At 37.9% G+C, this 72,089-nt stretch overlaps 1 protein-coding gene and 1 pseudogene across 1 annotated transcript; one reads left to right on the top strand and one right to left on the bottom strand.

Moving 5' to 3' along the window:
* Nucleotides 1-152, top strand: part of LOC122907429 — a 3,651-nt pseudogene extending 3,499 nt beyond the window's left edge.
* An 11,354-nt stretch (nt 153-11,506) lies between these two features.
* Nucleotides 11,507-71,254, bottom strand: RXFP2 (relaxin family peptide receptor 2). Its single transcript, XM_044250657.1, has 18 exons — nt 71,110-71,254; nt 54,531-54,677; nt 52,003-52,080; nt 48,940-49,045; nt 48,027-48,098; nt 37,496-37,567; nt 36,825-36,896; nt 35,501-35,572; nt 34,375-34,446; nt 30,859-30,930; nt 29,337-29,408; nt 25,980-26,051; nt 25,801-25,872; nt 23,676-23,747; nt 20,832-21,061; nt 19,579-19,989; nt 16,310-16,528; nt 11,507-11,995 (listed from the first exon to the last, which is right to left on the bottom strand). The coding sequence occupies exons 1-18, from the start codon at nt 71,150-71,152 to the stop codon at nt 11,736-11,738; spliced, it is 2,214 nt and encodes a 737-aa protein (XP_044106592.1). The 5' UTR covers nt 71,153-71,254; the 3' UTR covers nt 11,507-11,735.
* Nucleotides 71,255-72,089: the final 835 nt, after the last annotated feature.

Here is a 72,089-nt window from a genome sequence, read left to right as displayed (position 1 = left end):
AGGGACATCTAGGCCTTTCCCACAATTTGGCTATTGTGGACATTGCTGCTATGGACATCGGGGTGCAGGTAGCCCTTCTTTTCACTACATCTATATCCATCTATATCATTGCTGTAAATACCCAGGAGTGCAATTGCTGGGTTGTAGCATAGCTCTTCAACTTACTGAGGAACCTCTATACTATTTTCCAGAGTGACTGCACCAGCTTGCATTCCCACCAAGAGTGTAAGATGGTTCTCTTTTCTCCACAACCTTGCCAATACTTGTTTCCTGTCTGGTTAATTTTAACCACTCAAACTGGTATAAGGTGGCATCTCATTATAGTTTTGATTTGTATTTCCCTAATGTCGAGGGATCTTGAGCACTTTTTTATGTGTTTCTTGGCCCTTTGGATGTCTTCTTTGGAGAAATGTCTGTTCATGTCTTTGGCCTATTTCTTGATTGAATTTTTTGTTCTGTGGGTGTTGAGTTTGATAAGTTCTTTCTAGATTTTGGATACTAGCCCTTTATCTGATATGTCATTTGAAAATATCTTCTCTCATTCTGTTTATTGTCTTTTGGTTTTGTTGACTGTTTCTTTGCTGTGCAAAAGTTTCTATCTTGATGAAATCCCAACAGTTCATTTTTGCTTTTGTATCCCTTGCCTATGGAGACGTGTCTAGCAAGAAGTTGCTGTGGCTGAGGTCAAACAGGTTGTTGCCTCTGTTCTCCTCAAGGATTTGGATGAATCCCTGTCTCACATTGAGGTCTTTCATCCATTTGGAGTCTAATTTTTGTGTATCTTATAAGGAAATGGTCCAGTTTCATTCTTCTGTATGTGCCCATCCCGTGTTCCCAGCAGCATTTATTGAAGACACTTTGTTTTTCCATTGGATAGTCTTTCCTGCTTTGAGGAAGATTAGTTGACCCTGGAGTTGAGGGTCCATTTCTGGTTTATCTATTCTGTTCCATTGATCTGTGGGTCTGTTTTTATGCCAGTACCATACTGTCTTGATGATTACAGCTTTGTAATAGAACTTGAAGTCTGCAATTGGGTTGCCACCAGCTTTGGTTTTCTTTTTCAACATCTGTTTGGCTATTCAGGGTCTTTTCTGCTTCCATACAAATTTTGGGATTATTTATTCTAGTTCTGTGAAAAATGTGGATGGTATTTTGGTAGGGATTGCATGGACTCTTTGGCTTGTTCTAGGGAGCATATATATTTTCACAATATTTGTTCTTCCAATCCATGAGCCTGGAATGTTTTTCCACTTCATTGTGTCTTCCTCCATTTCTTTCATGACTATTGTATATTTTTCTGAGTACAGGTCCTTTGTCTCATTGGTTAGATGGATTCCTAAGTATCTTATGGTTTTGGGTGCAATTCTACATGGGATGGACTCCTTAATCTCCTTAACTTCTCTTTTGTCACATTGTTGCTATGACAACAGCAACATTTGTTGCACAAATGCAAGTGATTTCTGTGCGTGGATTTTATATCTTGCCACTTAATGGAATTTCTGGTTGAATTCTAGCAATTTTAGGGTAGAATCTTTTGGTTTTTCTACAGAAAGTATAACATTGTCTACAAAGAGTAATAGTTTGACTTCTTTGCCAATTTGGATGCCTTTTCTTTCTTTTTGTTGTCTGATCGCTGAGGATAGAAATTCTAGTGCTATGTTGAATAGTAGTGGTGATAGTGAACAGCCTTGCCTTGTTCCTGACCTTAGGGGGAAAGCTCTCAGTTTTGCCCCATTGAGAATGATATTCGCTGTGGGTTTTTCACAGATGACTTTATGATATTGATGTATGTACCATTTATCCCTACAATGTGAGGAGTTTTGATCAAGAAAGGATGCTGTACTTTGTCAAATGCTTTTTCAGCATCCATTGAGAGTATCATATGGTTCTTGTTCTTTCTTTTATTTGTGTATTGTATCACATTGATTTGTGGACATTGAATCAAGCTTGCAGCCCAGAAATAAATCCCACTTGGTCAAGGAGAATAATCCTTTTAATGTGCTGTTGGATCCTATTGGTTAGTATTTTGGTGATAATTTTTGCATCCATCTTCATCAGGGATATTGGTCTGTAATTCTCTGTCTTGCTCTCTCTCTCTCTCTCTCTTTTTTATAATTCTCCTTTTTGATGGGGTCTTTGTCCAATTTTGGGATTAAGGTAATTCTGGCCTCATAAAATGAGTTTGGAAGTTTTCCTTCCATTTCTATTTTTTGGAACAGCTTCAGGAGAATACGTATTAATTCTTTAAATGTTTGGGTAGAATTTCCCTGGTAAGTTCTCTGGTCCTGGGCTCTTGTTTGTTGGGAGATTTTTGAAGACTGCTTCCATCTCCTTAATGGTTATGGGTCTGTTCAGTTTTTTTTTCTTCCACGTTCAGTTTGGTAGTTTACATGTCTCTAGGAATGCATCCATTTCTTCCAGATTGTCAAATTTTCTGGCATATAGTTGCTCATAATATATTCTTATAATTGTTTGTATTTCTTTGGTGTTGGTTGTGATCTCTTTCATTCATGATTTTACTGATTTGGATCTTTTTTCTTTTGGAGAAGTCTGGCCAGAGGTTTTTCAATCTTATTAATTCTTTCAAAGAACCAGCACCTAGTTTCATTGATTTGTTCTATTATTCTTTTGGTTTCTATTTCATTGATTTCTGCCCTGATCTTTATTATTTATTTTTATTCTCCTGCTGGGTTTAGGCCTTTTTTTTTTTTTTGCTGTTCTTTGTCCAGCTCCAGCTCCTTTAGGTGTAGGGTTAGGTGGTGTACTGGAGACCTTCTTTCTTGAGAAAGGCTTGTATTGCTTTTCTATCAGGACTCTCTTTGCTGTGTCCCAAAGATTTTGAACAGTCATGTCTTTGTTTTCATCTGTTTTCATGAATTTTAAAAATTCTTCTTAGTTTTCTGGTTGATCCATTCATTCTTTAGTAGGCTGCTCTTTAACTCCTTGTATTTGAGTTCTTTCCAACTTTCCTCTTGTGATTGAGTTCTAGTTTCAGAGCATTGTAGTCTGAAGCAGGGAATGATCCCAATCTTTTGGTATGAACTGAGTCCTTACTTATGACCCAGGATGTGATCTATTCTGGAGAATATTCCATGTGTACTAGAGAAGAATGTGTATTCTGTTGTTTTGGGATGGAATGAGCTAAATAAATCTGTGATGTCCATATGGAAAAGTGTGTTATTTAAAGCCTTTATTTCGGGGTGCCTGGGTGGCTCAGTTGGTTAAGTGACTGCTTTTGGCTCAGGTCATGATCCTGGAGTCCTGTAATCAAGTCCCACATCAGGCTCCCACATCAGTAGGGAGTCTGCTTCTCCCTCTGACCCTCCCCCTTCTCATGCTTTCTCTCTCTCTTATTCTCTCTCTGTCTCTCTCAAAAAAATAAATAAAAATATTTAAAAAATAAAGCCTTTATTTCCTTTTTGAAATCCATTCTGATACCCTGTGTCTTTTTTTTTCCAATTTATTTATTTTCAGAAAAACAGTATTCATTATTTTTTCACCACACCCAGTGCTCCATGCAAGCTGTGCCCTCTATAATACCCACCACCTGGTACCCCAACCTCCCACCCCCCCCGCCACTTCAAACCCCTCAGATTGTTTTTCAGAGTCCATAGTCTCTCATGTTTCATCTCCCCTTCCAATTTACCCAAAAGCACATACCCTCCCCAATGTCCATAACCCTACCCCCCTTCTCCCAACCCCCTCCCCCCAGCAACCCACAGTTTGTTTCGTGAGATTAAGAGTCACTTATGGTTTGTCTCCCTCCCTATCCCATCTTGTTTCATGGATTCTTCTCCTACCCACTTAAGCCCCCATGTTGCATCACTACTTCCTCATATCAGGGAGATCATATGATATTTGTCTTTCTCTGCTTGACTTATTTCGCTAAGCATGATACGCTCTAGTTCCATCCATGTTGTTGCAAATGGCAAGATTTCATTTCTTTTGATGGCTGCATAGTATTCCATTGTGTATATATACCACATCTTCTTGATCCATTCATCTGTTGATGGACATCTAGGTTCTTTCCATAGTTTGGCTATTGTGGACATTGCTGCTATAAACATTCGGGTGCACGTGCCCCTTTGGATCACTACGTTTGTATCTTTAGGGTAAATTCCCAGTAGTGCAATTGCTGGGTCATAGGACAGTTCTATTTTCAACATTTTGAGGAACCTCCATGCTGTTTTCCAGAGTGGTTGCACCAGCTTGCATTCCCACCAACAGTGTAGGAGGGTTCCCCTTTCTCCGCATCCTCGCCAGCATCTGTCATTTCCTGACTTGTTGATTTTAGCCATTCTGACTGGTGTGAGGTGATATCTCATTGTGGTTTTGATTTGTATTTCCCTGATGCCGAGTGATATGGAGCACTTTTTCATGTGTCTGTTGGCCATCTGGATATCTTCTTTGCAGAAACGTCTGTTCATGTCCTCTGCCCATTTCTTGATTATACCCTGTGTCTTTTGATGGGACATTTTGCCCATTTACATTCAGGGTAACTATTGAGAGATATAAATTTAGTGCCATTGTATTTAGTGCCTTCCAGAAATTGGTCACTTTTCTGTTCCTAGAATTGCTGTTCTTCTTCTTTTCATCTCCTGTTGAGTTTGTAGGTGTTCAGAATTGTTTGATAACTATCTAGTTGAACTCCTGGGATCCAATAATATTTAGGTCTCCTACTCCTCTGCCATCTTGTCCCGCCCCCTCACACTGAATATTTCTGTTACCTAGAATATTGCCTGGCGTAATGGCACCTGATAGATATTTGTGAATGAATGAATAACTCAAATGAGATATTCTGTGCTTTTGCTTATGCACCATTCTACTTCTGAGCTTTAGTTCATAAGTCTGTAACAACTATTTTTATATGGAGTTCCTTAGAGGTCTTTAAAAATTTATGGGTTTATTCTTTTAACTTAGTTATGTTCCAAGTAGGTGAGATTGCCAAGTAGATGAATTCCAACATAATGAGGTGTTGTGTATATGTACATGTCTGTAAAACCACACAGTTGTGAATGAATAATGCTTGACCTCCAGCAAGTTAAAGGCTACATGAAAGCAAATTAAAGGCTACATGTAAAGCGTTGTTCAGTATAGATGTTACTAGTATTATTTGTTGCTATATGATGGTGGTCAGATGGTTAGACCCCCTGTTATTGACTTTGGATGCTTATAGTTGACAGAAAACATAAAAATGGACCTGATCAATCACTCTACTCCCTAATGTGCTCAGGAGAAGAGTCTGCCTCTCTTTTTTAGCCTCATTCTGGCCTTATATCCCCTCTCCAAACACTGCCTACACAGGGAGAGACAGACAGACAGACAGCAATAGAAAGAGTCAGGACAGAAGCAAGGAGGCAAAGAAGAAGATTTAGAAAGAGGTAGGAGGAGCGTGACTGTGTGTGTGTAGTGAGAGAGCAAGAGAAAAAGAACAATAAATGTCAGCAAAAAGTTTGAAAGAGGAAAAAGGAAGAAGAGTAGGAAAAAGATATTGCAATAAAGAGGAATGTCCTGTGGATAAAATGTTAAGACTGGTACATATTTGGGACTTAACCTCTGAAGACAACTCTAGAGAAGTTGTCTCACTGAGCCTCTTTTAATGGAGTGTGAATTACCTGCCCTTGAAGATGACCTTGTCACATAGCACTATGGCAGCTCCAGGTAACTGTACAAGGCCTGTTTGCTGACTGAATAAATGAGTGGCAATAGAAATTCAGATGTGATTCACTTCCTTTAAAAATGTGTCATTTTAGAATCATAAATAATGTCCGACTGTTTTCTTATTGGCTGAAAAAGAACATGGCAGAACTCTAAAGATGGCTGAGCAAAGGGCAGGGCTAAGGCTGGAAAGAAACAGTTGTGATCTAAGTTAAACTGAGCACCTGGTGGGTTTAGAGTTAGCCCCTATTCAGGACAAAAACTTGAGGCTTTTCTTTTTTTTGAACAATAACATAAAAGAGGTGGAAATGAAAAATTCAAAGTAAGTGAGGAACCAAGATTTTTTTAAGGATTTTGTTTTTAAGTAATTTCTATACCCAACATGGGGCTCAAACTTACAACCCCAAGATCAAGAGTTGCATGCTCTGCCAACTAAGCCAGCCAGGTGCCCCAGAAACCAAGCATTTTTAAGGGAGAATATAAGCCACTGAAGAGTGGAAAACTAAGACAAAAGGTTTTGTTATTTACTGAACACAGAACGATACAGCCTTTGATCTCTAAGGCTACTGCCAGCTACATAAAAGCAGGAAAGGTAAATCAATTAATATCCACTGGCTCAGTCTCTATGATGGCTACCACATGATCTGAGGTTTCCACCCTACTCCATTCAGTGACTCTTCAGTAATGTGTGTAAAACTTTTCCTTAAGATCCCTTTCTGGATCTCATACTTTTGGTGGACATGTCTGCACATTCTGACCTGGTCAAATAAAAATAAAGAAAAAGTAAGAAGTTTATATAAGCTTAGGTCCTAGATTGAAAATAAAGGAATTGAGAGGAAATTTATATAGAGAGCCACCACAAACTTCATCTCCCCTCTCCAGCTTAGGTCACTTATGTAGTTTGAGCCTATGGGATTTTTCTATTAACAATCTTCCAAACAAATGACTTTGATGGGTTATGAATCCATTTGTAAAATATATCACATGTAAAATACATCACTTCTAGATAATTTTGAGAGAATCACTGATTCTCAGGAGGGAAGTTAGAAATTTTGAAAAGTTTGTATGACAGTAGACATTAAAAATAAATGTCAAGATTTAATAAGAGCTATCAAAATAAGCTCCTTATATTTATAATTATTTTAAGTGAGTTTTAAAAATTAATTTACTTAGCTATGATGGATATAGAGAGGTTGAAGCCTGGGAGGGACTTATGGAGGGTAAAGAACAGGGGCCCCAGAAACTTATTTATACATTTATGGGACAGGTGGAAAAAGAGGAAACTCATAAACGTGTTAGAAGGAAGAGCTAGCAAAGTAGCGTAGAACAGGAGAGTGGTGTCCTTCATTCCAAGAGAGGAGTTTAAAGGAGGAGGTGGCCATCAGTGAGAAATTCTTCAGAGAAATGAAATAGTTAAAGAAAGGAAACTGTCAGTGGAGTTGTTATCATGAAGATCTCAAGGAGGGGAGCCTCTGTGGAGTGGTGAAGGTAGAGGTATTCACTTGTTGAGAAGTCAAAACAGTGATGACAGAGAGTTTACCATCCTTTCTAAATGTTTAGCTATAAAGAGAAGGTGAGAATAGGCAGATGCTAAAGCAGGGTGTTGGATGGCAGGACTGTCTTCTTAGATATGAGAAATTGGAGCATTGTGAGCTGAGCAGAAAGGGCCAGCAGAGAAGCAAGGTTAATGGTACAGGGGAGGGAGTTTGTGGCTGATGGAGCACGGTTTAAGGCAGGTATCAATTTTGGGTCAAGGACCACCTGTTGTATCCTAGTTGTATCCTATGAGTGGAATTAGATATGTTGTTGTGTCTTTACCCTAACAGCATTTTCCCCAAGAATATACCTAGTCATAAGTGTTTAACATGCCTGTGCATTTGTGTTTCCCAGGATAATGTAGGTGGTAGTAGACCTATAAATCACTTAGGTAAAGAGACTCCTTTATGATTTGTAGTTAATTAAAATTGTTGCTTGTTAATTATATCACTGTTTGTATTCCTAGATTTTGCTAACAAGAGGTCACCTAATTTTTGAGTTGTACTTATTGCTGTACTCTTATAATCTTCCACATCTTAGGAAAGCCTCATCGTCTGAGACTTCGTTTCAGAATTCCAAAATAGAATAGGCCCTGTAAGCCTCCTGGAAGAAATGGATTTCTGAACATTGGTGACCTGTGCAATGTATTATCCCAGGGAAACTGAGAGTTAGAACTTTATTATCCTCTTATGATCCTTGAACTTTATGTAAACTTGTGGATTTTTAAGCCACATGGACCTTCAGTAAGTGGTTTAATCCACATTATAGATAGTCCCAGAAATGGGACAGGACATCAATTTATGTGATATGATCTTAAGAAAACTCAGTTATAGAGAATAGAAGAGATTTAAAGGTATTTGTCTAAGGTGTTATAAGTAGTTGATGACTGACTACAACTATGGCACTAGACCCTGACTTTGACTCTGTATTTCTTTGCCCTGAAGGTGTATTGTCTGTAGCAGGAAAATATACAGTGTCCACTACAAAATCATTACTGAATCAAATACCCTAGCACCATGAATTTAGAGAATCAGTAAACAGGTGAAAGTTTTATTGGTTCCCAGACAGTCCAGAAATACTTTCTTCTAGTATCTAAACTAGTTGTGAGTTTATAATTCAAAGTAGTTATGCTTGTTCAAGTTCTAGAGATAAGTGGTTTCATCGTGAACTGGAGCTGGGCTATTCAGATGCCATAAGGCACCCATTCTTGGATCTGCAATTTTGTCATTTAGCCTTATTATTTTCTATATCTTTATTTGTAACTGATTTCTTCCATATGTGTCATGTAGACCGAAGACTATTCTAAAGACATACATTGAGTAATAGGTTTTAATCAGCTTACAGGGCTTTAAAAAGTATTCCTCAAGGACTTTGAGTTCTCCTACTACAAAGCCATTTAAAAGAATACTCTAATTGCATTTTTTATTACTGGTTCAGAAATAAACATTTTCTTTATTAAATATGTATCTTCCATCTTTCAGAAACACGATATCAGACAATTGACATATAAACAGATATATATATAAGGATAAATCTTTGTAATCAGTCTTTCTTTTCCTTATTCAGGATATAAGAAAATACAAATATTTATCTACAATGCTTTGTTTCTTGAGTAAAATTGCCTAAGGCTGTTTGTTAAATAGGACCATATGCCTGTTGATGCTACCTTGGAAAAATTAAAGAGAAATATGTCTTACATGTATTCCTTGTTAATTTTGGAAGATCCATTTCCTTCAGACCTCTCCTGGAGCATTTATAAAATGATGGGGAACGTGATTGGTGACAATTTACCATTTTTCATTTTTATCGTATGTGTTCTTCGAATCTTTGCTTTGCTTACAAATTGGAGTGAAGGATCACATTGGGTGAGATAAATTCTTGACAATGTAGCATAAGTATATATGTAGCAAATTACCCAATAATGACTTGATCTGGTACCAGAGTCCCCTTAAGAGACAAACATCAGGGTGATGGGCCTGCATTTGTGGACTCATGATACCCTATAGAGACTAGGTGGTTGGGGCTGCAGAGCTGTAGTGTGTGGCGGGGTAGAGGGATGGTATACTGCCACCTGGGAGCTAAAGCTCAGATATGTGTAATCGCACTTAAATTCCCTCATCATCAAGGCCTTTTTCAGCAACTGCAGTGGGCATAAACTCTAATTTTGATTACAAATAAACCTTAAGAGCAAAACAAAGTGATGTAAGTAAGCTTACCTAGGTCTAACACAGATAAACCATGTACCCTCTTTTTGTATACTCATTTGAGACTCCATGTTGATTTTTTAGAGTATCTTTATTTCAAGACCAGACATTAGTAATACATAGAAACATGGTGAGAATGTGGATTGGATAATTTGCCCCCATTTTTTCCTACTGAGAGATGGCACAGTCTATGGCCTCTTATATTCTCAAGGCATGTTTACTTGCTGTTTGTATTGTCATGGGAAGTGGTTCAAAAACAGAGGTGGGTATTTTCATAACCATCCAGAAATACCAGGTTTAGAAAACAAGTGTAACCTAATGCAAAAGACCTTACCCAATCCAAATAAAAGACTTATTTGCTAAAATCAAACATATTTCTTACAGGTTTCTATTCATATAATAGTACGGAATAAGAGTGTAGATCATTAACCCATTAGTATTCAGTTTTATACTATCTATTGGCTCACAACTGACTAGTATAGAGCTTCAGTTTTTCTGTGAAATATGCTGCCAACTTCCCTAACATATCTGACCTTGTGCTTTTCATGTCTGTTACTTAACAGTGAGAGTGTAGACATTCACAAACAGTTCCCAGATGCTTGATGCATGGGCCATGCCTGATGCTTTTCAAGAATGAGAGACACACATTTGTGCTAAGATCGAAATACTCTGGGCTCAGGGTCTATTGCTTATTTATGTTCCTGATGTTGTGAAATGTATTAGGAAACAAATCATTTGATGACCAAAGACTGACAAAGGACATTTAATAAAATGTCAGCAAATAAAGAAAAGAAGCTGGGAAGTAACTCACTGTAGTGAAAAGACAAGATGGAGGAAAGTTTGAAACCATAAAGGAAAAGGACAGCCTACTTAATGGAGAAGAAAATTATTTTAGAATCCTAATGGAAAGATTTCACTGATGCAAAAAAATATTTCACTTGATCAAAACAAAATGGTTCTTTTAGTCACTATTAAGCAATAACAGGTAAATTACCAGAACTGCTGTGACATATGAACTCTAAGGTTCTTTCTTGGATGCTACTGGGTCCCCATAATAGGAGGTAATCAGGAGTTCTCAGTCAGCTGCTTACATCCCACTCATTAAAGGCACTCAGAATGAAGCCAGCAATGAAGACATTCAGTTATTCCCTCATGCTTTGGAAAAAGGGGGAAGAGAAAAATCCAAGATATGTCTTGTTAATTAAGGTGTTGTGTTTCCTAGCTATAGTCTCTGTCAGGAGAAACATGGTAACAGCTAATAAACACTATCTGTAGACTTTGCTTTAACATAAACATAAAATAATATGTGGACAAATGCAAAATATAACTTTATTTATCCGATTTTTTTTCACATATAAATTTTCATGGTAACAACATGTCCAGGTCTTCACCATTACTTTTCATCCTCAAAAATAAAATCTAAACTCACTGGCCTTTTTGTTAAAAAGAATGGGAATTTCTCTGAGTATGCAAATGGTCCCAATCAAACCACTGTTCTTAAATCCCCTTTAATATCACTCATCAATGGGTTCTGTGAAGGCAGAACTTTCTAGAAATAGGGATACTGCTGTAAGGAAATTAGACCTGAAAGTTACTAAAATATAGCATTGACAGTTCAGGTGCCCCATTTTTCTTTGTGTCTTGGGAAAACTGAAGAAAGATATCTTGTTTGAGATCTCAGCTCTACTGACATTAAATAATATCCAAGAAGGCAAACGGTACTAGGTTTAGTCAGTGTGTCTTTCTGCTTCTCCACTGGATGCGATAGCTTTGTGTGAAGATCTTCTTTCAAAGTTTCTACTCCTTTGGCCTCTGGAGGGCCAGGCTTGAGGCAGGTAAACATCTCAGAAATCCTTTGCCATCAGTACAGCAGGATGCTGATGATTTCATTTAACATTGAAAAAACAAGGGAAGAGATGCTAAGATTATGTTATTATGGCTACACTGGAATTAGATGTCCTGAATGTTTTTATTTTGTAGACAGTGCAACCCAACTTATAAGCAGACTATGCAGTGCCAACATGTGGGTGTTCACTGGTAGGTTGGTCATATTGACTAGCTGTAGATCAACTGCACATCAGCCTACTATATACGAATTCACTCATGCATGTCAGGAACATAAGGGTGAGAAGAACCCATACGTATAGTTCTCGGCACTGTTGATAAATAGTACAGCTGCCACTGGAATGTGGTGCATGCCAGAGGTCATTCTGCTGTGCTCTCTGTGTAGAAAGGTTTGGTGTTGGTGGAGATGAAAAGCATTGCAGACGTCATCTTCCAAACACTGTACTTTTCTTAAAGGTAGTCCACTAAAAGTCCAGGGATCTGAAACCATGACTAGGAAATTGGTTTCACTGTACCATCCCCAAGGGTTATTTTGTTAAAAACCCCAAGTTTAAGTGAAGAGGAATCATCTGTCCACACAATGGATATAGAGATACTCTTTTTTTTGGTTTTGAAAATCGATTTCCTTCGATGTTTGTGCAGCAGCTGTTTCAACTTGTCCTTGAAAAAGCTGGTTGTGAGAGTGTAGAGGATTGGATTCAAGGCACTGTTTACTGGAAGGAAAAAAATGACTATCCAAGAGATGATTGTGCCTGGAGAGGGAAATGAAGTGTGGAAAATTTCATGAAGTGGAAGTTTTAAACAACACAAATAACATATAACATTTTGTGGTCAGTGCTATTTGGGGAGGGCTACCCAGTTCACTCAAGTTTTCTTTCACCTTATTGAAAATCTATCTGTTGGAGGAGCATAGGAACTGTGAATCCAACGTCCTACCATTCTGAATTTCAGTAACTATTTGGTAGTTTGTTGTAAGGTCAAATGAGAGGAAGTATGTAAAATACACTTTGATATGTAATTTATTGATAAATTGATATGTAATTTATTTTTCTTGTTTTCTTGATAGAAAAGTAAGAAAATAAAGAAATACTTCTTAATCAATATGTCAGTGTTGAGAAAACATCTGGTCCAGGGTCATATCTGACCTGGGTCTTAACTCCACTCTTGAAAGCCTTATTGCCTACCCCCTATTCCAACCATCCTTTCCAGAGTGGAGGCCGAAGTTGTGAAGAGCAAACAAGAATACATCTTCCAACTTAATCAATCTTATCTTGTGAAGCATTACAGATACTAGTTAGAATATTAAGGGAAAGATGCCACAAAAAGTCCTTTGTGAGGAGAAATTTGTGAGGGTAGTGTCCTTTCCAAATACATCATGCACTTGGTTAGGATGAAGTGTGTTTTCCCCTTTATGCACAGCCTGCTCTTAGGGCCAGACACTTAGCTACGGGACTATGGGCAAATTACCTAAGCTCCCTGGACCTCAACTACCCTATCTGTGAAAGGGGCTGATGATAACTTACTTGATCGAAGTCAGGGGGCTGGGTCAGAGTCGGCGGCTCTGCTGACGTCCCTCTTCAGCACTAATACCTGTGATCCTCTGACCCCACCACACTATGCTGCCTCTTTCCATGTCTCCAAAGATGCAAGGAACTCCCAGCTCAGATGAAGAGCTGAATCCTAAGACCAGGGATATGTTCCCTGTCCCAACCCCTTTGTCACCTTCTCTTTCCTACCCACCCTCACAATTTTCTTATCCTTTAAACACCATTACTTGTTCTTCTTTGCCTTGTTTTGTTCCTTCCATCTTTTCTGTTCTTCTCTTTCTTTTCTATTCTTCCTGACTGCTTATCTGGCCTTTCCTCCTCTCCTGCTATCTCTCCCTTCTCCTTTTTTCTGTTTGCCTTCCTCTTTTCCTATCCCATCTTCTCTTTCTTGTTCTTATTTATTTTTTTGAACTGGAAAGAATATGGAAGAAAAATATCTATATTTAGCATATCTTAGATTTATTAAAGTTTCATATTACTATATCACTTGTATTTATTTTTTTTTAAATTAGACAATATGGACAGTGCATGATTGAAAAAAAAACAACAAATCAAAACAGAACAAATTAAGTTGCTTTTTGTCTGTTACATCCCCAAATGAAATTGTGACCAGGAATGAGACTTTCCATTCAGTCTCAGGGTAACTCACTTTATAAGGTCAGCAGGTGAGTTCTGAGAAAGGAGCGCTAATGCTGCCTTATCTTTCAGGCTGATCACACATACTATCAGTGACATGCAATGGTGGAGCACACCCCAGAGTTCTTGGAGGGTGGGCACAAGATGGGTTTAGTTCAGTGAGTACAGCATTTCCTACAACACATGGGAAGTCAGGCAAACAAGAAGGGGCTTAGTAAAAAATGATCAGGGCTACTCTCCTAGGTCCACTGATATATTCAAGACAAACCTCAAAGTACTCTGCTACAAACATAGAGAAAGACTGATGTATGGCCCATTAAGGATTTCATAAGACACTTTTTTTCCTATTCCAGTTTCCCATCATGATCTGAAATGTTATAAGCTTTCAAGGACAATGACTACTCCTGTAGCTCTCTGGTTGATCACCAGACATCTCCTGATTTTAAATCAGACAGTGTTATGGGCTGAATTTTGTCCCCCACCCCAAATTCATACATTGAAGTCCTGACCCCCAGGACCTCAGAATGTGACTATATGTGACAGGCCTTTAAAGATGTCATTATGTTAAAATAAGGACATTGGGATGGGCCTTAGTCCAATTTGACAGGTGTGCTTATAAGAAGAGGGAAACTTTCTTATATGAGAGATACAATGGGAACACGCACAGAGGAAAAACCACGTGAGGACACAGTGAGAAGGTGGCCATCTGCCAGCCAAGGAGAGAGGCCACAGCAGAAATCTGTTGACACTTTATTCTGGAATTCCAGCCCTCCAGAACTGTGAAAAATAAATTCTGTTGCTTAAGTCACCCAGGTCGTGTTACTGTGTTATGGCAGCCCGAGCAGAGTAATACAGAGAGATGGGCCTCAAGGAGCTGACAGACTCACAGAATAAGAAAACTGGAAGGAATTCGAGAGGCCTTATGAAAATCTTCTCAGTGAGGTGAGGTGACCTCCCTACATTTCCTCAGCTGCTCAGTGGCGGGGTTAGGACAGAAACCTAGGACTCCTGCCTTGCTTGGTCCTTCCTCCACCACACAAGGCTGCCTCCTCCCACATCCAAGAAAATCAAGTGCCTGAGGTGAGGAAGGACATCAAAAACATGGAAAGAGAAGCTGGGGAGGTTGATGAGATCATCCATTTCCCACCCTGTTCCATCATTCTTGGATCAGCTCAGCCTCTTTTGTTGAAAATGCATTTATTAAATAACATTATGTGAAAAACACTGTGGAAAGATGAATGAGACATGGTCCCTAATATTCTGAAGCTTATAAACCGAGGGGAGCAATGAACATATTAAAGAATAACACTGGTAAGAAGTGGTTCAGATGAGGCTAGTAAGTAAAGTATGAACAAAATGTTACAGACATTTAAGCAATTGGGTTGGATGGGAGTGGGTTGGAGAGAGGTATGGAACGGCACCATGGGTGAGTGAATATTTGGGTTGAATTTTGAAGGATGAGAAGGGCTATTTAGTAAGCTTAAGTCTTAAAGATTGAAGATACAACACAGTTGGAGAGAACAACTTCAGCAAAGGCAAGGCATTAAAAAGGTGCCGAAAAAAAGAATCCCAATAATTCTGATGGGTCCTGGATCACAGAATACCTGAGGGCAGAGTGGGAGGTAACATTTCTCAAGCTGATCCCAGCACTTGGACTTTATTCTATGAGCAATGGAGGCCAAAGGCCATTTTACTTTTGTTAAATTTGGAATGTAAGGATATAAACATTGAGATGCCCAGGAAGCTGTAGTAGACCGGACAATTCAGACTGGACAATTCAGCTCTCGTCTTAATGAACTCTGCTCCTCCCAGCCTCCAGGCTCTCCCCTATCCCTAAGTAATGGCACACACATTCTTGTGTCCTCTGCTCTCCCTGCCCAGTGGAGGTTCCCAAGTAGTCAGCCCCAATTGCTCTCTTGACCTGCACATTCACACCTTACATGGCTTCAGGGATGCCTCTGCCTTGCGGTCAGGCTAAATGGATGACAGGTGAAGGGGGGAGTTGTGGATGTTGTGTCATTTTTTTTTTTTTTTTGGATGTTGTGTCATTTTGCAGTGAGACAATGTCAAGGTCTCCCATGACTCTGCACAAGCTGGAGGGACATAAACTGTTCCAGCTGTTGGTTACTTGTACATTCACCATACTTTTGTAAGTGCTTCTGAAGTGCCAACCCATGTGTAACACTAGGGTGCCAGGATGAATAAGACCCAATTCCTGCTCCTTGGGACGGATTCCCCAAGTAGAAGTCTATTTCACAAAGTTAGGCCAAAGCCCCAGGGTGGGGGGCTCTCCATGGCTGTTATTTTTAGATCCTAGAAGAGATTCAGATGAAATCCTAACTCATGAAAGATTTTTTCCCTCTGGTTGAAGTAGGCATGTGTGTGGGAAACCTGGCCCTCTGGATGAAGCACTTGAACAGAACATCTGACATTCTGGAGCTTGTGTGACAACCACAGGGTAAGGACCATGAAGTAGACCTGCAGTTCTCAGCCAGGCGTGTGTGTCTCAGAAGCACGGGGGGAACTTTTCCAAAATCCCAGGGTACAGCTCTTTGCCCCTGTAGATTAAATCTAGAAGCCCAGGGAGGAACCTGGGCATGTGTATTTTGATTTTGTATGTTAACTCTTGATTAAGAATCACTATCTAGGGAAATGAGTTAGTTATTTTTCCTAGCTCCTGTTTTCTCGTCGTTCCTGTCTGGATTATACCACTACCCAGTTTCTATCTTAGATTAGAAAATGTTGGGAAGAATAATAGCTGTTTGCACCAAAGTTGTATGTAGTTGTTTACAGAGAATTTACTATACGTCAAGCACTGTATTCTGACCTCGTCAGGGAATGTAAGATGGCAAAATGTACTTGGGAATAATAGAAGGGACTGACCTGGTATTTCCACCCGGAAGAGGGAGAGAATTTTAATTACAAATACAGGAATCCAGCAGATGGCATCAGAGAACACTATAAAAAAGAAACGATTTGCAACAGCCACCTCTCTTCCAATGTGATTCCTCACTTCTGAAGTCTGCAAGGCAGTTTTTTTAATGGAACAGAACATAATAGTATAGGAAAACACAATGATGAGAAAAGCCAGCAAGTTCACACCTGTTGGAAAAAGCACAGCTCTTAACATCTCAGGTGTATAAATCAACAGTAAAATACTGTGTTACACAAATGTTCATTATGGTGCCTCTTCTTACACTGTACTTCCAAGAAACATTCTTTTGTATAAGCCCAGTTGTAATCAGCTGAAAACCTTGAATCTAAGCCTATAAGCTAATGGAATTGCGTTTGCCAAATCAAAAAGATATTGGAAATACACAAAACTTTTATGAAGAGTTACAGATCTCTGAAATTCAGATCTAGGTGTGTATCATGAGGCGAATTTTAGCTTTTTTAAAGTCAGAAAAAAGCTATTTTCATTTTTTGCTCTCTGCAGATTCAATCTTAAAGGATTACGTATAATCATATGTACACCTCAAAGAATAAATATGATTCCGTTTCTTTATCTTATAAGTATGAACAAGATAACCTTGGAATATCAAGAAGATAATAGCCACAGAAATACTACTTCTCATGGTTTTTTTGGTCCTAAGTAAAAATAATATATAGAACAAAAATCCATTTTTTCAGATACCTGATAGTAATTTAAGCTAAGATTCAGAGCCCTTTAGACTTATTTTAGAAAAAAATATATATATAAGAAAAAATAATAAATTCAACTATGAATTTTTTTAGGGTCAAATATGTTTGGACGATTCTCAATGAACATCACTATCTTATAGTGTTGACTTCTCAGTCACTTTGTTATATTTTTTCTATAATAAAATTCCTAAGAGTAATGATCTTATTCCTCACTATGAACATAAAATATGCACACAATTTCAAAGTTGTTTAAAAAAATGTATTATGGAGGGCACGGCTTGCATGGAGCACTGGGTGTGGTGAAAAAATAATGAATAACGTTTTTCTGAAAATAAATAAATTGGAAAAAAAATGTTCTTCTGAATCTGGACTATGTAAGACAGGTGAAGTCTAAAGGAAAGTTCTATAAATTCCCAGTGTTCTATTGTTTTTATCTAAAATATTTCACATTCCACAGAATCTCATAATAAAGCCATACAATAGAATTTTATAAAGTTGGTTTATGTTGGGCCTCTTGTCAGAAACTTCAGTTAAGAACAATAGAAAATGACTGTTAAGATGATATATCATGAAAACAGATGTGAACAGACCAAAAGTGTGTGTTCTGAAAGCGACGTAGGGATGTGAGAGGTTAGCAACAGAAGATACTGGGCGAGGGGCATAAGGAAACTATACTATCTTTGCAACTTCTCTCTAAATCTAATTCTGTTCTAAAATAATGAATTTGCTTAAAAACTGTGCATTCTTATACTCTTTAAAGAGAAGAAAGGGCTCTAGGACTCCTATTCTCATAGGTAAACCAAGTGTATATAGATGATGAGATACGTGTGTGTGTGTTACAGTTACTATCTCATTGTCTATCTGGAATACATCACAGGTGCTACACCCATTTTAGCCTATCTCACACCCTTTAACTGTAAGATCCAGCCAAACCTAACTCCTTGGCCCTTCATCTGAACCTGTTCCTTGGTTATGGACCTCTACATCCACTATGTCTTTTTCCTGGAATAGACTTCATTTAGCTAATACCTCCTTATCCTTTGAGCCCAAGGATTTCAATTCATTTCTACTGGAAAACTTTCCCTGGTGCTTAGATTTGAGGCTCCTAGAACATCCAGTACTCCTTTTTTATAGCATTTGTGAATCTGTGATGTAAGAATGTGTTTACTTGTCTTTATCCCCCTTTCTAGTGGTGGTCTGTGAGGGCTGATATGTTGTATCTCCAGTGCCCCAAGTAGCGCCTGGCCTATAGCAGGTGCTTAATAAATCCTTGATGAATGAGTGAATATAATGTTGTGTGTGTGTGTGTGTGTGTGTGTGTATCTACAAAATGCATCTATGCTAGGAAGAGCTTACAATATCCATGAAAAAATAGCTATAGAACAGGTAGTATGTGAAGAGTATTATTAAAGTGGTGCTAAGAAAGTGTATTTCTCAGAAGAAGAGAAGGAAGAGAAGAAGAGCTGGGACTGGTGGTTAGAGCCATTTTGTGATGTGTTTTAAGTGACTCATTGACAATTGACCTTGAGAGTAGCAGGAAGTCACTGAAGGTCTCGGAAGGGGAAACAGTCTTTTGGATATTCAGGTAGGGAACAGGTTAACAGGAGAGAGAAAGCCTCCAAGGCCAAATGACAAGTAAGGGCTAATGTAATAAACCTTATTTATAAGCCCTTGGGGGTTGAGGTAGTGAGGTTTTACATGAAGGTACTAGTAGGTACAGACTAGAGGAAATAGAAGGCAGAGGCATATTTAGATGAAAAAATTATCCAATGTAAAAGAAAGGATGATAGAGCTTATTGACCACTTTGAGGAGTAGAAAAGATGAGAAAAAGGGAATTAAAATGATAATACTCCCCTAGTTAAACAATGACATGGAAATTGTCTTTAAGCAGGAGGGTTACCTATAGGAGGGCAATAACAAATGCTTTTTTCTAACCTTAAAGAGCTAAACTTCCCATTCATTTTTTTTTTTTTAAACAGAGGAAGTAAGATCTTTTAAAAATTAGGGGGAATTAAAAAAAACTGAAAAGTGAACCGTTTTATTCAGCACTCTTACATTGTTGACTTTAGAGCTGCATTTACCAAAGACAATAAACCTTCTTGGTATTTCCATTCTAATAATCTCCTGCCAATGAGTTTCCAGAATTTTATTATTATTATTTACTTATAAGTCATATCTAGATTGTAAGAATAAATGATTTCAGATAACTTGGTGGGGTCACAGTTCAAGGCACTAAAGCTCAGAGTTATGGTGTGAGAATCAAAGGGTCTTACAGATAATAAAAGACTATCCAGAGATCTTGACAGTATGCTTTTGTTTCCCCTACTAAATCTCTATAGTTAAACGTTTAATAAAAACTATCAATACTTAGTAAGAACTTTTCTTTCAAAAAGGGCTGAGTCTGGAGTAAAACTGTTTACTTTCTGAAGGGGACAAACACACCTTTGCTAAAATTTCTGGTATTCCCATCAGAATTACGTTGGTCCAGAAAATGAGAAATATAATTTACCTAGGAAAATTCCAAGAGAATACCCTTTGCTTCCAATATCTTCCGTTTGGTCATAATACAGTGGGAAACATACGCCATTTTTTCCATAAAAGTTTCCAAAATAATCTTCATTCCAAAATGGAATCACAGCTATTAAAAATCCTACAATCCAGATGCAAATGAGGATGACTGAGGTCTGCCCTTTTCCCGGACGGATGTTACTGAAGGGAAAGACAATGACCAGGAACTTCTCCAAAGTCAAGTATGTCAGGAGCAGGACGGAGACTTCAGTAGATAGCATGGCCAGGAACCCCATGAGGCGGCATTCTAAACTCTCCATCCATAGCAGCGCATACTTCTGATATTGCCCGCGGTATTTTATATCAAAAAAGCCAATGAAGAACAAATAAATACCCATCAGGCAGTCTGCACCTGTTAAAGAAACAATACAGTGTCTGTTGGTAGTTTCCAGCGTCTCTGTTTTTTTTTTTTTTAATTTTATTTTTTATTTTTAAGAACATTTTTTAAAATTAATTAATTTATTTTCAGAAAAACAGTATTCATTATTTTTTCACCACACCCAGTGGTCCATGCAATCTGTGTCCTCTATAATACCCACCACCTGGTACCCCAACCTCCCACCCCCCCGCCACTTCAGACCCCTCAGATTGTTTTTTAGAGTCCATAGTCTCTCATGATTCACCTCCCCATCCAATTTACCCCAACTTCCTTCTCTTCTCTAACACCCCTTGTCCTCCAAGATATTTGTTATGCTCCACAAATAACTGAAACCATATGATAGTTGACTCTCTCTGTTTTGGTTTTTTAATTAGGTCTTCCTCCTCCATCTTGTATTAAATGAACTAATATAAACACTGACAACAGTCTCTAAAGGACAAGGACTTCAGGAAAGTTCTCCTAATTCTAAAGTACCACACCGGGTCTTTGATTTATAGTTAAAAAAAAAAAAATGGCAGAGTGTGTATGTGGGGGGAGGTGGTAATTTGTGTGGGGCAAGCTAGTTTTTGAACAGCAAACAAATAGTACTTGAATAGTTAATAAAGAGAATGTTTTCTGGGCTTGAGGAACATGGGTGCTATCGTCATCAAACGTTAAACAGAGTTTAGTATATAATCCACAACCTGTCCTCCATAATCTGTCCATTGATTGATTCATTGGCTCCCTGTTACCCCATTTCCAAGATATAACCTCACACAGTGGGTTCTGGGCCACTGCAAACTCATGCTATCGAAAACAGAGGAAAACATACTTACAACAAAGGATTTTGATGGACGTAGCGTGAGTCGTATTTTCAGCTTTAATGAAAGATCTCATGCCAATGACAAAAAGATTTCCAAAGCAGGTTATGAAAGCTATAACCCACACAAATATTCTGAGGATATTGTTAGCCAAGAGGTCCTCAAATGAAGAAATGCCGTCAGTCAAGGGCATACATATGCGGACATGGGGAGCATAGGAGCAGTATCGAAAGTTTGTGAAATAACTAAATTCAAAGGGAAAAAAAGAGTCACTTTACAGCAATGACAGAGAAACTACAGTTGCCATCCTATATCAGAGCTACTGCTCTGTCAGGTATGCAACTTCACTAGGTCTGTTTATTTTTGTGTAGTAGTGATTATGCAATTATAGAATTCCTCATTAAATAGGACGTTACTCTAGGCAGTGTGCTTCTTGGGAAGATGAAGAACCCGAAGGACATAGAAATTCCGTGCCTTGACTGAGATGAATCGGGGGGGACATGAGAATGTGAAGTCTCCAGGACTCCATTTTCCTCATCACAATGGATGATTCTCTAGGGTGTTATAAAAAGGAAATTGTCTTTGTTACACTAATCTACAGCAAACATTCAGGGACTTGGGTTTGGGATGTAAAGGACCGATAGCAGCTCACTGAAAACATCTCTGTCTTGTACTTTGTTTTAAGTATACTCACTTAACCAGCCTCTTTTTCCCTGACACTGGCAGGAAGGGAGGGTCTCTGAGACTAGGAAAACTCAGTCTCACGGGAGCTAGGAGAAGAAGCAGATTTCATACCAGGGCCTCATAGGGCTTAAACAATTTCTAGAGGCAAATATAGGTTTGTTTTGGATCTAGGTGTATGGACGCTTGAAATGTTTGAATCGGGAGTTCATTTGGCTTATTGCTATTCTCCAAACCTGTGTGTTTAGGCTTCCCCCACCGCCGCCATAAAATTTATTCCATTTTTGTTTTCTCATACCATCTCTTGTAGTTCATTTATCTTTGTCTAATCCTTTTTTGCCATCTCCGCATTCAGTTTTGAGACTAGCAATGTGAACTAGCTTTACTTGGCCATGGACTCAAGGTCCCTGTGATTGATTGGCTGCCCAGACCCACCTCACCTTCCCTTCATTGTTCATTCCATTCAGGCATATTGGCCTTCTTCCAGTTCTCAAAGGAGCCAGGCTCACCCCCCTCTTGTCACTGCAGTGCTTTTGCTGTTCCCTCTGCCTGGAAGATTCTTTCCCTAGACATTGCCAGACTTGGTCCCTCCCTGCATTCAGGTCTGCTCAGACATCACTTCTCTCTTCCATGTGAACCATCTGTATCCTCTTTGTGTCCTTTCATCTTGCTATATTTTTCTTCACAGTGTTTTTTCACAATTTATTTGTTCACTTTCTGTTTCCCAAAGCTAAATGGAAGCTCCATGGGCAGACACTCTGTCTCCTGTTTGTCCTGGGTTCTCAGATCTAGAACAGTGCCTGACACATGGGAAGTACTCAACAAATACTTCCTAGGTGAGTAAGTGAAATATGGAGAATTTAGTGCTGGGCTTGTCAGGTAGAGAAATAGGGGGCAGTCATTGCCCTCAAGCAGCTGACAGTCTAGCTTCCTGAAATCATCTATCCAATTAAAGGAACTTGATACATAATTGCCTTTTTATCTTCTCCTTGCCTGGAGTCTTTAGCACACACTTGACTTAACCTCTCTGTTCCTTTAAGGTTCCATTATGTCCACTGTCTTCAGATGGACCCAGCTTGGGTCTGTTGGTTATTCATCCTCTCCTCCTGTTGTGACCATGGCACTGGTTGGCAGGTGGAAGGGCAGGGGATTATGAGGCGGACATATTTCAATAAATGAAGGACAAATAAGTTGAAGAATAACTAGGTCACTTAGTAGGGAAATAACCAACTTAACACATTTTCTGTTAATTGTTAGGTCCTTCTTGACCTCAACCCAAGGTTCATATTTTAAGTGACGCCTTCTCTATCAAGTTCTAAAAAGGTTGAATTTCTCTATTCTAAGAGGACCTCAGATTTTACCCCCAACAGTGAAATGATAGCCTCATTAAGTAAGTATCTACTGGTGCCACAGAAAGAGAAATTATGAAAAACCATGTGGATATGCATTAAGTACTTGTCTTTTAGTAATCACACCTACTGCAGACTTAAACAAAATGTTCTCCCAAAAAGCACCTTCACACCAACCATTTCATCCACTTGCTGCACCCAACTTGTAATCTTACACCGAATCCTCCCTATTGTTGTGGATAACAAGGGTTAATTTTTGAAATCATGAACACATAGATTACACAGTTGATAAAGAAATGAATCACGTCATAAACATATATATTAACACAACTTACACAGTGTACTTTAGCCAAATATATTAAAGTGACATCAAAAACTACTATAAAGATTAATTACCTCCATTTTGTAATGCACTTAGTAACAGTAACAACACCTGGAATTTATATAGCACCTTTCTTCCTAAGGGCTCAAATCTTAGAGCAGCCGACTGCTCATTCATGTGAGGTGAATTAATGTTTCCAGGTCTCCTGAGTACCATTTAGCCAGGGACTTCATCTTGTGTAATGTGTGGCATTCTGGTACCCTGATCTCTTATTGGGCCTCAATTGGATAAACAGCGTGTTTCCAGAGAGAAGTGTCATTCGTGTCGGCACATCATTATATTGAACTCTATTTGAACAGGGACCAAAGGTGACAAAATTAAAAAGTTCTCAATAAAAAAAACTTTTCTTGCATACAAACACATTGCAGTGATACATTAGACAGTTTATACTAGAATACTGGCAATACTTTGCCATGCTTACTTCTCCATTCTTTCATACATACATACATGTGAGAAAGATTCGTCATGGGTTGAAACATCCGCGTGTTTATATTTGGAATCTCTATCCTTTCCAGGTCTCTGGAAAATATGCACAAGAGGTTTCATGTTTTCAGGACTGAACTTTAATAATTGCATTGTGTGTCATATCCTAGATACCATACTTCAAAGTCTTATTACCAGTGCCAATGAGGATGAAAATTTTACAGTAAGCTATCCTAGAAGATCGCCATTTCTATTTATGACTTCTGTAAGTTGTCACTTCATATGCAGAATTACATTCTAATAGAACATTCTCATACATTTCTTTGATTTAAAAATGGCAGTGGTGATTTGTGTGATCATGAAATTGGCTGCCTCGTTTGATTTTATAGACCACACCATGTGAGTTTTAGAGGCTTTCAGACAGGAACTCATATTTCCAACCTGAGAAAATCACCGGGAAGTAAGTTTTGTGAGAACCTGGATTTGAATGGAAGCATAATGCCTTTCCTTCCTCCAACCCTATGAGATATCCTTGGAGGGCTCCAGTGGGAAACCCTATATTCCTCATTTATCCAGAAGCTTCTTCAAATACAGATTCTTTGAAGACTGTTTAGGATGGCATGAATTAAGAGAGTCTGCCATGTTCTCAGGAAACAGATGGACAGAGGAAAGTCTAAGAAAACGGAAACATTTACTTTTAAGGTTTATTTTGAAAGATGTTTGATTCTCACTCAGTTTCTTTTTTGGCTGATCTGAATAAGGATTTCTTGACATGGTTCTGAGTTTTCCTTTATCCATGGAGTCCTTCACAGAACTGCCTTGTTCTTTGGCAGTCAGAAATGAAACCTTGCGGAGCAATTATACTCCAGAATTGTCCCACGGCCTCTTCTGTAGGAAACTCTTGAGTCATTTTTAAAGGATTTGTTTCCCTCGTCTTTCTTTTGCCCTCTGGCTTTCTCCTGGATTCACCACAGTTTTCGCTCTACATGGATTGTGTGATTATTTGATTAATAGCCAATAGTCTCCAAAGGGGCAGAGGTTACTATAACTTGGGTGTCCAAGACAGTGCTATGGATAAATTGGTGACCAGCAAATGTTTATAAAGTAAATGTGTAAATGAATTTTAAAAAAATGAAACAATAAAGAAAAGTGTTGGGTAAATTGTTTCTAATTTGACTTTTAGAAAGGCATGCTGTGATAGCATGATATTTTGGCTTTTAGAATTCAGTGTGCAGTAAGTGAAAAATCATTTTGTTCACATTCTAAGGCCTATTTTTATATGAAAAAACAATATGTTATATATATGTATAACATATATAACCAATAACATGTATATAACATATAACATGTATATCATTTTTTTTTGTATTCTTGCTTCTTAAGAATAGGAACCAAGTCTTTTTCATCAGTGGATGCTCACCTATACATGTTGAAAGGGAATCTAAATCTGAAATTAATTTCCAAAAGAAAACTATTTAGCAAGAAGAAAAAGTGATATTAAAGATTAGTCTTTAGAATTAAATGAACAAAAGCTTTAGGCTGTGGTCACATAATGTGTATGTCCTCTGCGTAAAAACAAACAACAAACTTGAACCAAAAAAGTTTATTTCTGGGAAAGGAATGAGGAAGTTAAAAGAAAAACTGGCAGAGTTCTTGATGGTATTTAAACCTAATACATTTGAAATTTAAAAATACTAAACAACATTAAGTGCCTGAATATTGGTGGGATAATTTTTTCTTTACTTTTGAAATATAGAAAGCATATACCATAGATCAATATCAAGGAAACTGTTGTAGCAAAGGGAAAAAGAAAAAGCAAGCAATTCTTACATAATTTTTTTTTAACCAGTTTTTCAGTAACCAAACTACTGAAAATTTAATTTTTTGGGAGGATTGCAGGTTGAGATTTTTCCATATAAATCTGGTATAGGTAATTTCAAACAAAGAAATGTTCTTTACAACATATTGAATGGTTTTTGTTGTCATTCAGTACATACTTGATGATAACAATGATATTTACAACTGTCTGATGATACATGTTCAAGTAAAAAGCTCTCTGTGTATAAAGTACCCATTTAAAAATAAATGTGGTTCTGAGGAAAGTACATCCACTAAAATGATAATCAACATGTCATTATATTTCACTTACAGAGACTGAAGTTGTTTAAGACTTTCAAACTGGTTCTTGTGGAGATACAAAAGAGGATTGGACGACAGATTCCTTTTGTACCATCAGAAAGAGGGAGGAAAGAAGCATCAGGATGTTATTATTTTGGAAGCTCAAGATATTGCCATTTAAATCTGATGATGGTGGGAAAAAGAACTCACAGTTTTTGTAGAAGCTTCAGGTCTTTAAAAATGTGGGGTGGTAGCTCCATTATCATATTGCTAGACAGGTCCCTGTTGATGACAGTGAAAACCCAACACAGTTACACTGGAAATAATTGACAGGGTTATTACTTCTCACAATTATCATCATCCCATTTGACGTAACAGAAAATATGATCCAATTTAACCAACCTGATAACTTGTTACAAAACAAGGCTGTATGAGACAGCCAAATGGATATGTTTTCCATCACTTTCAGACATGTGACATTTTGCTCATCCAGTTCCTGTCTGGAATTTCCTCTCAGTCTCTCTCCAACACATTCCAATTTGGCTTCAGTGTCTACTTTGGGTAATTTTCTCTGTTTCAGGTACTCTCAGTACATTTCAATCATTCATTATTTCTTTGACTCCTCTTTGTTTCAAGTATGTGATATCTTGTTTATCCAACTGTATTACAAGCTTTCTGAAGCCAAGACCTATGTCTTCTACTTACTCTGCATTCCAGATAAGACAATATTGGCCACATATTATCTGCCCAGACACTTTCAAATGAATAAGTTTGCACATTTTAAATCTATTTTAAAAAATATATTAAAAATGTAGAATGAAATATATTAGGACTGTCCAATCCACGAAGAATCATAGGGAAGTGCTTCTATAGAATGTAGAAAAGGATTTGCACATATCAGAAGGAATTAGGACTCTTCAAGAGTTCAAAATATCCTTCTGAAGGAAAGATGTTCCAAGGTGAAACAGACATGCAATTGCTTAAGACTCAAGCAAAAGATCTTATCTATATTTGATGTTTTGGAAATGCTGATGGATATGTGGAAGTTACAAATAACTAAGACTCACGTCTCTTTCTAAAGAACGTTACAATTAGAATAAACAACTAGATTATAAAACAAGGAAGTAATGAAGCAAGTGCTATTATAGATGTACTGATAAAAAACAGAGGAAGGAGTTAAAAGTCAGGAACTTTTTGAACAAAGCTTTATGATTTTCATAGGTAGTATAAAAGAAGAATAGCCTTTTAGGTGAGAATTAAGCCAGATCAGTGAAACAGAAACTTGAGATTCAATGACAACTTCTGGAGTTGGCAAATGGTCCAGCATGGGTGGAGGATGGAAAGCATAGCGAGATATAGAGGAAATGAATCTGGAAATGAGCATGGAGACAAAATAGAAGGGCCATGAATACATTCCAAGGCAGAACTTCCTTGGATAGTCCAGGGCATAGTATAGGCAGCAGAACCAAAGAGGATGCTTATAAAAAGGGCACGTTCCTGGTGTCTACTCCAGAACTATCACCTCAGAATCTCTGGGAGGGAGCCTGGTAACATGTATTTAAAGCCAGTATCCCTCGTGATTCTTCTGAACATTAATGTTGAAAGCTGGCAACAAAGAGTGAGAATATGAAGCAAGAGAGTGGCATACTATGCTCTGGTTTATGGGATGATGGTTCTGTCAGAAGCATGAAAAGTCGGAGAATCAAACAATGGAGACCAGGCAGGAGGCTTTGGCCCTGGACCACATGAAAGCTGATGAGGGCTTAAGGGGCTCATGGGCAGTTCTTACCATCTGATAGGACATGAAATGTAAGGAGGTTTGGAGGGAAAGGAAGAGGCTTCAAGCCTGGCTGCCAGGAAGGATGCCATACCGCTATGATGGTAAGTTAAGGGAAAGAAGCTGGCAGGAGGTAAGGGTCATCTAAGAATCCATTGTAACAGATTCCTTTTCAGGTGCTACCATGGTATTCAAGTGTAGATGTCCTGCCAGCTGGGAGTTCTGATCTGGGCCTGCAGGTGAGACGAGGACATCTGGGTCTAGAGCAGAAGGGAAGCCACAGGTATGCAAGGGTCGGAGAGAGCACAACAGAGCAAGATGATGATGTCTTTTGCGGCTAGAAAACATCCTGCTAGTGTTATGTTGAAAAACTAAGTGCAGCCTTTTGGAAGAAAGGACTTTAGTGGCCTTACCTAAATGTGCTTTTCCTCTCCAGCAGGGTTTGTTGTCATGAAGGCATAGTAAAATTGTCTAACATTTTTGTAAATTCAGAGTAAAAGTGTCTTGTTCAAGTTAGTTCTGTAAACTTCTGAATTTCTTGCTTTCACTTACTGATGAGCAGTGGATTGGAATAGATGATTGGTGATGTTTTAAAAAACAAGCTAATATCTCTTAATCAGGCTCTTTTTTGGGGTGGGGGGTGGGAATGTGTGTGGCTCTGCCTAAGCATAGGATAAAAAGAGGATTAGAATATTTTTCAAAATGTGGACTCCATACCACTCTTTCCTTATGTTTGTATCTTAAACATGCTCGTGTGTGTCCTGGGCTGCTTGCCAGCTCTACCCCATATCCCAAATCCCTATCAACCCTCTAAAGTCTCATCAGGAGTGTCCTTGTGAAGAATGAATGAGCAATTCTGAGGGAGCTGCCTTTCACTCTTTGCCATAAAATGACAATATTTTTAGTTCTAATGCAGTGTCTTGCACATACTAGGCACTTAGTAAATATAGGTGGATTTGGTTTGTGATACTTAAAAACTCATTTGAGTTAATTATTCATGAATTAGTTTTCAAATTACTCTTCCTATTTTCCACAGCACTTCCTGGATTTTGAACTGAGATATAAAGAATGGGGGAGAGATTAATTAAGAAATTAATTTCCATTTTTAGGCTTCATATCAGGAGGAGTTCTGTACCCAAGTCATGCCCCTTTGTAATGTAACAGACTTAGTTTTAACTTCCAGTGATACACAGTTATGGGGATAGCAACAAATTAATAGCAAGATAGATGCTTTTAAAAGTTTTAGCTCTACAAAACCTATTTGAGCAGAAAAAGTTACATGAGCTCTCTGAATATTTTTCAATAAACCCGATCATTCTAGACATTTGTGTTTGCTTCATCAGCTCTGGAAGCCATAATTTCTCAAGGGATAATAAGCATCTTTGTTCCTTTGTTCGGTCATGATTAATATGATTTCAGTCAGTCATTCATTTAGCAAGCAAGTATAGTTATTGAGAATTAACTATACTCCAGCCATTAGAGATAATGATCCTGGAGTTGAAGGAGCTCTGGAAAACTCATTTGCTTCAAAACACACACACACACACACACACACACTCACCCAAGAAAACAGGGAGAGAAATTAGAGTAGGCTAAATCCATATTAAGCTCAGTACTTGATTTTAATTTGCTTTTGACTTTAGGATAATGTTGATTTTCTTAATTGATTTTGAATATCCAGGAGTCTTCAGGATTTGGTTGTCACTAGTGAAAAAGCAGCCTCCCTAGTCACTTAAATTTATAATCTTGGAAGAAGCAATCCTATTTTCCTAGTAGACAATGCTACTTACAGTTCTCCTAAATTTTTTAATGAAGAAAATGTCTTCTCTGGAACAAAATCAATTTGATTTCTAGGCAGAAACCTGTAAGACATGGTGAGAGTCAGCACTGTTGGTCTGTGTCTGCTGTAAGAACCAGTTCTCATTGGGAGATGCCACTGATCCGGGGGTAATTCCACAAGGCCTCCTTTGAAATCTCAAAGCTTGTTCTGGTGTGGAACTTAAGGCAAGAATTTCTCACAAAAGATATCCATGTGTTCTCTCTAGGAAATGCTGCTGTAGGTAATTTGAGGGGCTGAGTGTGGTCTATGAAGCTGCATTTTGTTTGGATTCTGATTAATTCAGAAAATGTTCATTTCACAATATGCACACACAGATGTCAAATTTGTTAATTAATTAGAGTAGACTTTGAGAGGATTCTTGTATAAGGCACATTCCTTAGAAAAAGGCCAGAAAGAACAAAGTTTAAATAAACCCCATAGCAGTTTCTGGGGCCACAAATGTATTTTAAATTGGGTGGTGGTGGGGAAGAGACTGGTTTTACATTTTCTTTGTCTAGAAATGGAATTCTCCAAGACATACAGTAAAAAGAGGGGGTCTGCCACTAGCTGCTTTATAGAGGTGTTAACAAATGAGATAATGAATGTGACCATGATTCAAACGCTACATGGAGTTATAAAATAGAAGGTGTCAGTGGAATTTGTTTGGTTTACCAGGGTATGCTCTCATTATCTATGAGAAAAGGAATCAACTCTTTGCATCTCTTCAGTGGGATAGTCCCTCTTTAATCATTAAATATGCTAGTCTGCAGTCTGATAAATACATAGACTGGCAATAACCTCATCTCTTAGTTCATTGAAAAACAGTGGTTAGACGACTACAAAAAAATAAACTCCAATTTTTCTTTTCCAACCACCTGTGCAACCATCGAACATTACTAACTGCTTACTACATGTGGAAACTATGATTCAATCCCAGGCGAAATTCTTGTGTTTTTACCAGTGCAAATGTGCCATAGCCGATCCACGTGCGTAACAGCGCCCCCACTTCAAAAAACATAATCAGCAATCAGAATCACCAATCAGAATCTTTGGGAAATCAGAATACATTAGATATTCTTCCCTTGAGAATAAAATTATTATTTTTTCTTTAGAGAGAAAGAAGAGACATCAAGGGATAATTGTTCACTGGCAGTAACAGCTAACTGTGGTATAGCTAACCGTTTTCACACACATTATCTCATTTCCTTGGTGATCACAGTGTTAGATGCCAGCTCAGCTGAGAGGATGCACGGAAATAATGATTGCCCTCGGCAAGAAGGAGATCAGCTGGAGACCTAAATGCTGGGCAGCTACATTGAAGGCTGGGCCCCACCATCAAAATCGATAATTCTGTGTGTACATTTTCTAGGACTGCCGTTTCAGACAGAGGCTGTAAACAAAACACGACTTTAAAATTCCTTGTCAGTGTTTTCTTTTGACTTTCAAATCTATTGGGTTTCCCCTTGGTTTACTGATTTCCATTATATACTTACAGCACTGTGAGTGAATTACATGACAGAAAAGTGGAATTCGTAAGATATTTTATCCCATTGCCTTCCAAATCCCTAAAAGGCATGGAGAAGAAATATTTTCAGTGTTTTTGCACAAATCACGTCTACAGGCACTTTTTGTTGATATAACAGTTCTGAACTTTATATTTTACCTCATTCCAATTTTTATGTTTTCTTCCTAATCATTGCAGGGTTAATAATATAATTAATATTATGCTTCTTTTCCCTTTCCAGTTAATGTTCTAACTTAATAAAATTGAGGGAAAGGGCAGCCCAACATTTTGTGAGTGTCTCTCTGTGCTAGATACCATGCTATTAATCAACATTACATTGCCACCATAATAGGAGTAACCACCATTTATTAGAGTTTTACAGTGTCAGGTACTCTTCTGAGTGTATAAAAGCACTCCTGGAAAGTTGGTATTATTCCCCCCTCCCCCCGTCCATTTAATATATAAGGAATGTGAGGCTCTTGGGAATTCACTTAATTTCTGGTCACACAGCTGGTAAATGGTAGAACTGACCTTCTAACCCAGATCTGTCTGTATCTAAAGCCTAGACACTAAAGCATGGCATCATAGACCCTTACAATCTCACATTCCTCTGACATCACACAGATACTTTGGTCTCTATTTTGCTAAAGGAGAAAATTGGGCAAATTTATCTTCCAGATACCGAACACCAGAGCCAGGATATGTATCCATCTGCATGACGGAAAGCAAAAGCTCTTTCTTTTATTTTGGTTTTTTTTTGTTGTTGTTGTTGTTTGTTTGTTTTTGGTGCTGAAACCCAGAAAGGAAATGACCGGTCTTTCTACCATGCTTCTGAGAGGCTACTGCTGAGTGTCGCACTGCCCCAGTGTGGCTGGGACAGCCCCCCGCATCACCTGGGAACTCCTCAGAAATGCAGACTCTCAGGCTCCATCCCAGTCCTACTCCAGGACTGAGGTCTTTGTTTTAATTCCAGTATAGTTCACAGACAGTATTATATTAGTCTCAGGTGTAAGATACAGTGATTCAACACTTCCGTACAACCCTCCGTGCCCATCGCAAGTGCCCTCCTTCATCCCCATCACCTATTTCCTCCATCCCCCGACCCAGTTCCTCTCTGGTCACCATCAGTTTGTTCTCAATAGTTAAGAGTCAGTTTCTTGGCTTCTCTCTCTCTTTTTCCTTTGCTCATTTGTTTCGTTTCTTCAATTCTACCTATGTGTGAGATCATATGGTATTTTTCCGTCTCTGATTTATTTCACTTAGCATGATACTCTGTCCACATCGTTGCAAAGGGACTGAGGCCGTAACTAGTCCTCGTATTGTCTGAGATGTGTGCTGACACTGGAGAAGCACTGGTGGAATTAGTGCCTCCTGCTAGTGATCCCTTATGACAGGACATCCCACCATCAGGGAGCCCCCCCTTGGGAGCACTTGAAAATTATCTCTCCCAGCAGTTCCAAAGAAGGAGACAGAGGCAGCTTTCCTGCTAAGTCTCTTAACTTCTTTTTATTTTTTGCTTCCTATAATCTCTGTATATGATGATAGCTATTTTGCTGATTCTGAACATTTCTCAGGTTAACACTAAAATCACAAATTCTTTTGTCCTCCCCTTTTAAGTTTTATTTTATAGCCATCCAGGTGGTCTTGTAGGAACTTGATATTTTTTTCAGCCTTAAAATACTGTGGTTAAAGTAATAAACACTGTACTCTCTTTAAAGTCCAAATATTGTTAAATGGAATGGGAATAAATCTTTTTACATTTTGCAAGTATAACAGTAAGGAGTTAAGAGTATAGCCCTACTGATGGCAAGTGAGGGAGGAAAAGCCTGGCCAGGTCAGACTTTTTTCTGTCTCACTGGATTTTTATGGGACTGACCTCTCAGTTCTTTGTCCCTTTGGTTTAAAGGCCCATTTCCATGTGTGATCAGACAATGCTACAAATGATAAATTTTTACTGGGTGTAAAAATTTCCCCCTAGTGTTTGAGGGAGCCTAGAGTGACCACGAGTATGCCAGAACCCTGAGTTTTGACACTGGTTTCTGATCTACTCTTGGTTGTTGATGTCCCTTTTGGGGGACAAGTCTGGACTTCTGATCTTTTTCTGCTACCATCACTCTTTCCTGTTTGCTTCTCATTGTGCAGATGTGCTCATGTGTTTTCTTTCTTAACAAGTTTTATTCTCATGTTGTTCAGACTTTTATTTCCCTTTCAGCAGTGGCACATTTACATGAGACCTCTATTGCCTTAAAAGTTTTTTGATAACAAGTATATAAATAATAAATAAGTAAATCAATAAATAAATGTATGTATGTATGTATATCAGTAAATAAACACAAGGGCACCTAGTAGTTGTAACAAGTAATTCTAAGTCTAGCTCAGAAAGAATCAAAAGCTGAGGTACTGGGGCACCTGGGTGGCTCAGTGGGTTAAGCCTCTGCCTTGGGCTCAGGTCATGATCTCAGGTTCCTGGGATCGAGCCCCGCATCGCTTCCCCCCCTCTCTCTGCCTGCCTCTCTGCCTGCCTCTCTGCCTACTTGTGATCTCTCTCTCTCTCTGTCAAATAAATAAATAAAATCTTTAAAAAAAAAAGCTGAGGTACTAGTTTTATCCTCGTATGATTATTGAATCCCTGATTTGACAATAGAAGTGTTCTGGGGGACAGTACAATCAGCATTTCACAGGGCAAGAGATCACAACACTGCCTGTCTCAGGAAACTGTGAAGATGAAGGTGGCAGGGAATGGGGAGCAGAGGTAGTGAAACCATGAAGTAAACTAACTAAATGTTTTAAACAGGTATTTGTTCAAAGCTAACAAGGAGTGGAAATGGTTTAGTACATTCATTTCACAAAGATCTGTTGAGCAGTTATTATGTGCTTGTCATTGTACAGATGCTGGGATATAAATCCCAAGGTGGGTTTCTGCCCTCGTAGAATTTACAGAATGGTGGGGAACAGACATGTAAACCAATGGTTCTATGATAGCGATAGCAAGATAGGTATGCAGTATAGGGACCATCCGGCACGGTGGACATCTGCCCATAGTGTAAAAGAGGCAGAGGGGCAGGCAATGAAATTGGCTGGCATGTCAGGGATGGCCTCCTGGAGGGGATGTTTAAGCTGACCTTTGAAGGTGATGTTGGAGTTAACTAAAGAATAAAGGAGCAAGACTTTCAGAATTGAAGGGATAATATGTGCTCGGGGAATTGATTGAGGCACTTTGGTGCATTTGGAAGGAAGGCACAGGAGGAGGAGGAGGAGGATGGTAGACTAGATGGAGGAAGGGACAGAAAATGGGGGGGCCTTGGGTGCTCAAGTGTTAAGTCTGAATTTGACTTGTACACCCACTGGAATTTTCAAAAGATATTTAAGCCAGGAAATAATGTAATTGGTTTTGGGTTTTGGGAAGAAGATCACCAATGGCCTTTTTATGTGATCATGAATTAACTTCAGGTCTAGTTTCCTTAATCTGGATGAAGAACCAATTAGCTCCGAAATGCATACTCACATCCAGTTGAGCTGAGGCATTTGGGCACACATCTGTTTGGGAAGGGCTTCTAAGTAGTTATTAATCATAGACCTTTACACAAAGAAGATGTTAATTAGAAGCAAGAAGATATGCCACTTTAAGAACAGCATTTTTATTATTTCCACCATTTGGAAAGTTGCATGCTAAAATCAACACACCCAGATAAAGAATAAACACATAACTTCCTCTTCAAAATGGTGTCTAGAAATGTGTGGAAAAGGAAGCAGATGTCAAAGAAGCTATGAATACAAAAGTATGATATATAACCTGGGAATAAACATTGGACAGTTTAATTTTATGAGATGAAACCAAAGTATATATTGAGTAATAATTTTGAAGTTCATGGTAATTTTCCTTGTAAACTTTTAATTTGCAATAATTTCTAGCATCCTACATTTAGAATTTTTTCTTAAGGGAAACATCAATCACTAACAGTATTAAAAGGCCACATCGCAAACTGCATTAAATCTAAGAAGTGACAGCAGGGGGCACTGGGGGAAAGAAGACAACCCATCAGCATGTTAAGCTGCACGATTAATTTATGATATTGTGGTTCCTTCTGGCAAATGGAAAAATAATGATGCTATATGATCAACTATAAAGGAATATAATAATCCCCTGCTGATAAATCATTCCAGTGTATTAATAAACAGTGAGAATGTAATTATGAGAATAGCTCTTTTGGTGGGACAAAGATTTTGGAATTTTTAGTGACTCTTGCTGGGCTAAGGCACATTTCCCTCTGTTAAAAATGTAGTCAGAGTTGAACTCCCAGGAGATTCTGATAGATTTAAATGTAGTAAGCAGATAAAAATGAATACTACCTTTGGTTAACCACTGCAGGTCAAACATGCTTTAGGATTAAAGGAAATTAAAGGAGTTCAAAAAGCAATCAACCAGTAAGCTTAAATGGTCATGGTCAGCTTTCCTGACCATGAGCCATGGTCAGGGAACTGCAATAGTAACTCTGGTTAGACACACAGGAAAGGTTTTGACTAATAAAAATGTTAGCAGGCCTGAGTTTTTTAAAGCTCTTTTTGAAAGCTAGTGTTAGATGTCATTGCAATTTATAGACAGATGTATTGAAGGGTAAATGAACACTTACAAGAAAAACAAGGACTTTAATCCAGTAAACAACTTCTGTGAAATTCTGGTTATTGGATTGTCATCTAGAATTCTGAGAAAACATATCACAAACATTTCCAACGTTAGACACATTTATGAAATAAAACCAGGAAACAAGAAAAGGCGCATGACAATCCTGTCTCCCCCAACACCTGCTCTCCTCCTACCTGACGGTCCATACTTGGTCCCTATCCTCTTCCTTGAAAGCCCCTCCTTCACCGTGGGTCTTTCCTCATTCCCACTACCCTCCATCCCAGTTCTTACGAGCTCTGTCCTGATTGTTTTCTCTGCCTGCATCCACCTCCCACTGGACTTCAAGACCCGAGTCACACCCTTCACCTTTGGATACTTGGGTCCAGCACAAGCTGAATTGTTAATCAGCTGACTACAGACTCAGTGAAAGCTTTGACCTACTGATTGACTGAATGAAGAGTGAGTGAGAAAAAAAATTCTTAGGAAATCACAAATGGTTCTTTGGTTTCATGGGGTTTAAATAACACATTTAATAAGGTCTATACAAACAAACTCATTAGGAGCTTTGAGGGTGAACGAGCGGAAATATTCATATATTCAAATCACCATTTCTAACCATATATGGTATTTTCCTAGAAAGAAATAGACTAAAGGGAAATATGTCTTCTTTTCTCTTGTGCCTTTGAAGCCAGGTACCCTTTCCTCTTACTCTCAGGGTTCCTTGAAGGTAAAATTTGGAGAAGGGAGTGACATTGGGCTGGAGCCAGGAGCTCTCCGTGTGGCCATTTATATATGCTCTGTGATTTAATCCTCAAAACATTGTTTTTAGAAAGGAACTGTGATTATAGTTTACAGATGAGAAAAAAACAGCCAGCCTCTGAAGATTAAGAAAGTTGCCCGGAACATTAAGCCTAGGGCTTGTTGAAGGACAAGACTAGTTGAAGTTCTGGCTTTTCTACTAAGTCAGACCAACCTACAGAAAATGGGCAAACGGACACATAGAGCCTTCTAACTGCCTCATGTTTATTTTTCTGAGGAAAACACAAACATCTGATGTGGGACTCCTCAGTACAGAGCTGATGGCTAGCCTGGAAAGTAATGAAACACCACAACTTACCGTATTTTCAGACCTTTCTATGAATGTTCTGGAAATCAAAAAGCTCCTTAACTTGGACCTGAACAATATGAGTTGCTTGGGTAAAATGCTCCAGATTATGTAACAGAAAAATGCGTGTAATAAACAAGATCCATAAACAGATGGAAACTATAAGCATTGATGTATATCATCAAGACTGATCTTTTGTTGGGGAAGGAAAAGCTGGAATACTTACAGCCAAGTTAGCTGATGCAAGTCTTTGAATACTCCGGGTCTGAGAGTTCTGATGCAGTTGTGGCTGAGATACCTATAAATAGCATGTGCAAGTCAATGAAGCAAACTCAGTACTCCATTTTAGTCGTATATGATTAGAATATGAGCTGCTGCTGATGATTATGGAGTATGGACATCTGTTTCTGAAAGCACCCAACCGGATAAGAAGAGGGGGAGAAATCAAGGAACAACTGGGAGATACAGATAACAAGCCTAATGTGTGAGACCCTGGGGCCAGGACCAGCAAAATGGCCAAAAGTAATGGGTGGAATATTGTATTTTGTTAAGAGCATAAGAGTAGGTTATTTTTGCTTTTGTCCTTTTTGGTTCCATCCTTAGTAGACTAGTATTTTAAGAAAACATACAGGTAAGTTAGTGAGGGTTAGAAAAAATAAAATGCTAAAACATTGTGGAAATGATCCAAACTTGAGAAGACAAGGTTAAGGAGAGCTTTTATAGCTGGTAAAACTAGGAATCTTTTAATAATTTTTTTAGCATAATAATTAATCTAAGTACTTCGTGATAACAGTTCCTCCCACTTCACTATAGATAAGTCAAGTCTTCAAAAATGACCATTTTACCTTTCTAACCTTCACTTAAAATTGTACTCATAATTATAAAGAAGTTACTTACAATATTTGCAGGTTATGTAATCCAAAAAATGCTTTCCTGGATATGTGTGTAATACAATTATGCTGAAGAAATCTGGTTGGAATAAGATAGAAGAGTCATGTGATTATGGTTTAGGCTTTTTATCAAGTTGTTGAATGTGGTCTGCACTTTCTTCATCTAAAAACAGTTTGTGAAACTGGCATATAAAGTCCCAAGTCCTCCTTTTATGTTGGGCAGTAGAGGCGTTGCCCATGAGAGATGGCTGTGAACTAGCTAATTCTTCTTTCCCGCTAGCACCCATGCAGTGAGGTTTCTGCCATCTCTGGTTTGCACTGCTGAGCTCATGTGTGATGAGTTTGAGGGTCGAAGTGGTTTTGTTTTGCAGTTTTCTTATTCTGACTAAAGAGAGATACGTCCCATGTGAGACCAGCCGGTCTCACTGTTGAGCTTTATTTTTTCAGGACAGGGTTCTAACTTGAATTCCCCATTTCTCTTCATTCTATTCCCATGGGAAAAGGAGAGGGCAAGTCTTATTCTTTTCTATTTTGAGATGCAGAATGAGAAGCACAAAGGGAATTAGGTGCTCAAGGTCAGGAATGGCATGAGTAGTTGAACTGGAGCTAACACATCTACTTCAGCTCACCAGGTCATGATTTACTTAACCCCTGAAGCAATTTTGCAATATAATATTCAATAATAGCACTGTTGGGAGTATCTAAGCAAATGATTTCCATTTCCTGTGTTCATTATACAATGGGAGGTTAACCTTGCATTCATATTTTCTAAAGGTATTTAGGAGCAGGAAATGTCCAGTAATAATAGTAACTAATGACTACATCGTCTTTTGAATGGCTTCCCTATCTCTTATTTTTATTTTATTTGATTCTTTAATCTTATACAACATATTCTTGATTGTTAGGGTACTTCACTGCAAAACTATTCATAGAACATGTTCTCCTTCAGCATCTGACTGTAAACTATTCATAGAACATATTCTCCTTCAGCATCTGACTGTACTCTGAATTTTGTTATAATGTAACTATTCATTCCCTAGCTAAGCTTCCCAGCCATTGAGTCATGAAGGCATTATAGGTGTGTCAGGATGCTGAAGCTCTCAGACATTCAGGTAGCTAGGTAAAGCGGAGATGCTGTTCCCAGTTATCAGCTAATGCATCTATTACCCTAAGGGTTAAATATTGTCATTTTCTCTATGTACCGCCAAGTGGAAAATGTTGGTACTACAGAGCACAGGCATTACATCCATAGATAAACAAAATATCAATTTCAATCCCACAAAGTAAGCTTGAAACCCATAGAGACCTCAAACCCTTCCATCCCTTCTCCCCCTCCACCATGTCTATGAAGAGATGCTTCCCATTGCAATGTAAGTTGTGCTTTTGGTTTTAAAGTTCTGCTATGAATAGAATGAATCCATATAGATCAATATCTGTTTTAGCATTTCAGAGCTCTTGAGTGATGTAATGAAAATTAATATATTGAATTATGTTAAAATAGTAAAGGAGAATAGAAAAAGAATATAATGTTATAATACAGGTGTATTGAAGTTTCTCTTGAAGATAAGATTTACCACCTAACTAGTACAATTTATATTTTATTCAAGATAATGAATTCAAAAGTGGAATGCACATTTTACCTACATGCTCTCAATCTTGAAGAGATGGGCAGTCATAAATTGTGAATTTGACTTTGTGCTTTCCATCTGCATGACTCACTAGACATGTACAGCCTCTCTGCTTTCCCTGACATGAGTTAAGATTCCAACTCCTTAAATAATGAAGAGCCTCTAGTCTTCTGGTTTGGCTTCAGCTTGCTGGCTCCCCACAGATAACCAGAGTCCCAAGTCCCCTGTCTCAGACTTAGGCTACTGAATTTTAACATGATCCTGTGCTATCCCCTTTTCTCTTTGCAGAATAGAAGCTTAGTGAGTATGAAGGAAAATTTGGAAACATGACAATTTGGCAAGTGGTGTCCTCTTTTTATTCAGAGCTGAGATATGAGCCCATTTAATATACTTTACATTGAATGGCTTTTCTAAGAATAACTTACTGGTTCATGAATTCCTGCTGTTTCAGCTGTCAGGACTTTTCAAGCAGAAACGCCAGGAATTTATGTACCTGAAACTAAAGCAAATAAATGCTTTAATGACATGCATGTTTATAGGCTATTTTTTAATGCAACATTTTGTATTCATGAACCAGGCAAACTCCTTGAGCTCCATTTTGTTGCCAATGATTGCCTTGACCTAGAACCATGTCTAAGTAGGAATTTCTAATTTATATAAGGTTTATGTTACAGTAGGGAGGAGAACTGCTATTGGTTTCCATGGTAGTGGTGATAGAGTATTACATCAATGTTATAAATTATATTTTATTTCTCTGAAAGATCATCTTAAATGTCCTCCCCCCAACATTAGAAAGTCTTGATATTTTAAAAGGTTATTAAAATGAGTAATCTGATCAACAGTAAAAGCATTCAGATAAGTTGAACAACATTTATTCATCTGGCAATTAAAATTTCATTTTGATTTCTAAGTTTATTTTTTTGGGATGCCAAACTGACCTCAATCCACTGAATATTTAGAGCTTTCTAGACCACAGACTAACTCAAAGTAAGATTCAGTGATCTCTTAGGATATATCCCAGTGCATAGAATGATGAGCGTGATGTTGGCTGTGGGCAAGATCACAGAACAGGCTATTTAGGACACTGCCTGTGAATGCCTCAGAGAGAAAGTAAACAGGGGACTACATGAGAATCAGGGCATGTTGGGCCAACTTGATTTTTTTTCTTTGAAAAACTGATCAGTCCTAAACTCAAACAACTATGTGCCTGACATTGCTTATAGGTCTACTAGGCATTGATCAAATGGCTTTATGATGGTTTTATGGACAAGATAAAGAACAATATACATTATTTGAAGGATGATGATGGAGGAGTCAGGAAAAAGTATTTGGCACTGTCTTCTTCAATATTTTACTGCATGATTTGGGAAAGGTGGCTCATCTAATTTTCAGATGACAGAATGCTAGAAAGAACAGCGAATACATTGAGTTTTCCAAAAAGTTCTTCACAGTCTGATAAGAAAAGCTGACTCTAACAACATGAAACTGAATAGAGATAAATTTATGGACCTACCACTAGCTCTCAAATGCCGAGTGTACAAATGCAGGATGGAGTAGCCATCCCTGAGCGGAAACAAATTTGGCATGGGATTGGGAATTTTAGAGGCATGATTGATAGGAGTTAAGGGAATGAAGTAGCCACCAAAAAGCAAATGTAAGCTTAGGGCATATAGAGTTTAAGAAGGAAGTGTTGCTAGCTTTCTTCTTCCCTGCTCTGGTTATGTCACAGTGAAAATATTGCAATTTATTCCAGATACTACATGTAAGGCAAATGTAGGTGAACATATACAGATTAGTGTGACCAGAATGATGATTAGATATGAAACCAGGTCCTTTTGGGGGAGAATTCTGCTTGAAGAGACTTGTGGGTGTGCAGGGTAATAATAGCCAGCTTGAAATACCGACAGTTACATGGATGGTCGATAGGGTGTATTCTGATCAGTTTCATGGCGTAAGTCTAAGAAAGATGGGAAGCTTTGCCAGTAGTAGAGTTTTGTGACAGGACAAAATTTATTAACGCTCTTTAAAATTTCTTTTCCTCAGCTTGCCCTCATTCCCTTCCTGGTTTATTTTTCTCCATGGCCCTAATCAGTATGTAATACACTAAATATTTTTAATTTTATTATTTATCCTCCTCCCTTGTACCTTAAGCTCCATGAAGAGAGGGCTTTTTTGTAGGTGCCTGGTACCTCACAGGTATCAAGAAATATTCACTGAAAGAAGGAATGAACATGTGGTTTCTTCAGCATTTACCCTCCTGTTGAATGCCACCAAGGGTTCTGGGGGTTGTCCATTCTCCGGACACCTTCTTTTGGGCATGGTTTGGGCTTTGTGACACCGGTTATTTGGGTTATTGTAATGCAGAATGGGGAAGGAGAAGATGAGAGTAAGACTGGAGGGAAGGGTGTGTCTGAGGGGAGGGCCTGGAGAAGGAGGAGAAAAGGGCCTGGGGATACTCATGAACTCATGAGGTACTTTGCGATATTTGGGTAATGTTTATGAAGAACTTGAGTTATTTTCAAATCAAAGTTTGGTTAATGGATGTTTTCATCAACAGTAACAATATTCTGAGACAGGACCATGCAACTAAGCTTCCAAAGGATCACAGTCAGAGGTCTGCGTTTGAGGCCATACTCTAATAATGGTCAGCTGGCTGCCTTTGGGCAAACAACCCTTCTTCTCCAGAGTAGGTATCCTCATTCCTAAAAGGATCTCATGATGTCTGCCTCGACCTCACAGATTTTGGGGATCAAAGTCCAAATGGGAGTTTCAAATGCTGGCTTCTTTGTAAACTTTAAAAAGTGCTATATAAATAAAAAGAATTGTGTCGTACTTTGCCTATAATAGATAGTTAGTGTATATTTATTGATGATGGTCTCCTGATCTCTTTTCTCATAGTCTCTAGGAGAATCAACCTGCCTAGAAAGCATCAAATAGAAGCTTGCATTGAGAGAGCCTTTGCTGGGTGATGATGTGGCCCCTAGGCTTTCTCATACAAAGTAGAAGTCAATATTTACTTGGAGAATTTTCCAGCTGATCTAGGCAATTAAGGTTAATCCCTATGTTATTTCACTGGGAAAAACTGGGGCCTTAATTATCAAAAGGAGTGATTCCATATTCTTCCCTTAAGTGGGCTAGCTTATGCTACAAGTAAATAACTATTGACATAGATCAGTGGTCCACAAAAGGACTTGGTCTGAGTAGCTGAAATTTAACTGTCTTTTGCTTGATCCTCTGGTGATGGCTCTGCCTTCCCAGAAGTCAATTTGTCCCCACTAAGAGGGCAAACATAGAGAAGGGAGTTCTGCATGGGGTAGGACAGTATGGATTAGTAGAACACTCAATCTGTTGCTAGAATGATTTCTTTCCATCTCTAGTTTCTGGTTATTATTTTTTTTTTAAAGATTTTATTTATTTATTTATTTGACAGAGAGAGATTACAAGTAGGCAGAGAGGCAGGCAGAGAGAGAGGAGGAAGCAGGCTCCCTGCTGAGCAGAGAGCCCGATGCGGGACTCGATCCCAGGACCCTGAGATCATGACCTGAGCCGAAGGCAGCGGCTTAACCCACTGAGCCACCCAGGCCCCCTCTAGTTTCTGGTTATTATAAAATAAACACTGCATCGGGCATCAGAAGATAGGGGCTCTAATTCTGGCTCTTCCACTTCCTAGTTGTAGATCCTAGTTAAATCATTTAACCATTGCAGACTTCAGTTGCCTCCTGAATAACAAGATTTAATTAAAAATTCATAAACTTTCATGTGTCTATTGGCCATCTGGATGTCTTCTTTGCAGAAACGTCTGTTCATGTCCTCTGCCCATTTCTTGATTGGATTATTTGTTCTTTGGGTGTTGAGTTTGTTAAGTTCTTTATAGATTTTGGACACTAGTCCTTTATCTGATATGTCATTTGCAAATATCTTCTCCCATTCTGTCAGTTGTCTTTTGGTTTTGTTAACTGTTTCCTTTGCTGTGCAAAAGCTTTTGATTTTGATGAAATCCCAAAAGTTCATTTTTGCCCTTGCTTCCCTTGCCTTTGGCGATGTTCCTAGGAAGATGTTGCTGCGGCTGAGGTCGAAGAGGTTGCTGCCTGTGTTCTCCTCAAGGATTTTGATGGATTCCTTTCTCACATTGAGGTCCTTAATCCATTTTGAATCTATTTTTGTGTGTGGTGTAAGGAAATTGTCCAATTTCATTTTTCTGCACGTGGCTGTCCAATTTTCCCAACACCATTTATTGAAGAGGCTGTCTTTTTTCCATTGGACATTCTTTCCTGCTTTGTCGAAGATTAGTTGACCATAGAGTTGAGGGTCAATTTCTGGGCTCTCTATTCTGTTCCATTGGTCTATGTGTCTGTTTTTGTGCCAGTACCATGCTGTCTTGATGATGACAGCTTTGTAATAAAGCTTGAAGTCTGGAATTGTGATGCCACCAACTTTGGCTTTCTTTTTCAATATCCCTTTGGCTATTCGAGGTCTTTTCTGGTTCCGTATAAATTTTAAAATTATTTGTTCCATTTCTTTGAAAAAGATGGATGGTACTTTGATAGGAATTGCATTAAATGTGTAGATTGCTTTAGGTAGCATAGACATTTTCACAATATTTATTCTTCCAATCCAGGAGCATGGAACATTTTTCCATTTCTTTGTGTCTTCCTCAATTTCTTTCATGAGTACTTTATAGTTTTCTGAGTATAGATTCTTAGCCTCTTTGGTTAGGTTTATTCCTAGGTATCTTATGGTTTTGGACACAATTGTAAATGGGATTGACTCCTTAATTTCTCTTTCTTCTGTCTTGTTGTTGGTGTAGAGAAATGCAACTGATTTCTGTGCATTGATCTTATATCCTGACACTTTACTGAATTCCTGTATAAGTTCTAGCAGTTTTGGAGTGGAGTCTTTTGGGTTTTCCACATAGAGTATCATATCATCTGCGAAGAGTGATAATTTGACTTCTTCTTTGCCGATTTGGATGCCTTTAATTTCCTTTTGTTGTCTGATTGCTGAGGCTAGGACTTCTAGTACTATGTTGAATAGCAGTGGTGATAATGGACATCCCTGCCGTGTTCCTGACCTTAGTGGAAAAGCTTTCAGTTTTTCTCCATTGAGAATGATATTTGCGGTGGGTTTTTCATAGATGGCTTTGATGATATTGAGGTATGTGCCCTCTATCCCTACACTTTGAAGGGTTTTGATCAGGAAGGGATGCTGTACTTTGTCAAATGCTTTTTCAGCATCTATTGAGAGTATCATATGGTTCTTGTTCTTTCTTTTATTGATGTGTTGTATCACATTGACTGATTTGCGGATGTTGAACCAACCTTGCAGCCCTGGGATAAATCCCACTTGGTCGTGGTGAATAATCCTTTTAATGTACTGTTGAATCCTATTGGCTAATACTTTGGTGAGAATTTTTGCATCTGTGTTCATCAAGGATTTTGGTCTATAGCTCTCTTTTTTGATGGGATCCTTGTCTGGTTTTGGGATCAAGGTGATGCTGGCCTCATAAAATGAGTTTGGGAGTTTTCCTTCCATTTCTATTTTTTGGAACAGTTTCAGGAGAATAGGAATTAGTTCTTATCACTCGGCATCAGGGAAATACAAATCAAAACCACAATGAGATATCACCTCACACCAGTCAGAATGGCTAAAATCAACAAGTCAGGAAATGACAGATGCTGGCGAGGATGCGGAGAAAGGGGAACCCTCCTACACTGTTGGTGGGAATGCAAGCTGGTGCAACCCCTCTGGAAAACAGCATGGAGGTTCCTCAAAATGTTGAAAATAGAACTGCCCTATGACTCAGCAATTGCACTACTGGGAATTTACCCTAAAGATACAAACGTAGTGATCCAAAGGGGCACGTGCACCCGAATGTTTATAGCAGCAATGTCCACAATAGCCAAACTATGGAAAGAGCCTAGATGTCCATCAACAGATGAATGGATCAAGAAGATGTGGTATATATACACAATGGAATACTATGCAGCCATCAAAAGAAACGAAATCTTGCCATTTGCGACAACATGGATGGAACTAGAGCGTATCATGCTTAGCGAAATAAGTCAAGCGGAGAAAGACAACTATCATATGATCTCCCTGATATGAGGGAGTGGTGATGCAACATGGGGGCTTAAGTGGGTAGGAGAAGAATCCATGAAACAAGATGGGATAGGGAGGGAGACAAACCATAAGTGACTCTTAATCTCACGAAACAAACTGTGGGTTGCTGGGGGGAGGGGGGTTGGGAGAAGGGGGGTAGGGTTATGGACATTGGGGAGGGTATGTGCTTTGGGGTAAATTGGAAGGGGAGATGAACCATGAGAGACTATGGACTCTGAAAAACAATCTGAGGGGTTTGAAGTGGTGGGGGGGTGGGAGGTTGGGGTACCAGGTGGTGGGTATTATAGAGGGCACAGCTTGCATGGAGCACTGGGTGTGGTGAAAAAATAATGAATACTGTTTTTCTGAAAATAAATAAATTGGAAAAAAAAATAAGCTAGTGATAAACTGCTGTGATTGTAACAATTTCAAGGTAAGAAAGGTGAGGAGAGAATTGATTTTGCTATAGCGGGTTGGACAAAGCAAGGTGTGGGCATGGCTGTGAGTCAGGAAGAGCTATGACAGACCTAGCCTCCTCAGTCGAGTGAGTTGGGATCAAAGCAAGTGGGCATGCTTAAGAAGGCTCAAAATAAATCGTCTTTAACTCATAAAAAAAAAAATTCATAAACTTTCTATGACTCTAGATCATAGAATTGAAAAAGGTACCCTATAGCATGAGCCTTTCCCCCCTTCCTTTCTGCTATTGTATTTTTCCTCCTTTGAGCATTATCCTGGCAGTTGCAAACACAATATTGATTCATAGAATGAACATGTGATTCTAAGGAATTCCAGTAAGATTAGCAGCAGTATAGTGAGGATTTCCTCTCTGGAGGAATCTGGAAACCCAGAGAATGTGCACAGCCACTCCATGGTGATGATGTCAACATGACCACATGCTCCAGGATGGTATTTATTGAGATGTGAGATGATATTTACAAAGGCTGTAATCAAACGCAGGCATGATTATCTCTGTTCATATAAGATTCTACCTCACTCATGGACTTCCTTCAGTGACTTCTTTTCCTATATGAGAAAATCTGTACCTAAATTCATGAACAGGGGCGCCTGGGTGGCTCAGTGTGTTAAAGCCTCTGCCTTTGGCTCAGGTCAGGATCCTAGGTTCCTGGGATCGAGCCCCACATCGGGCTCTCTGCTCAGCAGGGAACCTGTTTTCCTTCTCCTCTCTCTGCCTGCCTCTCTGCCTACTTGTGATCTCTGTCAAATAAATAAATAAAATCTTTAAACAAACAAAAAAATTTCATGAACAGCATAGAATTGTTGATGGCATTTTAAACTAAATATGTCTGTCCAGTATCATCCAAAGATCAGATTATTTTTATTCTTTTTAACATATTTCACATTTCTAGAAACTTTCTACGCTGAAGGATAAAACAATATGATTGTACTGCCAAGGGACCTTACAACATTACCTTGTTATTTTTTTTTAATATTTTATTTATTTATTTGACAAACAGATCACAAGTAGGCAGACAGGCAGGCAGAGGGGGCGGGGAAGCAGGCTCCCCACTGAGCAGAGAGCCCGATGTGGGGCTCCATCCCAGGACCCTGAGATCATGACCTGAGCCCAAGGCAGTGGCTTAACCCACTGAGCCACCCAGGTGCCCCTTCCCTGTTAATTTTTAAATCTAGTGTAACAGTCATCTTGGCAAGTATAGAAACTTGATCTCTTCATTATCCCAGACTGACTGGGCTCAGAGGAACTGACATACAGTAAGCAAATTCATGAGTATTTGAATATTCTCAATTTCTTTATTTAAATAGGAGGTATCCAGTTTCACCAATAGAAATGTTCTTATACCCTATCCAAGATAACTGCCCAAATACTTCAGTATGAATAATTTGGGAAGTTAATGCACTCATCATAACGTCGCTTGGTGAGCAAGGAATCAAAGCAAAGGTAATCTCCATCAAAAGATAGTTCACGCTAGTTATGGTGGAAATTAACAATCCAAACCTGTCCTCCAGAATAGACTTCTCTAGGGAGTATGTCTCCCAGATCCTGGTTTTCTTTCTTGGAAGATAACATCTTGATACTTTGTTTCTCGCTGACTACGATTTCTTCATTGCTGACTGTGCTGTATTTATTAACATTTTCTTTTCTCAGATATGCTAATATCACTGATTTCACTAAGATTGTGTTTTGTTCATATTATCCTAGGAGATAGGCTATATTCTTTCATTATGTGTTCTAAATGATCTGAACATTCTGGTCTATACTAACATTCCTCTTTAAATTAAAAAGTGCATCAAGTGCCTCTGAATCTACAATGTCATTTTCCCAATGATCTTGGAAATTCATATGGAACTATGTGTTTTCTTATGGAGATGCCTGATCTCAACTCCAATTTAATTTTCTAAAAATAGTTTAAATAAAATCATTTCAGCTACTTTAAATTATGAAATGGAAAGATAATATGCTAGTTTTCAAAGCTTAATTTACTAATCCTAATTACATTTGGAAAAATTAATCACCTGATAAAGCTTATCAAGTTTATATTTCATTTTAAAAATAAAAGGCAGGGGTTCCTGGGTGGCTCAGTGGGTTAGAGCATCTGCTTTCGGCTCAGGTCATGATCCTCGGGTCCTGGAATCGAGCCCCGCATCAGGCTCTCTGCTTGGCAGGGAGCCTGCTTCCCTCTCTCTCTGTCTGCCTCTCTGCCTACTTGTGATCTCTGTCTTTCAAATAAATAAAAATAAAATCTTTAAAAAATAAAAATAAAAAGATAAAACGCATCTTAAATAAAACATCATAAGGATTTCTTCATAAAAGCACTATTAATAGCTACTTACATCTGTTTAAGTTCTGTGTATTTGATGAAAACTTTATCTGGAAGACTGTGAATTTTGTTTTTCTTAAGAGACCTAAAATAACAGTTAAAGCAGACTTCATTACAGGTTTAATGGTGAACCAAATTTATCCCTAGAAAATGCATGCTTGAAAACAGGATATTTAATGATACTCCATGCTACTTAACACACATCTGAAAATGACTGTAGTAACTGAAAACTTCCTCACATGAGAATAAGAAGTCCATAAAACAAAATTAAAGCAGTTTGCAAACATTTGACAAGTCTGGCCAGTTAGTATCATAGACTAGAATGTCTATTGTGATTTAACATCTTTACTCTCTGGGTAATTTAACAAAATACAACAACAAAACCACCACCACCACCAACAACAACAAAAACAACAGATAATCCTAACCAAATCATACTTGCTCAAATTATAACATGACTGTAATTTCTGAGACTCTCAGAACATTTTTGCAAAGTACAGGAAAACTTCCACAGTGATAACACAGCTAGCTTCATAGACCTTTTATATCTTTGCAAACTTGGACAGTTATCACTATTTAAAACAAGAGAAAATAAGCTAGTGGTTTTCTTTTTTATTTCCATCTTTAGTTGTACAGTATTGGCATTTTGGTAAAAACAAGAGATCAGAAAGTAACTGAAATGAACACTCCAGACCACAGACATTTGTGAGCTAAATGGTATCCAGGCAATCTAACACTCTTTAAAACCTGTTTTCTCTGGAGAAGAAGCGTGAGGAATTCTCTGATGGCTGGTGGTTTAAAGGGGGCTTCTATTATTTTGCTAGTATACAAGTAACATAAAACAGAACAAGGGGAGGTTAGATTAGACTACATGGTTTTCATATGACTTTATAGGCAAATATCAGCAAGTTGTGAATTCTACTCACAGTAATGTCGTATTGTTGGAAATCCTTGGCACAGACTTTAAGCCGACATTTACACATTCCAATTCAGTTCCTTTGCAGTCACAGGGTTGTGGATACTGATTTAGAACTAGGGGGCAAAAGAGTAGTATTTCACTGGGGAAAAAAATACTTTTCTTTAATTATGACCTTATCTCTAATAAATGACATTGTTCTCTCTTCATTGAATGTATAACATTTACACCTTCAGGGCACTAATATGGGCTCATAATAAAAGCAAGTAAGAATTCTCACCTAGTCAAATACAGGCTAATGTGATGTTTCATCTCAGTTCTACCTTCCAGTGGTCATTTCAGAGGCACTTATCAAGTGATTAGAAAGAAACCACAGAAAGGTTTAAATGGCAAAAAAGTGTATAGTGAAGCAAGATTAAGTTCTCCTCGATGAAAAACATTATTATGATGGAGTAAATCTGTAATGGGTATAATTGTGTCAGTTTAATTGAATTGCATGGCACAAAGAGGTTGCTCAACAAATGCTTGTTGATTAAAATTAAATTCCATTCTTTTTCCCCTTTCAAACTTCTGGAGTTGGGAAAAAAGATGAAGTTTCTGCAAGAACCTCCATTGTGCCTTATTAAAATCGACCAAGTTAGATCCCCTCTTACTGTGGTTCTTTGTTTTTCATTCCTATAAAGATATAGTGGAAGACAAAAATTGTAGAGAAGCTATAAAGCTGAGAGAACCAAAGATCCATCTATCTGAAACATTCTGAAGGAAAAAAAAAAACAACAACTTCTGAATTTACTGTGAAGAAGCTTACATAGTTATTAAGATAATGTCATATAAAGGAGTGAGAAATCCAAGGAGAAACCAGGCCAAGTTGTCCCATAGGACAGACAATCACACTGTGTGTGTGTGTGTGTGTGTGTGTGTGTGTGAGAGAGAGACAGAGAGAGACAGAGAGAGACAGAGGAGTGATATTTATGGAGCACTTGATTTTGCCTCTGATCCTATGAGTAACTCTTTTGATGGGAGCTAAGAAAATGAGGATTATTTTCCAATTTTTATATTTGCTATTATGTATTTAAATCTTTATAAGTTCTTTCTAATTGCTCTGCTTCCTTTAAATCACTTTATCCAAACTATAATAAATCAATTTCACTGAATTTTGGTAAATTCAACAAACGTTTATTGAGTGCTTGCTTAATTCGAAAGATGTATTCTAGTGTATAAAATTCTGGAAAGTATTCTATGTTGTTTATAAGTTTATGCTAATTAGCTCAACTTCTTAAAGCTGAGTTCAGAATGTTTACTTCAATGTTTATTGACATTAAAAATAGTGGTTATTATTAGATGGAAAACCTAGTGTTTGAAACTTTTATTTCCCAATAAAAAAATCCAATGTAGTCAAGCTGGGCCTGTTGTCTAAACCAGAAATGTGAGCATAGATCCCTCACCTGTAAATCAGTGATACCCATAAAATCTGGATTCTTCTTTATAAATGCTTCTTGCATCTCTCTCTATCTCACTTTTCTCACTGACATTTTCTGGGCTCAGATTCCAAGTATTAGTCTGAAGTATTACAGGAAACATAATGATTAGTATCTCTTTCAGATACTTTCTCCTCAGCCTTGGCAAGGTTGACTTTCTCCTCAGCCTTGGCAAGGTTGACAATTGGGGAAGCTCATTCTCCACTGTAAGGGGCTGTCCGTACATTAGAGGATGTTCAACAGCATCCTTGTCCTCTACACACTAGATACCAGTAGCAAACACCAAGCTGTGACAATTGAAATGTCTCCAGACAATTGTCAAATGTTCTCTGGGGGCAAAAGTTGCCCAGGGCTGAGGACTGCTGTTCTATTCCATTCTCTATAATTCTGTCTCATACACGCCCCTTATCATGTGCTTCTGCCTATTCATTAAAAGAAAATAAGCCCACAATTTTGGTGATTGCCCAAAATTGTGTACAGCATTGATCTGCACAATGGGATGCATATGAAGTGACCTATTGTGGTTCAGGAAGAAAATACTAGAACTTTCATTTATATTTATTTTTAAACTTTTAATTTATCATTTTTATATTTGATCCTCCTGTGATGTATATGAAAGCATATAGTAAGTGGGGATTATAAACTAGTTGTTACAAAGTGTATAATATAGTATTAATATAGTATTTAGTGTAGGTGCATTATATATATATAATATTATACATACATAATTGTACATGCACCTTCATAATTATGCCTATATATACATTATATGCATGTATGTAACATAGGTATGTATAAAGACATGATTTTATCCACAGGGTAGAGGCCAATGTCTAAAGTGTACACCCAAAACCTTTTATGGGCTGGCCTCATCTTCTAGGTCTAGCTCCAGCTCCTCTGCCCCATGCACTCAGAACCACTAGGAAAGACATCGTGATCTTTACACCTTCCTACCCCAGTGTTTTGCAGATCTTGCTTCCCAGCTTGTCCTGTTACCTCCACTCATTCCTTCATCCAGGGACTTCTATGTCCATCTCAATGTCATCTTCTCTGTGGATCTTTCCCCACCCCTAACACAGTCTTCATTTCTTCCAATGGGCTTTTACATTCCCTTGTGCAAACATCATTCCTTCAGTTTAACACTACGTTGTACCTTCCCTGCTACCATGAGGATTTGTCTTTCTTGCTACAATATGAACTATTTGTGAGTTGCAGCCACATCTTATTTATCATTGTACACTCAGTCCTTAACATAGGGACTGGAAAGTAGTTGGTGCTCAATATCTTTATTGAAACACTTTCTTCAGTAAAGGGAAAAAAGATCTTTATTATTTGTCATAATTATTGAACATCTATATATTCTGGTAATCATAGGCTAATACATCAAATAAACATGAATAAAGCACGCTGTTTTCGTCCATCTCTCAGTCCCATGGCAGACAACAGCAGACAACAGAGCAGCTGACCAGTGAAACACATTGAACTGAAATCGAAATTCCAGAGGGAATTTAATCACACTCCCCATATGAATCCATGCACCACAAATCATGTTGCTCACAAAGCTGATACTGAGTCTTTGAATCAATACCACTTACAGCACTCCTGTGTTAATGCCACATTATTAGCATTTCCATGGACTGTGCCAAATATAGTCGCCCATCCACTAGTGTCTCCTGCGAAATGGTGATGAATATGTGTCAGTTATTCTATAATTCAAATATCAAATTACAAAACAAAAGTATAAGAAATTGATAATGAAATCAGTTAAAATCAGTTTAAGTAATTGAATGATAACATAGATGGTAAGGGAGAAAAAGCTAGGCCAACATTTGGAGTTTTCCCCTTTTTTGAGGTTACAAATATTTTAAATGTGTGTATTGGAAAATATGGAATGGAAATAGATGACTATTTTACATATATATTCATCTTGAAAAGTGTTACTTGTTTCTAATGCTGACAGTTTAAATGTTTCATCTTTAATTTTGAAACCCTCAGAAGAAAATACAATCTGAATTGTTTTGTCATCTGCATATTGCTGCATATGTATATGTAGTTATGTACTTGATAGGTTTAATGACTAATAATAAAATATGTGTCACCTGACCTTCTTAATAAAGCAAAAGCAAAGTGCCTTTTAATAAAGACCATCTGTTTCTATGGAGTGAAATCATATTTTCTCAATGTGTCTGAGGATACAACATGCTTATTTGCCAAATTCCCTTCTCCTTTTCTGCAAGAAAATTCTACTCTTTTTAAAAGAGAAGACTGGTTCTGAAATATCATTTCTTCAATATTTGCTATTAAAATGGTAAGATACATATTATAATACACCATACTAAAGTTCATACAAATAGAAGGGTAAATTTAAATAGTTTTCCACAGGTCCCCTTTGATGCCTGAAACCTTTAACTCGTTTCTATTTTTTTTTTATTAATACCCACAATGGTTTTTCAAATGATTCTATTTGATGCCTTCACACAGATTATTTTTAATTTGCATTCAGAACACCCTCATGAGGTAGATAAACATGCAGGGTGTCTGATTCCCATGCAGTGGAGAGAGAATGCCAAACATTTGACTGAATTGCCTATTGGCATCCTGACAGCTGCCCTCATCACTGAGCAGTGTTTGAGCACCTATGATATTCTCTATTGTATTAGGCTCTGGAGACACCAAAACAAATAAGACACAAAGAAGAACTCTTCTCAAAAAGTTCATGTCTAGTGAAAGAAGTACAGTGAAGAGACAAGGCAGCCCTTAGTATGACCATACAGGTATAGCAGGATGCCGTGGAAACAGAGAGAAAAAATGCTTATCTTAGACCGGTGGGAGAGCTTCAGGGTAGGGAAGTGGGGCCAGGGAAGCCAAGTCTCTCAGGTGAAAAGGGGACGTGAACTGCATCCCAAAGAGGAGCATGAGTGATCCACAGGAGGTGAGGATGGTAGGTTCCATGAGTGGGAAGCATGCATGAATACTCAAGGGCAGGAAAGCAGATTCTAGAGACAGACACCTGGCTTTTCTGGATGATGTTGTCTCACTTTGATTGCTAGTTGGGCAATTCCAAGGAATGGCAGTTCTGTGTGGTAGAAGACACACAGGATTTTTTAAATTGCGGAGATCTGGGTTCTAGTGTCTACTCGCTCATTAGCTCAGTAACTAGACATGTCAACTTGGCATCAGCTTCTTCAGGTAAAAATATACTTCTTCAAGTAAAAATAGTATTATATTAGACAATATATACATTCCCAACATACAGATCTGAAATGACTTGTAGGACTTTTGGTGATCTGGCCTCTGTCACCTCCTCACCCTCTATATCCTTGCTCACTCTGCTCAAGCCATACTGGCTTTTCTGTCCCACAAACATATTTTCTTATTTCACTGAGCCTCAGGGCCTTTGCACTTGCCCTTTTTTGGTCTGAAACTCTGTTTCTCTACAATTTTTCATGGTTTGGCTCTCAATTCAAATGCTATCATCTCCAGAGAGGTTTTCTCTGGTTGAATCTTAAAAATAGCCCTCCCTTCATGTCACTTTCTATTCTATCATTTTGTTTTCTATTCTTTGTGGCACTTACCACTCTCTGAAATATTTATTACTTAAATAAATATTAATATTTAAATACATTTTATTTATTTATGTACAGGTTTATTGTCCTCCTTGTTCACATTGCCCATGTGAACTCCTTGAGGGTAAGACCTCCTCTCCCTTAAGCCTGCTCTGGTTGGGTGAGTTGAACAGCCCCTGGAACATAGTGGGGACTCAATATAGATCTGTTCAATAAATCAATTCTCTAGACAGAGCCCATTCACACTTTATGAAAGGTATTATCGTAGCTGAACCAAATTACCGAGCCAAAAAGAGATAGTCATAAGAAGACATTTAAAATTAGAATATGGGCATCCAAGTAAATTTCAAAATATGACTTCAATTTTTATCAATTTTATATTTCTGATTTAAGCAACTTCTACCTGTGAAAATTCTGGTCATCTCACAAATAAATTTGGGGCACAATTATTTGTGTTACAGTAGGAGTCCCTGGAGACAATTATTATTTGGTCCAAGCACACTTTGAGGGCATTCACAAGGGGAGGTAAGCATCTGGAGCTGAGTGGGGAAACTCACCACAGTTGTCCTCATCAGCCCCATTCCCGCAGTCATCCACACCATCACAGTGAAAAGCACGGGGTAAGCACTTGGTAAGATTCCCACAGGGAAAGTATCCTTTTTGGCACAAAGGAGTGATTGTACTGCCTTCAGTCAGTGGAAAATCTATGCAAAAGAGGAGACAGAAATATTGTTAATATGGCTAAACTCTTTTCATGGCATCCCATTTAATTTTCTTAAGAACCCTAAAAGTTGAGTTTGTCTGATGTTATTATTCCCAGCATACAATTTCTTTTAATAATATTCTTAATTATAACCTTCTAAACAATCATGGTCGTATCTAACCCCAGCTATATCAACAATGGGACCAACGTTCATTTGGAACTAATTTCAGGAAGGCAATAGTAAATAAAACTAAAGTAATTGTCTTACTTTCATGTGAAATCAAAGAGTTGTCCACTCTTGGAAACAGAAACGTCAAGCCATGAGCTAACAGAATTAAATAGATGTATTTATTTACTTTTTAATCCTTTATTAGAAGGAGTTGAGGTGACATAATAAAAATATACATGCAAAAGGACAGTTTAAGAGTGAATTAGAGAGAAATCTAGAACTACATTTGAATAGGGAGATATAATGGTAAGTAATGACACGTAACACTCACTGAACTTACTGTGCCCCAGGCCAATTGCACAAGGGGTCTATCTCAGTTATTCCTTCTATCACTCTATGTATGGGTGATATTTTCCTTTATGTTTCAGGTGTAAGGAAGTTAAGTGCTGTCATCAGTTTAGAAAGACATAGAAGGTTTGTTCTCTGTCCTTCTGCTATATTAAAAAGGGAGTCCAAGGGAGCTCCTGGCCTTGATGCCAACCTTCAGTGGAAGAGATAGGAACACCTTGTTAATGCCCCTTGCTCCCTTCAATTAGTTATAATGAACCACAGTCATGACTGAGTGCCTCTCCTTCAGTCAATTTTTGTAAAGTTTTGTTTTGCATTCCTTTAAAAAAATACATGACTTCCACAATTATACTAAAGTATTTGCAGAAAGCATCTCTTTATTTTCTGGAAAGTACTCTTTTGAAATTCAAAGAATGTCTCTTACATCTAAATTTCTGAAATGTTTTTGGTCATCCTATCCACAGACTAATTTTGTCAAAGTTAATTACGTTCTTTTTTATTCCTTTTTTATTTTCTCATTCGACCTAGCCACTATCCAGCTTTTGTCCTCTCTTATGTTCCCTGCACAAGGAGACTATTTTTAATCCACCCTTGAAGAGAACTTACGCCTCTTGAAATGCAGCTTCCTGCTTTAATTGATATCTTCATAACGCAATGTATGGGGAGAGAGGATATGAGAACTAAATTGTCTCTCATAGGGAGGAGGTTCATAAAAAAATAGTTTAACATCTTAGAAAACACATAATATTTCGTATGTCTTTGCTCACTTTGTCTAATTTTCACTTCCCTTTAATAAGTACACACAGAGACACAAAGAGAACCTGGCCCTCCTGGGGGACAGCTGGACATACCAATGCAGACTCTACTCCAGAAGCTGCTGCTGCTCCATCCGCTACACCTTCCCTAGATGGGGTGTGTGTGTGTGTGTGTGTGTGTGGCTCTTGGATGCTTTTCTACACATTGGATTTTTGTTCTTACCAAAGCAAAAAATACTTGTTTTGCTGTTGTTGCAGTGGTAGATGAGTGATTTACTCTTAGCGAGTTGGCATAAGACCAGTCAGGTCTGACTGTTTCAGGGAAATTCTGCTGCATGGCTCTGGGAGTTGGCTTCTTAAGCCTATTCACACAGGGAAAGGTGTACTGAGTCACATATTTTTAAGTCTCTCCTTTCTTGTAAACATTTCTGTAGAGGGAAGATTTATAAAAAAAAACTAGTAGTCCTCCTGTGTTTGGAATGTAGATGAGTGAGAGTCAATATATCTTAGTGAAGCAGCTTTGAAATTTTTTATGATACTAACTCACAGACATGTATTTAGTGTCACAATTCAGCATACAAACAGACTCACACTGAAAATAAAATTTCTTGAAATATAACTTGCTTTTTACTTTGTGGGATATACTCTGATCATTGTTATTCTATCTTACTCACATTTGGGATTACAAACCACTAAACTGATCTCATGATCCACTAATGGTATATGACAAATATTCATTCGTGATGAAGCACTCTGGGGACCATCAGACCTGCCTAGACTGGAATTCTCTCTGCCACTCACTAGACTTTAAGCAAACTACTTAAGCTCAAAATTTAGTATCCTCATATTTAAAATAAAGTTCATGTAATATCCTCCTTATGGATGTGTTTCAGGAGCTAGATAAGCTAATGCTTATGAAGTACTAGAGAGTGCCTGGCCCATAATAAGCCCTCAGTTAATGTTGGTATGAGGGCAATTGCAACACAGAGCTAGAAAATAGGACTTTAAGAAAGAAACTCTAATGTAGAAAGAAAGCTTGCTGTGCCTTAGCATTGAAGAATTTTTTATGTGATTTCTAAGAAACAAATAACAGAAACCAAACGAAAGCTTCCCCTACTTCCTCAGGTTTTTCTATTTGAAAATCCATATGACATATATGGTTTCTATTTTAAACAGCCTCAAATCACTGTGAAAGCTAACAGGGAGTTGTAAGTGTCAGAAAAGCAATGAAAATGTCCTTACAACCTCATAATAATAGTATTCTCTTAATGACCTAGTAGAGGTGATTAGACATTTCATTAAAGACAATTTTGAAATAGAAAGCTAAGACATTTTGAAGGCAATATATTGTGTTCCCTTGGGGGTTTACCATGAAGGTAACCTTGAATTCCTTGAGGGCTGAACCTAACTAAGTATCCATCTCCCAGATGCAGATTCAGAGCGAGATAAGTAATCAACTGTCACAGACAAGAGGGATCAACCTTATTTCCCTGTCCCTGGAAGGAAAATGGAATACATCTGGCAAGTTAAGGTGAGGAAAGGGGAAGGGAAAGACTAACCATGTGCAAACTGAACTTATCAATTACGTTCCTCTTAGCCCCTATTGTGCACTCAAAAATGGCATCTTCCTGAAGACATTCTCAAGGTATAAATTTTATACCTTGAGAAGGAAAATAAATAAATGAAATCTATTTCTTATGCCGTCCCTTCTGTATCCTAAATCCCTTTTGTTGAAGTGCCTGGTGCTTACTTGATGCTCAGTCATTTTTTTAATGAATGAATGAATAAATGAATAAATGAATAAATGGATCATTTAGGGATAAAAAGAATTGAAGGAAGAGCTCTTTTCAAGATTTAAACTTCCCAAAATTGCAAGCTTGTATTTTTACTTTAATAACAAAAATATTGTTTAGTTTTCCAAGTACTCCATTTATTATTTTTTCCTGCTCATTATATAATTTAAAATAATTAAGAATTAGTTTAGTTTTCCAAGTACTCCATTTATTATTTTTTCCTGCTCATTATATAATTTAAAATAATTAAGAATTCCTGCTATTGAAAAAGAATCAATAGCAGTCTGTAGAAAGCATATTCTGCCATCTAGTCTTCCTGCCATCTGTGGAAGTGGAAAGAGATAAGTTTTTATTGAAACTTGGGGATTATTAAAATGGAGGATGCCTACATAAAAGCTATGTTGATAGCTTCTGCAGCGATTTCTATGGGACCCTTGCCAAACACACAGCTGAGGGGAGGTTCGAACATGTGAGAGAAAATTGCTCAGTGAGTGCTTCTTCTCTCTTCTGGTCAATATTCTGGACATGTCCGTGCAAAGAGCTTTTTAAATGACTCCTTGATAGCCTTTTGAGGCCAACTGGACTGCTGCCCAAGACATTTTTTGTTGCCTGCCAACGCCTTCCTCGTGTTACTGGGAAACAACAGGTGAAAATGCTTTTTTAGGCCCTCAGTTTAAGAATCCATGGAGATGTGCAAGTCCCTCTTTGTTTTCTCTGATTCTTTGCCAATAATAGTCCTGTGTGAAGTTGAAGAAAGCACTTTTCCCTTCAACCTGGTGTTCTGGCTGAGATTCTTTCCACACTAACACCAGGGATGACAGCTCTACAGTCTCAGGGGGAATATACAGGATCCTGGCCAATGAGGCCATTTCCCAGAATGCTCCACTCCTAGTGGAGTTCAATTCAGATGCAGATGACGCCTCTGCTATTGACTGAAGAGCCTGCTACTCTTTCCTCTAACGAGAGGCAGCACCAGGAGAAACAGTTATTTCACATGCAGAAATGTTAACAGTGCCTTCGATGTGCTAGGTCATTAGGGTAGACAACGCCTAGTCCCACCTAGAGCTGAGGTGCTAGGATGTCTAAGAGAAGCATCAACTCTGTTCATGATGCAATGCAAAAGCAAATCCAGCTCATTCACTGAATCCACCTTCTAGAAGCCCTCCTATTTCTAGGAAGAGTCTGAGCATCATAAAAGCCCACTCTTGTGGGATGGATGATTTATTGTTTGATGGTAACAAGTAAAGTCTTTCTAAAAAAACTTTTATGCTAAGGTGAGTGGACAGAAATTGGCCTCTTGTTTGTTGTTGTTTTTTTTAACTTAGAAATCTTAGGTTTTTATGCCTCTGTGTGGTCCTCTCTTCCCTGACAGTATTGTGTGACCATATCAACCAGGTTGTATAGGATTCAATCCAGTTTTATTCATACATTTACCCACCTACTTTTCATTTTAAAGACTGCTGCCTTAACAGAGTTTCTCTAAGCTTCTATTCTCTGACATGTTCTTCTGGGACAAACCAACCATCTCAGCCTGCAGCAAGTCCCTCAGGATTCCATTCACAGATGTTCTGCAGAAACTACCACCCCATCTCCCTCTGAAGATGATTGTCCAATGTCTGAACAAACAGATTGGGGGAAATGATGAGAAACCGGGTGGAACAGAGTATAAGCTCAACAGATGTTTAAATTAGAAAACAAGAGAACTTCAAATTGCCAGTATCACCATCAACAAGGATGGATCTCAGACCCATGTTTTCCTTCGCTGGGTGCCTTTATGTGGCTTATGAACTAAATGTTGTGTCCCTTGATGGGTTATAAAAGATATAAGGACAACAGGAAGACTTCTCTTCCAAAAATATCTCTGCTACTCACCATTAAACTGCTTAAACCTCACCTTAAGGACGAATTCTTTTAAGTTAAAATATTGTCTTTTAGTATTTAGATACCTAACTTTTCTTCATGAGTTTGAGAGACTTTTCTTCTTAAAACCTACCTGAGCACAATGCACTCGGAGAATGATCACCGTGGTGGATGAGAGGCAGAAGAACATGGAAAGAGTGCTTGTGGAAGTGAAGCCGGATGGAAACTTGGCATGAGAAGTATGGAAGGGAGTGAGGGTGGCTCCCTTTCCCTTCTCTTGCTCTTCCAATTCATCCCCAGTCTGCTGACTGCTCTGTCAAGGGAATTTCATCGGCTCTTCCTCCTGTTGCTGGTAATTCTCCACAATTCTAGTTCCACTGACTTACAGATTTACCTACATACAAAACTCTGCATGTGCCTGGGCAGGATGTACCTCACACAAGCATGGGGCAGCATTCACATAGACAGCTGGTATTGAGCCAATAGAAGCCAACAGTCCTAGGCTGAGGCCCTGAGTGCTTCTTTGATGACAAAGGATGAAGATCTCCTTCCCTGCCTGTGCTGAAGTTGTTCATCTATGTTCTATATTCCACTTGACCTCATGTTCTCAGAATCTCACTCGTTAATTATCATCTTTTACTTCTATATTTTAATATTCCTGTTTCTCCACCATTTAAAAAAAGATTTTATTTATTTATTTGTCAGAGAGAGAGAGGGAGAGAACAGAAGCAGGGGGAGCAGCAGTCTCCCTGCGGAGCAGAGAGCCATCCCAGGACCCTGAGATCATGATCTGAGCTGAAGGCAGACGGTTAACCGACTGAGGCACCCAGGTGTCCTTCTCCACTGGTTTTTAAATATTAATCTTATTCAATCGGATCTCATCTTCAAAACCAACCAACCAACCAAGCAAACAAAATCAACCAACCCATCAACCCAAATTCTACTGTATCTGCAGCAGAGCTGAGACCCACTCCTCTCTTCAAAATTAAATTTCTCTAAAATTCATACAAGTCAATGTCTCCACTTCTTCACCAACATTTCTGTCTTCAACCCACAGTGCTTGGTCTTGGCCTTGATGCTCTGCTAAAAGTCTCCCATTGGAATCATGTCCTCTTTGTTATTAGAAGCAGTAGATGTTTTATAGTCTTCCTCTTACTCAGTTCTCTGTAGCATTTGGCACAGCAAACCACAGCCACCAGGCTGAAAACCTTTTTCTCATGGCTTTGTGATATCTCACTGCCCTGGTTTACTTCTGCTCCATATTCTCTAAAGCTCATATATCTTTATATATCTCATCTATATCTATATAATCTATATCTATATCTCATTGATGCTTTGGCTCCTTTTTCTTTGTCAACACCCTAAAGATCATTGATAAGCATATGGTCAGAGACTTCTGAGACCATCAAGTCAATTAAAGAATTAAGAGGGACCTGCAACAAGTTACTAATATTTTAGTTTGTCAAATAAGAAAAAAAATTAAAACCCTAAATTACAATTAGGGTATTACAATAATGATTTATTAGAAAACAGCATGTTATCATTAAAAATTACACAAAAAAATTACACACGAAAAAAGACAATCCTTTAAAGGAATACACTTAGCTTTACGAAAAAAAAAACTCATTTATTTATGCTTTTGGACTGGTAAAACTTTCATTCCTGATAGCAGAGGCCTGGAACATAGTGTTTGGAACTATGTGTGAGAAAATAGAATTTGGCAATGTTATTAGAATTCTTTAGAGAGCTTAGCCCTCTGGTCTATAACTCACAAATATTTTCATTCAGTCTGTCATTTGTCATTAATTTTGCTTATGACAGGGGCTCCAGAGATGGATGTATCAAGTTCTGACTTTAAAATAAGTATGCAAACTAAAAATAGAAGGTAGCTTGCTTGATTTAATAAAAGATATCTATAAGAACTGGTAGTATATAATAGGCTTAATAGTGGAATTTTGAAGGCTTTCCCTTTGAGATTGGGAACAGGACAGCAATGTCCACTATTTCTACATCTATTCAACACTGTAGTCGAGGACTTTAGCAAATGTAGTGAGATAGGCAAGTAAATTGATGGTTTAAATATTGGAAGAGAAGAAATACAATTGTATTTATGAATGATATAATTGTGAACATAAAAAACAAAAAAATTACTAGTATTAGTGAATTCAGCAAGTTTTCTGAAAATCAATGTCATTTCTATATGTCGGCAACGAACAATAAGAAATGAAAATGTTCAAAAAATACCTTCTATTATAGTATCAACAGTGTTCTATATTTGGGGACAAATCTAACAAAAATCTGCAAGGCATTTATGTAAAGTATGCCAAGTGACATTAAAGACACAAATAAATGGAGGCTTAATATTTTAAAGATGTTAATTCTTCCCCCAATTGATCTACAGGTTCAAAGAAATTACAGTAAAAATCCAGGAGTGTGTATGTACATGCACATAGAAATGGATACATTGTTTCTAAAGGGCACATATTTCTAGAAGCTCAATAAGAGCCTGATCAGTCTGGAAACATGTGCAAAGCAAGAGGATTTATCTGTAAACTCAGACTTATTACGAGGCTACAATAATTTATGTAGTGTAATACTAGGGGGAAAGGGTGAACAATAGACAAATCGAATAGAATAGAAGTTCTGAAAGAGACAGATGTGAACGTTTGATTTATGACCAAGTGGCACTGCAGAACAGCGGTAGGGGAAAGGTGTTTCTAGGTGGATTATATTTAAATATTAAAGGTAAACCAATAGACTTTCTGGAAGATAAGAAGGGAAAAGTCTTTATGGCTTTGGGGTAGAGATTTTAAGGAGACTACAATAAAACAAATGAACAAACAAACAAACAAAAAACCAGAAAAGAAACAAAAGCATTAATCATAAAGGAAAAGAGACCCTAATTAGACTATATTAAAACTAAGACCGTCTGTTGCAAAAAAATGAAAAAACATACCATTAAGAAAGTGTAAAGGCAAGCTACAGAGTAGAAGATGGTTCAGAAAATTTGTAATTAGAATATACATATGTGTGAGTGTGTGTGAGTGTATGTGAGTATGTGTATGGGGGGCGGGGAAAGGGAGTTCCTATAAATTAATGAGTAAAAGACAGAGAGTAAATAGAAAACGGGCAAGAAACTGAAGAGACATGTAACAAAAGCGTATACACAAATGGCCAAAAACATTTGGAAAACCATTAAATCTGATTAGTACATAGGGAAATGCAAATTAAAACTATAATCAATCACCACAGACTACCAGTATGACTATAATGTTAAAAACCACTGATTCTATGCTATTTAGCGAGGATGTGCAGCTATGCAAACTCTCATGCCCCAGTGGGGTGTTCCTTGGAGCAAGGGTTTGGGAAACCATCTGTCATTATCTGCTAAACTCAATGCCTTGAAAGCCTGATGAGTCAGTTTTATTTCCGGGCATGTGCCCAGAGAAATGCACGCACCTGTGTGCCCAGAGACTCAGACAATACTCACAGAAGCATGCTTCATAACAACCTCAAACTGGAAGCAAACCCAAATGTCCTCAAAAATAAAATAGATAAAAATTGTGGTGTGTTCATTAATGGCATATAATATAGTATTGAGGGGTGCCTGGGTGGCTCAGTGGGTTAAGCCAATGCCTTTGGCTCAGGTCATGATCTTGGGGTCCTGGGATTGAGCCCCGCCTTGGGCTCTCTCCTCAGTGGGGAAACTGCTTTCCCCTCTCTCTCTGCCTGCCTCTCTGCCTGCTTGTGATCTCTGTCTGTCAAATAAATAAAATCTTAAATATATATATATATACATATATATATATATATATATATATATATAGTATTTTTTTTAAAAGACTTCTGATCTACAGAACTGTAGGAAAATCAATTTATGTTGTGTGGGTTTTTTTTGTTGGTTTGTTTTTTTAGATTTTATTTATTTATTTGACAGAGAGATAGAGAGCAGAAGTAGGCAGAACAGCAGGCAGAGGGAGAGGGAGAAGCAGGCTCCCCGCCAAGCAGGGAGAGTCTGATGCGGGGCTCGATTCCAGACCCTGGGATCATGACTTGAGCCGAAGGCAGAGGTTTTAACCCACTGAACGACCCAGGCGCCCCTGTGTTGGCATTTTATTTTATTTTAAAGATTTTATTTATTTGTCAGAGAGAGAGAGAGGGAGACCGAGCGAGCACAGGTGGACAGAATGGCAGGCAGAGGCAGAGGGAGAAGCAGGCTCCCTGCCGAGCAAGGAGCCCAATGTGGGACTCCATCCCAGGACGCTGGGATCATGACCTGAGCGGAAGGCAGCTGCTTAACCAACTGAGCCACCCAGGCGTCCCCCTATGTTGGCATTTTAAAAAAGCTTTTATTTATTTATTTGAGAGAGAGAGAGAGAGGGAGAGTGCAGAGGGAGAGGGAGAAGCAGGCTTCCCGCTGAGCAGGGAGCACCACAGGGGCTCTGTCCCAGGATCCTGTCCCAGGATACTGGCTCACTGACTGAGCCACCCAGGAGTCCCATATGTTGGCATTTTTGCTTAAGTTATGTACCATTGAAAGGGAGAGGTGGTTAGTCTCTCCTGATTTCCAGGTAGATTCTATGTAGGTGGAGGTAAGGTGGCCCACACTGACTTATAGTATATGCTCTATGTCTGGGAGTCAGGTTATAGTACAAATAATTTCCTCATGCTTTCCTCTTTACAAAACTCTTGCAGTTCACTCATACAATGGATAAACGTCACATTGCATTTGCAAAACCCTGTGCTCTTTGTGAGGGCAACTTATTTTTCCAAGTAGATTATTTTAATGCTAGTTATAACAAGAGTGGCATTTATAAGTGGAAGTAGGAAACAGCCAATAAAGGAATAGTTTCTGAGCAAAGGAACAGAATTCTTCACCAACACTCAGCATGGAGTATTATCCCTTTCCTGACTATAAGTAAGTTTACCTAAAGACTCTCTTATCTCACTCTCAGAATTTAAGACTTTTGAGGGCATATTTTTGCAGTAGTCCTCCACGGAAGAATGGAAGTGAATCAATATCCTTTGAATTTCTTATATTTTGTGAATTTACATGAAAGAGAATTAAGAGTAGAAATATCTACAATAATAGATAAACTATTTTTAGCCTATGTGGTTGAGCCTGAAAATCTCAGACAAACGGGTGAGTATGAAAGAGACACAGATGTGGGTGGGGGGAGGGAGAGAGGAAGGGAGGGCAAGGAAGGGAAGAGGAATGAGGAGAGTGCCTGAATTATCACTCTTGTCCTGCTATAGGCAAATGACTATCTGGCATCCGCTGACTGGACCATAATCAAACAAAAAAAATGGGTAATGAAAACCAGGGGACAAAAGAAAAAGAGGATCTCACTCCAAATCAGAAGAGATGCCTCCCTAGTCATTTTGTCATGGATTGACAGATTCTTCCAAAAAAAAAAAAAAAAAAAAAGGGAGTGGTAATTAACATCAGGACTACCTCATTGTTAAATGTGCAAATCATTTATATATTTTTTTCTACCCACTAAGAGGCTGTATATTGATCATTAGACAATATGGATTCAGCTATTCCCTTGCTAAATATTTAATTTGTTCATATAATTCTCAAAATTAAGAAAATTTCAAGTAGAATTAATATGTTATATCATGCAGTGAACCCAATTAGCAGCCTGATATGCACAAGGAGTATAGCCAGGAATCAGGATCTCTTCTTGGAAAAAAGCGTACTTCTATTTTGATGGGCTAACTGTAATACCAGTGTTTCTAGAGGTGTTATCCATAGGAAAAATGTATCAGATCACCTGGCCTGATTCTGTACAGTGCAGAGTCCTGTGCCCTAGCCTAGACCTACAGAATCTACTGGGGTGGAATCCTAGAATCTATTCCCTTAACATCACCACAAGTGGTATTTAGAAACCCAGCAGTTATAATGATATTATGGCTGAGGGTAAGAGATTATTTGGTATGCTGAAGGCAAGGCTGGTCAAGGATAAGGCAGTGACTCGAACACAGTTCTGCTAACCCTGTCTAGCCTCCTTGCAACACTGCTACCTCCCCTACCCTAAATCTTACATTCGTATGGCACTTCATTTTAGTACTCCAAATCTCTGGTTTATGAGCCTATCAGTGTCCATTTTCTGATAAAGCAAAATCGGAAGAATGAAAACTACTTTCTTTTCTGAGCTTCTGCACCAAGGGGTTCTGATATGAGCAAGTTCTGAATATGCTCTCCACAACTTTTCCATAGGCACAAAAAAGACTGACACTATGTTTCTTCATTAAAACATAAAGCTCATAGCAGAGAGGACTCTCCACAAATATGAACAAAGCAAAAGCCACGGAACTAGCACCGTAGGTGGGACTGGATGAGCACTAGGCCTGGGCACGAAAACCCTTTGTGATAGGGACTGAATGCAGCCCGGGCCAACAGGTGCGTGGACCTACAGGGCCGAGATCCCGATGATGAATGGGGGATGACCACCCAAGGTTGTGAATTGGAAATCTCCCTGCCCATGCCAGCAGCGAAAGAAGCAGTAGTGCTTTGCAAACTGAACACAAAAGATTCGGAACTGGTAAAATCCCCAGGATTCAAACATAAACTACATCTCAGATCTGAACACTTCAGTGGGTGATGTCGAGGCGATGATGGGATCCCTCCGAGGGAGAGGCATGCAGGAGGAAAGTCCCTCTGACTTTATGAAAATGTCCAGGGCTTCAGAAAAGGGAGGATTCATCCCTGGGGAATTAGATGATAGTATTTTAAAAAGCAGTGTAAATCTGTATGATTAAAATTCTCAAAGAAATAATGGAAGGAAAAATATAATGAGGTAGGAGTGGAATTTTATAAAACCAGAACAGACAGATTTAAACACAGTTGGAATTATTGAAATGGAAAATATCATCACCAACATTTTTTTAAAAAATCTGAACAGATTGAGTAAAAATTAAACTGGAATTACAGGAAGGAAGAAATAGTTAAAATGATCTCTCTCTTTCATTGAACACTTATTCTAATAATACAGAACTTCCCTGGGGAAAGAAAATAGTCATCTAGCACTGGGGAGAGTCATGTGGCATGGGACAGTTGGTAATCTGAATAGGGTGATGGCGAGTACAGATCTTGAACACCTTAAAAGAAACCCATTGGTGAAACGTTTATTTGAGAATTTATAATTTGCTTTAGAATCTAGAAAGTTAATATGATGCATATGCTATAAATGAGATAGCATTCCCTGCTGGGTGTGGGGCAAAAATCACATAATCAAACACATATTTAAATTCACAAAATATAAGAATACACATTTATCTGTATCACAATGTGTGAAATTTTTCAATAAAATGATAAGTGAAGAGTCTATATGGCTTACGGTCAATTTTGACAAAAGAGTTTATATCCTCCGTTTTCAGAGCTTTCTGGATTTCAGAATTGTCAGGCAATCACCATGGACCTAAAACACGAGTGCACGGTGGGGTTGAAGTTATAAGGAGACACGATATATATAAGGAATGAGCTTGTGTTGGGACACGTGCTCTAGCAATGTGAGCCCAAGAAATGAGGACCACCGACCAGGCCAGGAGCCACTGGGACCAGCCACAAACAACAGCAAGGAGACCAGGGCCTCAAAGGGGGACAAGACAGATACAGGAAGTCCTGGACAGGAAGCTCAAGAGCGACAGGAGGCCATGAGAGGTGAGGCATGCTTGAGGAAGGAGGAAATGGAATGGCAGATGGATTCCAAGGGGAGATGAGCAGACAGATGCTAACAATCAAAGCAGAGTAGGTATAGGAATTAGGGGGCTTGAGATATGGAAAGCAGGAAGCTTGAGCCTGAGCTCCAAGAACAAAAGAGTTGAAAACTGGAGGCAGCAAGATGAGAGAGAAGAGGTTTCAGAGTCCAGGAGGCTTGGAGGAGACCACAGTGAGAGGCCGAGATGGAGAAATGACAGCAAGAGAGGCTGCGCAGGCATCTGAGATGGGTGTGTGCAGAGGTGAGGAGAAGAGGGGGTAAATGTGGTGGGAGGCGAATCTAAGCAAGGGTCTGCTGTGGGACTGCAGGGGATGGGGGGGTACCCTTTTGGGAAAGAGAGAGGTATAAACAAAAACAGAGGTAAGGACAGAAGCCAGAAGAACAGTGGAGAGAAGGAGCAGCAAAGACAAGTGGTCTACAATTTTATCAATAAAGCCAATTCCTCATTTGAAATTGCTTTCTAATCTTACGATGTTCAAAAATTTATTTAGTCACAGGAGCATAAATAAATCAGTTTACTTCTATTGGAAGACACTCTTCTGAAGTATTTAACACGGTTGAAATTATTGCAAATTTAATTTTTTTCTGCACATACTCAATGACTGGAAGTATGGAGTGAGAAATTGATGAGTGTGAATAAAGCATAGAAGACAGGTTTTTTTTTTCATTTTCAGATAATTCATGTGAAACAAGCACATTAATTTTTTTCTGATGAATGTTAAATTATATATTAACCAAACAAATAAAAAGTAAACCAAGCCACTTTGGCCTCTTAAATACTATACATGGATGTAGAAATATATATATATATATATATAGTATAAATATATGTATAAATATAAATACTAATATATATAAGTTTATTTATATATAGTATTTAATATGTATTCCAGAAAATGTTGTGCATTTATCATTATATAATTATGTACACAAAAGCTATTCTTAGTTAACTGAATTTTATTCAGGCCACAGTTTTCTAGGATAAAAGTGTACCATATTTCAATACTAACTTATTTGAAGGCATACCAATCTTTTCCTCTAAAATCCAGGTGACAGCCAATTTTGTTAGTTCTAGTAAGAGTCCTTAAAACTCTTAACATATCTGGTCGTATTTGTTTGTAATAAGATGAACAAATGAATAACGTCTGGTCCAGGGTGTATTTACTTAGTGCCTTTAGAGAGAACATATCTCAAATAGCTTTCCCTTCAGCGTTTCTGATATTTTCCCTCTTGGCTCACAGTGGGCTCCTTTCAGCCTTCAAGCAGGTGAGTTTCTTTTTCATTAGTGGTGCCTCGCTAGCCTCTCTGTATGACTGGCTTGCAGTATAATTGATTTTCACAGCTCCCAGCAGCATGATGTAATTGTGTGAAATTAAAATTTAGTTGAAAACCTTTTCTGAAGTCACAGCAACCAATCAGAAGTGACGTTACTTGGAAAAGCAGCCTCCAAGCTGAGCTTTGAACTTGTCCACTAGGGGGCAGTCAAATACTGCTCACTTCAAAATACTGTTCGGGCCCCATTTCCACTGACTCCATATTTTGAAGGTTAGCAAGTTATTTAAGTAGCAACTGGTAGTTACCGAGTAGCATTGTAGGCATTCATGCTATTAATTTCCCATAGAAGCCCGTATTTTTTGGTTGGTAATATTGTCCATAATTAGTCCACAAAAAACTTTTTTGGGGGAGGAGGTGGTTTGAGTCTGGTTAATAAGGATACCCAGTGAATAAATTGATAAAATACATGTATGGAGTTATAAGAGGATATGTTATCTTTACTTAACAGTTAATGTCTGTAGCTTAAGTTAGTCAGTTTCATTCATCCCTTAGGCATTCAAGGGTGATCCTAGCCAGAAGAGAAAAGATAATAGCAAAATGTCTACATTTTACTTTTGTTTAGCTGTGGCCTAAGAATCCATCGCAAATATTTAAGTAAATTTAAGAAGCAGTCTGTGCTCTTACATAATTCTGAATGACTTTTCTTTATTATAGCCTAACTGCTTTAACTATAATTTTATTGTGAAAAAGAAGGTTCACTAATTATATAACAAGTGATTATTATTTTTATAAAAAGGAGTAAGATATCAAAGCATTAGTATGTCTAACTTTGAAAATAAATAACTTTAAATATAAAGGGTTAAATTGGCAATCAAAAGTAATGTAAAATCAGAACATGAAAATTTCCAGGGAATTACAATTGAAATATTTATCAGGGTGGTACTATGGATCTGAAATACGGCATATACTTAGAAATAAAACTCAAAATCATCTGTTTAAAATTTCTTTCCTTCTTTTTTTTAAAAGAATACCATTACATTGTGGCCAACCTTAAAACATTATTTCAGGAATAGATGTTTTTCATCTCAAAGATTTTGTTTTTCAAAATCAATTAAATGCATTACCACAAGCAAAAGCAGTACTATAGTAAAATTGGTTAACTATAGTTGCAATCCCTGTATAGTTAAGAATTAAGGGCACAGATCTCTATAAAGTGTTTTGGATTCAAGAACCTACTTCTTAATTTCTATTCTTAAAAATCATACTAAATGGAATATTACAAATGTACATAAGATATGAACCAAAGGAAGACCTTAAATCAAAGAAATGGACTGCTTTCTACAACAGTACTTCATGTCAAGTGAATTCATATATTCTTTCTCTTTAAGAAACACGTAAGATCACACTTAAATGATAACTTATGTTTTCATATAAAAGAGCTTAAATTCCAAAATAAAAATCATGCTAAGTGTATTAAAATAATATTTTAAAATAATTTCAAACAAAATTTTAATATTTCAAATTCAAACTAAATTTAATATTTAAAAAATCTTTTATTTGTTAGTTTGTAAATAACTGCTCATAAGTACAGCATTTTATTTCGAGATTATAAATGTTCAGTTGAGTTCATTTTTTAGTTTATTAAAAAACCTATAACAAATTTCTCAGAAAATAAAAATAATTTCAAATTCTAACTTTTACTCTCAGTTTTATCAAAATTCTTTAAGAAAAACTATGAACTTAAACAGATATTTTGAATAATAATAATAATAAAACTCACATGCCGTGGGTCTTATATATAGATATAAGTGTACAAGCTCATAACAAAACAAGTCTATATTTTTCTTTAAAAATATATGAAGATTAATTTTTTTTCTTAACTTTACAAGAAAAATACCACTAACTTGAAAATTACCAGCTTGGCTGAAATAAAAATCTTTAAAAATTAAGAACAGTAAAGAGAATTATCTAAATAGGTATACTTTTGTACATTTTAAATGATTTTATTTTATGTAGGTTGGTCCTTCTGGAGAGCTTCTGATTTTTAGATTTATCTGTGGCTTTCATTTTTTTTTTTTTTTTTTTTGCAGTTCCCAGTTTAACTATGTTAACAACGAAACATAGCAACTAACAGTTACATGCATTTTATGAAGCTATTTCAACAGGTTGAAGTTTCATAAGGCAACATTTTAATTTATTAATTTGTCATCCTTTTGTTACAAATACTAAAAATTATTTTCTCCATTATAATTGACATATTCAACATTGTTTTTTAAAGATGTTTTATCTACGATTTTAGTAACACATAAAAGCAAGTTTCCATGAAAAATTTGTTGCTAGGATGGGACTATAAGCAATTAGTGATCATGACAATGATCGTGTAAACTAGATGTCTGTTTCTCAAACACTGCACTGAGTCTATTATAAATATGTTAGAACTAAATAGAAATATTCTATTTCCTATTCTTTTGGAATTGCACTCATTTAAGCGAGAAAGTAGCAGCCTTACCTTTGATAGCTATCAGGACGATGAAATGAAGTAGAAGGAACATTGCAATCAGTCTGAGGCTGAAGAGATGTTTAATACCCGAAAAATAACAACAGGTTTACAGCAATTGAAGTATTGGATGTATCCTCCTTATACCTCCGAAGGAGTTCTGATATAGTAACTTCTGTCCTCCCATGTGTCTGAGCATGCTCACAGCTAGAACCTTACTGGCATGAGGGGAGACAGTCTTGTCTCTAGCAGCCTATCTTTTTCACTCTTTCTTTTCTGTTTCATTTTATTTTAAACCTACAGTTGTATTCTTGGTCGTTATTTCATTATAGCATGGACAGAGAGGCACAAAGAAGACTTTGGAATTGTTAGATAGGAAACATTTTATTTAAATCATGTAAGAATTGTTTCCCCTCAAAGCATGTAGTGCAATTTGTTCTTACTTAAAATCCAATCAGACACAGTTCTTACATACAAAGGGATATAGATTTTCACTGAATAGGTGAGGAAACTACGAACGTGTTTTTTAACGCAAGAAACAAATGACAAAAAGCTACTTACTGACTAATACACAGAGAATACCTATGCAAGTGTACTTAAATGTTTTCAAATAATATCCAGAAAGATAGTAATAATGAAAATATATGGCCTTGGGTTTAATAGTCACTGTAAAACATTTGCACAATATTTTAAACATTTACTTCTTCTATAACCATATTCCTTTTTTGAAGTGGATAATTTTATTCTTGCCTTCAATTCTTGTTGAACGCCTATTAGAAAACATTAATTACAGCTTAGTTCTTACATCCTGAGAGCGGCTTCTAACACAGCAGAGTTAGTGCAAGTTCAAGTATAGGAAGGGAATTTTGGTCGATTCTAACATTATCGGAAAGTCTTCTACAAAAGCTTTTTGTAGGATTTTGTTCTCAGAGTATATGTTTTACTAACTGAGAAATGCCTATGTAGACATACAAAACAGTTTGTCATCTTGA

Source organism: Neovison vison, chromosome 5 (genome assembly GCF_020171115.1).
Source record: "Neovison vison isolate M4711 chromosome 5, ASM_NN_V1, whole genome shotgun sequence".
Taxonomy (NCBI): domain Eukaryota; kingdom Metazoa; phylum Chordata; class Mammalia; order Carnivora; family Mustelidae; genus Neogale; species Neogale vison.
This window is presented reverse-complemented; position numbering and strand designations above follow the sequence as displayed.

Bases quoted from the DNA above. Each gene is read 5' to 3' on its own strand.
- RXFP2 (XM_044250657.1), bottom strand. From the start codon at position 71,152: ATGTTCCTTCTACTTCATTTCATCGTCCTGATAGCTATCAAAG. The intron at 49,046-52,002 runs GTAAGTGGTATT...TTTGCCCCCTAG, and splicing joins GGCATTAACACAGGAGTGCT to TTCTAAATCAGTATCCACAA. The intron at 19,990-20,831 runs GTAAGTATGTTT...TTTCTTTAACAG, and splicing joins GTCCATCAAAATCCTTTGTT to GTGCAGACTGCCTGATGGGT.